General features: G+C 46.5%; 2 pseudogenes; both read left to right on the top strand.

The window, feature by feature from the left end:
* The first annotated feature begins 9,409 nt into the window (after positions 1-9,409).
* On the top strand, positions 9,410-10,798 carry LOC136473266 (protein MAIN-LIKE 1-like; annotated as a pseudogene).
* Positions 10,799-10,894: 96 nt separating this feature from the next.
* On the top strand, positions 10,895-17,272 carry LOC136469729 (uncharacterized; annotated as a pseudogene).
* The last annotated feature ends 50,701 nt before the right edge of the window (positions 17,273-67,973 follow it).

Here is a 67,973-nt window from a genome sequence, read left to right as displayed (position 1 = left end):
ATCCCAAAACCCCGTTTGAAGAAGTCTTCGAAAACCACAATCACACCTGGTTGTGGATCGGGGAAGCTTTCTCCTTCTAGCGCACGCCATCCCGCGAGTGCCTTGTTGTGGAGCACTCTCATGGCGACGAGGTCTTCAATGGTCTGCTCATTGCTCCACGACTTCCACCACTCCTTCGCCATGACTCTGCCTTTCTTCTAGGCGTCTCTCTTTGCCATTAGTCTATCCTTACTAAGGGGGTGGATGCGATGGCGAGGGGATTGGCGATGATTTTTGGAGGAATAGGGTTCAGCGAGAGGAAGAAGAAGGTTGCGGCGGCGAATGACAATAGGGAACGGTGTGAGTAACTTACCAGATCTACATTATAAATAACAAAGAGCTCCGTCATTTTGTCCGCCCGAGATTATTGGGAGACGTGCGCACGCGCCGCAGACGGTTGTTCACACAACCTCGAGATCTACGCCAATAAACACGCCACTTCGTTACCAGTGTACGCGCCTCTTCGTTGATAGTGTAAGAGGGCCCACACTGACACACTTCCATACAGGTGCCAAGCGACTATTTGCCAGAAAAGAGTAAGAAGACAGAATGACGCACTATACCCATCTGCTTTTTTTGACCAGGCATGTCAGACTGGACTTGGCAGAGAAGGGAGATAAATAAGTACACCAAATAAAAACATCAATGGCGTTCGTATTTTCGATACTTGTTTTGTGCTCAAGGATGGATCAGACTCCTACAATGCTCGGAGACCGCCCAGACCACTGCCGTGCTCGGGGACTGCCCAGACCACTGTCGTGCTCATGGATTGCCAAGACCACTACCATGCTCGGGGGTCGCTCCGACCACTAACGTGCTCGGGGACTTCTCTGACCACTACCATGCTCGGGGGTTGCTCCGACCACTGACGTGCTCGGGGATTGCTCTGACCACTGCCGTGCTCGGGGACTGCTCCGATAACTGATGTGCTCAGGGACTGTCCCGACCACTGCTCGAAGAATGGTTCTCCTCAGCTACATGTGATTTGTACTCACATATAGTTGAGAGACATTTATTTGGACCTTGCTACAAGGCTGATATTACGCCTTTCAGCAAGCTCAGGGACTACGTCGGTACGATGCACCTGCCGGTGCATCTTGTATCGCCTGTACAACGATTGGATTTTTAACTTCGGTGGTAATTCTTTTTTAGACCCTGGCACCACGTGCCTGTGTCACCTACTACCAGGCTCAGGGACTAAGTGGGCACACTTCACCTTGCGGTGAATGTGTTTTAATTAACCCCTGTGCTTTGAATGATTGTAAGGATTATCAATGTGCTCGGGGACTGTCCCGACCAGTGCTCGGGGACTATCCCGACCGCTGCTCGGAGAATGGTTCTCCTCGGCTACATGTGAGTTGTACTCACATACAGTTGAGAGACATTTATTTAGACCTTGCTACAAGGTTCATACATCGCCTTCCAGCAAGCTCGGGGACTACGTCGGTACGATGCACCTGCCGGTGCATCTCGTTTTTGTTTGTACGACAATTGGGTTCTCAACTTAACAGGGAATTCTTTTTGGACCCTGGCACCACGTGCCTACGTCACCTACTACCAGGCTCGGGGACTAAGTGGGCACACTTCACCTTGCGGTGAATGTGTTGTTTTTTTTTCGACCCCTACACCTATGACAATTCAAGGACGCCATGCTTCAAGACCACTTACATTTCTTTCTAGAAATACAAGTGGGCACACTTCTTAGGACATAAATCCTTTTATTTTTTCTTAAGAGCACCATACATTCTTCGGACAACTTACTTCTCCGGCGATGACGGTGGTCAGAAATGTCAAGAACTCAAGCCTTACTTGTCAGAGAAGGTTAAAATGGCGTGTCTCAGCATAATACATGGTGCTCGGGGACTAGCTGTGGGGGTATTAACCCCTATACCCTTACGGCTAAGCTTGGGCCGGCCCGGATCGACGGGTCCGGTCCACCCGAAAGACGACGTGCGGCCCAGCCAACCTGATCGGAGTCCCACACAAGGAGTCAAGGCGGATTTGGCGATCAAGCAGGATCCTGGTCGGTTAGAATAAGAATCCTTATCTGACCACATATGGCAATTGTAACTAACTAGGATTGGTTTCCAGATCTGTAACCCTGCCCCCCGGACTATATAAGGCGGGCAGGGGATCCCTCTAAAAAACATCTCTCATTGACATACAACAATACAAATCAGACACAGGACAAAGGTATTACGCCTTCTTGGCGGCCAAACCTGGATAAAACCTCGTGTCTGTCTTGCGTCACCATCTTGTTTGTGACTTGCGCATTTGTCTACCGACAATCTACTACCTTGGGCATACCCCTAGGTAGACTGCCGACCATATTTCATGGACACTAGGCTGCTCAAAGGAAAGACTAAGGTCTTGACATCAACCAAATCAAGGAAGCTAGAACAGTCGATCCTGAGATACAAATATCGGCTAACGAATATAGAGAAATTAGAAGACGTCGCAACAAGCAAAAGAGCCGATATGAGCAGGGAGAAACGTCAAAAGAAGGGGCGACAAAGCCACGAATTACATCTTGAATTCTGTTGAATAAATGGCAGCATCAGAAGGAAAAGGATTATCAGCGTTGGTTAGAAAAGCAAGAATACCAGCGTCAATAGGAAAAAGAGAGGTATGAAAGAAAGCAAGCTGAATTGCATTGGAATTGTCCTTTCTTTAGACATTGCTAGAACAAAGGTTTGAAGTTGCCTACTAGGAATAGCACCGGTCTGTTCATTCTCAAGATACATATCATCATAATAACATAGACCGATGCTTAAAAAATGGAAGTGTTCATAATCGGCTTGGAAAAAGAGTTGTTGATTAAGACTGGGCTAATTATGAAGAAGAAGGCAACAAGAGAGAATACGTTTGGTAGGAAGGCCGATGGTGTCCAGGAGGTTTGACAAGAAGCCAGAAGAGAAGGGTGCAACGCCTAAGGAATAGAGAGTTGGAACAGGCTCAGGCATCTAGTAAACCTCAAGTATGGCGTGCTAAGCAAACAACCGATAGAAGGCAACTATCGGCTAATATTCAAATGTCTTTCCTATTGCCATCAGAGTTCAAAGCTCTGGCAGATCAAGAAGTTTATTTAGATTTCGATGAATCGGAGTATGAAGAGATGGTTGCCAAACTAATGGTTATACAACAGGCTATATTTGATAAACCAGTCAAGCATCGACACTTAAAGGCTTTATATGTAAAAGGTTTGGTTGATGGGAAGCCAATGAATAAGATGTTGGGGGATGGAGGTGCTTCTGTCAATCTCATGTCTTACACCACTTTTCGTAAGCTTGGCAAGGGACCAGGAGATCTGATTGAGATTGACATGATGCTTAAGGACTTTGGGGGTAATGCGTCTAAGACCTAGGGGCAATGAATGCCGAACTCACAATCGGGAGTAAGACTTTGCTCACCACATTCTTTATCATCGATGGAAAGGGGTCATACAATTTGCTCCTTGGTCATGATTGGATTCATGCAAACTATTGTGTACTATTGACCATGCATCAGTGTTTGATTCAATGGCATGGAGATGATGTCGAGCTAGTTCGCGTTGATGAGTCTATGAGTATCGCAATAGCCGATCTAGTCTTTTGGGAACTAGGAGACTTCGAATGCTTTTCTGGCAAGTTATAGGAAGGAGGCTTCATTACAATCAGCAATAAAAGCCAACAACCAATCCAAGCAATCGGCTCTGAGAGTTTGTTTTAGTAAAAAGTCATGGCTCCACGTCGGCCATTGGATTAAGGAAGAATAAGCATTAGTCCTGGAAATAGGCTTAGGCCAACGTATGTGAATGCTAAATCGAATCATAAGTGCAATTCAGAGTTGATAGATCTATTAAGGGAAGTTTTGTTTAATGAGATGCTTGGCCTAGATTGATCAATCCTTTAACCTTTGGTCTGAAAAGTTATGGTGCAACCTATCAATAGCGATCGATGAAAAATATTTAAAGGGATGTTATCCTGGCATTTGATCAACACTTGATAGCCGATTCATTTAGTCGTTGGCTCTAATAGCCGGTACCAAAAAGTTATCGCCTCTAGTTCAAAAAATAAAGATCTTCGAATATATGAAATCTGATACGATATGTATCGCCTTTGGAGCAAAAAATAAAAACAAAGACATTCTTGACACATACAACGGCATTGCACTGAGATACATTCATGGAAGAGCAAGTGACTTTGTTCATTGATTCAACCTAAGTACAAACTAATCAAAGACCTTGTTCACCACATCCAGAGTAGATGTGATGTCCACGATGGCCTCCGCCGCTATGATGAATTCTTCCATCAGGTCCTCATTCTCCTCGAGGCCGTCGCCCATTGGGAAGCTAGTCTCCATGGCATGGAGCTCATACCCTGTCTGGACTTGCGCCGTGGTCGGTGCCACCGACGTGCCATGACGAACGCCGTGGAGGACGATTTCCTATACGTGGGCCTAGATGTCTTGGAGGCGAGCATTGATGAGGGGACCCCGAGTATTGATGGCGTCTGTGGCCACATTCGCTGCTAGTTAGAGGGACTCCAACTACACTATCAGGGCTGGCGATCGAAGAAAACAAAAGAACCATCAAGATAAAGATAGTGGAAATCAGAATAGAAGCGTTCACAGAACTCATCTTACCCACCACCGTGGCATCAGACTCAGCCAACCATGCTTGAACGACACTGGCCTCCTCCTCAGCCGCATGAAGGGCTGCTTGGAAGACCCTGAGATGGATCTCAAGCTAGCCATTATTCCAAGTCGCCTCGAAATAGCAATCCTAGGCCACCCTCCACTCTCGAAAGAAGCACCGGGCATCGTCGTCGTTGTACGAGTCGGAAGAATTCGACGACAAGGCCAGCACGGAAGATGCAGCGTCAGAGGGCTCATCGGCCCTGGGAAAAGGACAAAAGATCGAAGGGTTCTCTTAATAATGGCTGTGTTTTTAGACCTACATGGGATTAAGATCGAGAGTCTAGAATCGACTATTTTCAAATCGGCTCTTTAGCCGAAACAAAGGAAACACAGTGAGACAACGAAAAGTATGGTTGTCATTGGTTCTACACAAGGCATATGTTCATACACGAATTATAAGTCTAGAACATCCTAGATCACTTTCAACACTTCTAGCCGAATAGCATCAACTTCTATGATCTGTTGTTTGTCTTCTTTGGCTGATCCAGGAATGCTCTCGAGGCTACTTTGGATGGCTCTACCTTCTTTGACTTTGGCTAGCAGTTTTTGTTTCTTTTGCTGAATAGCATCAGGTATTTGAGACAGGGTGGACTTATGATGATCAATGGCAGCCTTCATGTTTTCTAGCTCCTTCTCAAGCTCTACATGCCTGACTTCCAGTTGAGACAACTCTGGGTCGATGTCGGGGGAGGAATTCTTCAAATGATCAATCAATTGTGTCAGCTCTTAGCCTCTTCCCTGTTAGAGTTCCCCTTGGCCAATAAAGTTTTATGATCAAACAGATTCCTCTGAGCCTATTTCACCTTTAGGACCTGATCTTCAAAGATAGATAAAGGGGACAAGACTCTAGAGAGAGCTGGAGATGGATTACCCTTAATGGCCAAGGAAACTCTATGTATTGGATCAGTGTCTTGGACCAAATCAGCTATATTCTTTTCAAACATTGGCAGAACATCTCTTAGCTGTTTTTGGTCTCTTCTAGCAAGGTTTCCTTAGAAGAGGTGGATGACGATCTGATTTCATCCTCATCAAGATACTCCTCAAAATTGAAAGAGTAACTCAGGGCTAGAAGATTGAGTGCCTATGTATAAGGAAATCTTGATTAGGAGGTTTAAATCAGTTTATAACAAATGGATGGCAAAGAAGATACAATACCTTCTCTGCAGTAGCCTCTATCTAAAGAGAAAGAACAACTGATGATGCACTAGTGATGTCTAAACTCTCAACACTGACATCTGCAAACCTCAGGGAGGATTTTTAGTTCATGTTTGTTGTAAAGAAATGAGCTAAGCATGTGGCTTTCTTACCATCAGTTGTGTGCTGAACTAGGGAATCGGCAGTTTGGATATCAGCAATGGCAGGATTATTTTCAATAAGGAGACTGTCAGACTCCTTCTCTTGCATAGGTGTTTCCTCGAGAAGTATCTGACATGGCAAGAAATCAGATAAAGGATGGAAATTGAATAAAATTAGGAACTTTTGAGAAAATACTCCAACAAGCATCACGGATAAAATGAAAAAACTCACATTTTCTGTCGTTGTGGGGGCATCGGTTATTTTCACTGAAATTGGCTCTTTTTTAGAATCAGCCGATGAAGGTTCAGTTGGCGCTGAATCAAACACCTAGGATAGTAGCTCCACACCTAAGGTGGATTGGGACGCAATGGTTGATAACTATGAAAAGGGGGATCAGAAGTTGAACATCAGTTTGAGAAGAATATGGATTGTTTACCTAAGCAGTTGATGGTCTCGTTCTATGAAGTCTTTTCCCAGTAACAGCTTTCTGGGTTGTACCTTGGACCGCTTTGCACTTTGAAGATTGGTATGTCACAATCATGGGGGCAGCATGAGTCTTCATCAATTTCTTCAGTGTTGGTGCGACCAACCCTATTCTTGAGGCTGGGCATGGTGGATGATAATCTATAGGATGCCCTTTCCTATCCAAGCTTAGAGGATTGAATTCAATATCCTGAAAGGGTCGGTTAGAACAGTTGGTAGGAAAATTCACCAAGTAATTTCTCTGAAAAGGGAATGAAAAGTTACCTCACTATTAGAAGTAAATTCCCCATCTAGAGCTATGCACAAAGGGTGAACTAGCCCACAAAAGAGGTGGGAGCGCCATTCTTGCCACCAGGAATTAAAAAGAGTGGAAGATAAGATAACCCTGATCCAGTCATGCAAGCAAAGGGAAGAAAGATCTGATCCCAATTGAAAGACTCTAGAGGCCTCCATCACCTCACTGATATCTTCCCGTGGCTTCAGTATGTTCTTAAAGAACAGTTGAGGAGGCAATTGACCAAGTCCAAACTAACGAGCCACAAATGAAGGGTTGTAAAACTCATAAGTTGGAAGGTGGCCTAGGATGAAGGAACCTGTAGCCATTTTGCCGTGGCCATGACAAAATTTGGCTGGAAGAACACAGGGCTTGATGAAGGAATTGAAGATTGCAGCCGTTGTCTTATCCAAATAGCCTGATTCAAATCAAAATTTGAAATGGAAGATCAGCTTATTGTTCTCATCCACATCATAGGGTAACCAAGTCAGGACGTCTGCATCAAACCCTCTATAAAACTTCTTGAAGAGATGGCCAATATCAAAATCAATTGTTATAGCCGATGTAGCCTCACCATAGCTCATGCACTGCCGAGTTCTTCCTTCTTCACCTCTGTATTCCTCATCAAAGTTGGAGGAAGGAAAACTCAGGCTTCTGAGATCAGGCCTTACAATCTTATGCATATACAAGTTGAGCCACATTTGTATCAACCACCAAGGGCTACTAATGGTATGCACTGGTTCATTCTTTAGTAATTGTGCGGCTACCTAGTACATCAGATGATAAGCAGCTCCTAGCAGATACTTTCCAAGAGGGATATCCTTGCCTACTGCTAGATGCTCTGCCATGAGTTTGTGATTATAAGTCAGACCACAAGATGACCCACAAAAGATGAATCTCTCCAACCACATATTCAGAAAGGCCACATATTCCCTTTCAATAACAGTCGATTCGTCTCTGATATGGTTCAGAATATAACTTGCCCATCTTATGCAGTATAATATTTTGGCTAATTTCTTGGAACCAACACTCAAGTACTCATAAGGATGCACTGACCCAGTTATCCTAAGGCCGATCAACATGTAAAAATCGGCCAGGGTAATAGTCATCGAGCCATGACCAAAGACAGGCATTCAGGGCATTAGACCAGAAATAGGATGCGGAAATCAAGAGTGAGTCATTCCTCTCCATCCCGAACAATGAAAGTGTCAAACATTGATTCAAATCATACACCTCTCAATCTCCGCCCTTTTTCTCGGATACCCTACAAAACCAATTTCTCCACCCCTTGGGCATTTTAGGCCAGTTTTTGAAGGGGGTTTTGATATTCTAGGAGGACGAGTCCACTATAGACTGTTTGAAGGGGATTTGGTTAGTTTCTTGACAGATGAAATCAGATGGGTCAGGATCACCGATAGGTCCAAGAAAATAGACATTGGAAGCAACAGCTGATGGAATCAAGATTTCATTCCTCATTTCCTATAAATCAGATGGAATAAATTTAAGGAGAAAAGAAATACATGGTAGCGACCGGTACTCGAAGAATGGAAAACTCGGAAAGCATACCTTAGGGATGTGGTCGCTGGTCGCCATTAAAGCCAAAGTAGATTTGAGTCTGACGAAGAACGCTTGAATAATGGCTTGATAGAATAGAGGATTTGCTAGGGTTTGAGGCCTTTGCGATGACGGTGTCAGATATTAGGATTTGCTCAAGGAACATGAAACCTCAAGACGAGGCCGGAGCATGAAATTTTGCAGGGTCAAATTGACTGGCATGTCTCAAGAGAAGTGCATAGGATCGATAATCTCTACGTTGAAGCTAGGTGGATCTCCAGCTCCATTGAGCGGACCCTTCCGGCTTGCTCGTGTGCCCCGACACGGAACGAAATTTCATGTCGATAACATGCCATGATCGTCAATACCATTGTATCATTCACCTTTTATAGGCTAGTTGCATGGTTTAACGAGAGACACGCTCAAGCAATGGCACTAGAGAGTAATAATCAGAAATGGGCACCTAAACCTAAGAAGCATCTTGACAAGGCAAAGGAAAGGGCTGCCGCACATGACGTCGATTGCTTTGACCACAACACCGGTAAGTACCAGGTCATCAGGAGTTATATTGTGGTACTTAGTAATTTCTCATGCCGATGTGGGAAAACCAGGCAGTACCACTTTCCTTGTTCTCATTATGTTGCAACATCTCAGCATCGCAACTTTGCCTACGAGACCCAGATACCATGAGAGTTCAGTGTTGACAGCCTTGTACAGACTTGGTCTCCCCATTTCGAGCCTTTCCTAGATGAGGGTCAGTGGCCACCTTACACTGGGCCAAAATACATTGTGGATCCAGATACACGTTGGGACAAACGTGGAACCTAGAAGAGGACGAGGCACAAAAATGATCATGGACCAGGTTTCCGGTAGAACGAGACGAGGGAGAGCAACCCCCTTTCTTACAGACCCCGAGCAGAACCAATGTGGCAAATGTGGTAGACTTGGGCATAATTCACGTACATGCCATTGGCCGCTTAGTCAGGTGAAAATAACTAATGTTTCACATGCATGTTTACTAGTACCAAAAAGTTATTTATTTATTCATATAAAACTAATCTGTACTTTCTCATTATATTTTGTAGGATGGAGCTATTCCACCTGCTGGAGCCATACTATGAGGAGAACCACCGAGGGCGACTCACTGCGGAGGGGGAGGTAACGACTTTACTTCTGCTTGTTATTTTTCCTCTGTACATGTACTTGTGTTCACGAATTAATCTAATAATTTCTATTCTTTGCAAGAACTGTACCCTCTTTGTTCTTGAACCCACGATAAGTTCGAGGACATGCGGTACGACGATAGGTACACTCCTCTCCTTGAGAGGGCTGGACTTGATGTTGAATCGTTCTAGGTTCGCCGTGGGTTGCCTGCCTTTAACCCCGCGGCGATCTCAGCTCTAGTCAACAGGTACCATAATTATGAACAGATTCACTTCCAGTTATTTTTGGTTCTCGATGTGTATATAACCGTAGTACTTCTTTCTTGTTTTGTAGATGGAGGCTGGAGACTCATAGCTTCCACCTACCTTGCGGTGAGATGACCGTTACTCTTTAGATTACGCAGAAGTTCCTAGGTGTTTGTATAAGTGGCCGCCCAGTTATCGGGCACTGCACTGCTGCTGGTTGGAGAGGTAGAGTGGAGGTCTTCCTTGGAAGAGAGCTTCCTCCAGAGACACCGGGTACCCGCTCCTCTGCAGTACTCATTAGTTGGCTGAGGCAGAACTTTGGTCAGTGTCCTGATCATGTAGACGAGCAGACAGTTACCTACTACTGCAGGGCATGGATCATGTACCTTTTTGGTTGTGTTCTGTTCCCCGATGGGACGGGAGACACCGCGTCATGGATGTACCTACCCTGTCTTACTGACTGGCACATGGAGGGGGGCTACAGCTGGGGTTCCACAGTGCTGGGGTACTTGTACCAGCAGCTTTGCGAGGCATGCCGCCGGAGTTCGCCGAACTCTTCATTAGGAGGATGTGTTTACCTGCTTCAGCTTTGGATGTGGTCTCGTCTACCGGTCGGTCGGCCCAAAGTTCTTGATCCTCGTCCCTGGTTCGAGGTGCATGGCCTTCGATGTCGGCCGACATATGCCTACCTTTGGGACCAGGTTAAGGGTCCCTTCGCCCGGAGTAAACACGCCTACATCGAGTTCGCGAACGAGCTCAACGCACTCACGCCAGGGCTGATGAGTTAGCTGCATTTCACATACTAATTTATTTTTCCGATGTAAGCACTACTTGACTAAATAATCAAATGCAGGTTAGTTGGGAGTCGTACGATGATAAACAGTATGATCACATTGGGTTCAGCATCATGTGCAAGATGGATGAAGAACTATACCTAATGTGGTGCCCGTTGATCTGTTTCTACGCGGTTGAGTTCCACCTGCCACACCGGGTTGCACGTCAATTTGGGTTGAGGCAGGAGTGGCCCGTGGAGCCGTTCTCGACGTCAATAGACTTGCATAAGTAAGCGTCTTTGAATTGTTGTATACTTTATTGAATATGATGAGATCACTGTCTTTTCTAAAAGAAGACGAAACTACTGCCTTCACCCCTTCTCCACGCCATGAACGGCAAGTAACACATACTGTGTATATGTTCTCAAGCAGTTCATTGAAACGTGGCTCAAAAACCTCTTGTCGATGCAATACAGCATACACAACCTGTAGAAAAATGTTAGAAGCTGTGCTAGTCCTGTCAAGTAAACTGAATTGCAGGCCAATACATACCTCAAGATTTCTGGGCAATGCATATGTAAGGATTGCATTGATTATTTCCAGGACAATTCTTAAGAAATCTGTATATATGTGAAGCTCTGTAGACTGCAAAAATAAATAATTATTTAGAAAAAGAAGAGAAACATGTCTTTTTTCTGTACTTATGGATGCGAGGGTCACTTTCAACTAGTCATAGTGTCTGCTCTCCAATTTTGTTATGATATCCTATTGAAGCCTATAAGTTTGCAATTTCATTTATGTCATCCTACAGGATCGATCGTCGGAAACAAAAAAAGGAGACGGACTTTGAGACCTTGCACCGTGACTACATCGACCACTAGGATCACTTTCATGAGAACTTGTATGAGAATGACCGGCCCCACACGAACGAGAACTGCAGAGCGTACCTATCTTGGTACAGACGGGCAACAAGGACCAAGTTGAAGGTGCAATGGACCCAAATAGACTATGCCGACATTAAGTCCTCCGACGATGAACAATCGTCTTACGACCTTGCGACGAGGGCCGGAACACAGGTGGAGCTTGCGCCGATCCTGGACCGAGTGGTAATGTCAACTATAACCCCATCATTTAAATATCATTCATAGACTTAGGTGCTTAGGTTCTTCAGTGAGGCTGATGCAAATTTGCTGCTCTTAATAAAGATTTCTTGGTTTATCTTTTTCTCTTAATATAGAAATAGAAATTTATACCACGTGTGCATGTGATATTTCATAGCGATAACTATTTTAACAATCATCGGTTCATTTCTGTTGTGGAACAAGTTAACCTAGAGGATGAAAATCTTTTACAGCTACATTAGTTTGTGTACATATACTGGTATACCCACTCCCATTCTTTTCCCTATGCAAGTTATATTAGTCAGGTCCACCATTCAGTGGTTGAGTTCATTTGGGAATTAACGTTTCCGTTGAGATTTTGGGCACCATTGACAAACCTTGTCTGCTGCTTAGTAACATTTATTTAGTATGTCATTTGGAACAGCCTATTGCCATATCTTTCTTCAGTATGCATGAAGTTAATTTCGGGTGCTCAAGTGAAACTCAGTGATCTTTGGTGCATTTATTTGCGCAGCAAGCACGAAAAAAGGGTGTGTTCATAGTTTCGATACCACGTACAATCTTCAGGTCCTATCTTTTTCTAAGAGATGACTAAAGTTTCTTTTCTGCATATTGCACGTTCTCCCTATGTTTTACGTAAACATAGCAGTTTTCATAACTAATTGCTGCTCGTGGCATTGAATGGGTTAGGTTTTAATTTTCTTATCCTTCTGCCGCATAGTTCAGTACATGTCATTCCTTCTGAATGAGATCAAGCTTCTGAAGTATGTGAACAAGCATGATCATGCTGACAAGTACCGCCTTTTGTGTCTGTATGATGACTTTTGCTACTGGGTTAATTTGAGCCTTTACTCTTGATAGATCCTTTTTTAGTGTTATTTAATTTTGATCAAGTGTTGAATTTATATACACCTCCACTGCTTGCTCTGCGCTGTTCGGGTTGTCCATCTACCATTACCCAGCTCTGGTCATTGTCTATCTGGCATTGGCTTGGAGCACAATGGCCCTAGCTGCAGCGCCTAGACCTCCATCGCCTGCTCCACTCCATCAGAAAAAGGGAGGGTGCTTTTCTCCGTGGACGCATCGCCTGAGCTATCCCCGTCCTTGCTTTTTTTCCCTCTTCGGTGCGTGCTCTCAACTCTGCCTATGGTGGGGCGCCTTTGGTGTCCCAGCATAGCAGGTCCCAAGCCCTGGTAAAGGAGGAGGGTTGTGTTAGGCGTGGCGAGCCAATGTAAAAACTTAGCCACTTAAATGGAGATGAAACCCGAAAGAAAATCGTTGGGGCGTAATCCTCTTAGCGACGCGCCATATCGGAACCCGGGTATGGTGTTAAATGGGCAAGGGCCGGGTCGTCACCCCCGTGACGCGCCGTGTCGTGATCTGGGCATGGTGTCAAGTAACCAAGGATCGGGTCGTCGCTTCCTTAGTGGCGCACTACATCGGCGCCCGGGTGTAGTGAAAAATGAGCAAGGGTCTTCGCATCAGAGTCGACGGGTGCGAAGGGTAAGGAAGCTAGTCGAACCAACTAGGATCCGTTTAGTTAGTTGGAATGTAGGGTCACTTACAGGTAAGTTAAGAGAATTAGTTGATACCGCGACTAGGAGGCGTGTAAATATATTATGCGTTCAAGAGACTAAATGGAAGGGTCAAAAGGCGAAGGAGGTGGACAATACAGGTTTCAAGCTTTGGTACACAGGGACAGTCGTGAATAGAAATGGAGTAGGAGTTTTGATTGATAAGAACCTCAAGAATGGGGTGGTGGGAGTGAGAAGGCAAGGAGATAGGATTATCTTAGTCAAGCTTGTCGTTGGTGATATGGTATTGAACGTAATTAGTGCGTATGCCCCCCAAGCAGGCCTCGACGAGAGTGTTAAGAGACAGTTCTGGGAAGACTTAGATGGCCTGGTTAGAGCTATACCTAGTAGTGAGAAGCTTTTTATAGGAGGAGATCTTAATGGACATGTAGGTACTACAAGCGCAGGTTTCGAGGCAGTTCATGGAGGTTTTGGGTATGGTAGTAGGAATCAAGAGGGGGAGGAAGTTCTGGACTTCGCGGTAGCTTTTGACCTGATGATAGCCAACACTTTCTTTAGAAAGAGAGAATCTCATCTAGTGACCTTCAGTAGCAGACAACACTGTAGCCAGATTGACTTTGTCCTCACAAGAAGAAAGGACAAATGAGCATGCTTGGATTGCAAGGTGATACCAGGGGAGTGTGTTGTTTCTCAACATAAGCTTTTGGTGGCAGATTTTCGTTTTCAGGTGCGTGCCCGTAGGGATAAACAAGCTAAGATTGAAAGAATAAAGTGGTGGAAACTGAAAGGGGAGACGTCAGAGGTATTTAGGGAAAGGGTTATCAAAGAGGGCTCTTGGAAGGAAGAAGACGACATAAATAGTATGTGGGACAAGATGGCAACCAACATTCGGAAGGTAGCCTCAGAGGTGTGTGGAGTAACCAAAGGAAGGGGACGCGAGGCTAAAGATACTTGGTGGTGGAACGAGGAAGTTCAAAGGGCTATTAAGGAGAAGAAAGAATGCTATAGACTCTTGTACCATGACAGGAGTGCGGACAACATAGAGAAGTACAAGGTGGCAAAGAAGACTGCAAAGCGAGCTGTAAGTGTGGCAAAGGGTAGAGCGTACGAGGATCTTTACCAACATTTGAGTACGAAGGAAGGAGAGAAGGACATTTATAGGATGGCTTGGGTTCGTGAGAGAAAGACACAGGACTTCAACCAAGTTAAGTGCATTAAGGATGAAAGGGAGCATCTCTTGGTAAAGGAGGATGAGATCCGACATCGATGGCAAGAGTATTTTGACAAATTGTTCAATGGTGAGAATATGGACACAACCTTTCAGTTGGATGACTCTTTTGATGACACCAATAGGCGCTTTGTGCGGAGAATCCAAGAATCTGAGGTCAGAGAGGCGTTGAAAAGGATGAAAGGAGGTAAGGCGATGGGACCGGATGGTATCCCAATCGAGGTGTGGAGATGCCTCGGGGACATAGCTGTAGTATGGTTAACCAAGCTGTTCAACCATATTTTTCGATCGAACAAGATGCCTGATGAGTGGAGGAGAAGTATATTGGTACCGATCTACAAGAATAAAGGGGATATTCAAAGTTGTACAAATTACCGGGGAATTAAGTTGATGAGCCATACTATGAAGCTATGGGAGAGAGTTATCGAGCATCGCTTGAGAGCAATAACGCGGGTCTCTATGAACCAATTTGGTTTCATGCCCGGAAGGTCAACCATGGAAGCCATTTTCTTAATAAGACAAGTTATGGAGCGGTATAGGGAGAAGAAGAAGGACCTACACATGGTTTTTATTGACTTGGAGAAGGCTTATGATAAAATACCAAGGAATGTTATGTGGTGGGCTTTGGACAAACATAAAGTCCCAACGAAGTATGTCGGGCTCATTAAGGACATGTACAACAATGTTGTGACTAGAGTTCGAACAAGTGATGGAGACACGAATGACTTCCCGATTAGGATAGGACTACATCAAGGGTCAGCTTTGAGCCCTTATTTGTTTGCTTTAGTGATGGATGAGGTCACAAGGGACATACAAGGGGACATCCCTTGGTGTATGCTTTTCGCGGACGATGTAGTGCTAGTTGATGAAAGCCGGACAGGAGTGAATCAGAAACTGGAGTTATGGCGGGAGACTTTGGAGTCCAAAGGTTTTAGACTTAGTAGAACTAAAACTGAGTATATGAGATGTGACTTCGGCACTACTACTTGGGAGGAGGAAGATGTTAGTTTGAAAGGTCAAGTAGTGCCTATGAAGGATACTTTTCGATATTTAGGATCAATGCTACAGAGGGACGGGGATATTGATGAAGATGTTAGCCATAGAATCAAAGCAGGGTGGATGAAGTGGCGGCAAGCGTCTGGTGTCCTATGTGACAAAAGGGTACCACAGAAGCTAAAAGGCAAGTTTTATAGGACGGCGATTAGACCTGCTATGTTGTATGGTGCAGAATGTTGGCCTACGAAAAGACGACATATTCAACAGCTAAGTGTCGCGGAAATGCGTATGTTGCGTTGGATTTGCGGTCATACAAGAAGGGATCGAGTTCGGAACGATGATATACGTGAGAGATTAGGGGTAGCGCCAATTGAAGAAAAGCTTGTCCAACACCGGTTGAGATGGTTTGGACATGTGCAACGGAGACCTCCAGATGCACCGGTGCGTAGTGGAATCCTAAGTCAGGATAGTAACGTGAAGAGAGGCAGAGGAAGACCGAAGTTGACTTGGGTAGAGGCAATAAAAGGAGACTTGAAAGGATGGAATATACCTAAAGACTTAGCCTTAGATAGGAGTGCTTGGAAGACAGCTATTCACGTGCCTGAACCTTGATTGTTTCTGTTGGGTTTCAACTCTAGCCTACCCCAACTTGTTTGGGACTTAAAGGCTTTGTTGTTGTTGTTGTTGTTGTTGTTGTTCGGTGCGTGCTCTCCTTGCAAGCATCGAGGTTCGGCACTCAGCTGGTAGGCAAGCTTACAACTGCAAGCTTAAGAAGAGCCATCCTGCTTTATGCCACACCGGCTGCCTCAGTGGGTTGTTCCAGGCAGCACAAATATTAGTACGGTAGTATTGTAGGAGGTAATACTAGGCTATTGTAGTAAGTACCAGGAGTCCCAAGTTGCCATTGAGCAGAATATTCAAACAAAATACATACCGTTCCTATTTGCCAGTCACTTCCCGGTGTGGCCAAGTTACTTCTCCTTGCCTGTATATGACATTAACTATTACTTACTATTGCACATATTTTTGTTTTCACCCAAGAGATACTCTGTACATGCCTGTTTGCCAAATTTGAATTATGTATTATTCTAACCACAGTAACAATTTTAGGTATCCAACATTTTCCATTTTGGTTCTAACATGAAAATTGCTCATTTTGCATTTTGAACTAGTAATTTCAATATCAAAATTTCGGTAAGATTCTAATTTCATATTTTAAGCGCATTAATAGTTGTTTTTTTTGCGGGGCAACGCGCTAAAGCAATCTGTGATTGAGATCGAACGGTTTCCAAGGACAGGCGTGGACGAGCACACACTAAACAGCTTTCTTGGAGTAAGTCAACACTAGCCCTCTTGTTTTTTTATGCTTAAGTAAGTTGTTTGAGCTAGTAGTTTTTCTACTTAATATCTCACTACTCAAGCATGACATCTAGCATAACAGAAGTAGTATGATGATGATATGGCAATCATTTGAATAATAACTTATCCGTATGCACTCAACAGCTTACTAATTGCATCTTTGCATGATAGAGGCTAGCACGTAGGCTACGGCGTGCTACAACTCGTTGTGGTTGTGGTACGACCACTGCGATGGACATACATGGGCCACACGCACGACAATGGGACACACCTGTAGGCCTCGGTACTTCTTCTCACGGAGGTACTAGTGCTGCGACTATGGACACTTTCCAAGGCCACGGAGACGAGGATGATGAGGAGGCCAAGGAGTGTGGTTATGATGAGCTTGCCGAGTCTCGGCTTCAGGACGCTCCTTCGACTGAGCCTACGCAGGTTGTAGGAATGAGACGACGCCATCCGGCTTGCATGTACACTTCAGGCACCGGCGCTCTTGGCCACAAGGGTAAGGGTAAGACTAGAATGCAGTGACGATGACTTGTAGGTTAAGACTATGGTACCAACTTAGATTCGATGCCACAACTATTTGGGCTGCATGGACTTCGCTTATTTTGCATGTGTGGAGATTTGGAAAGTATGTAGTTACTTTCCTATAACTATTTGGGACTGTATGGACATTGTAGATTATTTGGACTATGCACGACATGTTATGTTGATTGTGATGTTCGATGTTGTTATATTGTGCTCTTTGGACGATTAAAGATTTGGATTATATAATGATGTCTCTGTTTGTAACCGTAGATGCTCCAGAAACAAGGGAAACTTTTGCGAATTTTTTCCGTCAATCATTAATTATACTACACTGCTAAAAAGGCACAAATGTAGTATACAGATTAAATGTAAATTCATTAGAACGTGTATAGTCCAATCGTATCGTACAGACGCTTTGCAGATGAATCTAGGCTTTTCAGTAACAGTGAACGAATCTAGAATTTTCAAACAAGGAAAATAGACTTTTCAGTTACAAGGACGAGTAGTACGATGACAACAACGATTTATCACATCACTTACATAGTACACCTATAGCATCTAGGCTTTTCAGTAACAGTGAACGAATCTAGGCTTTTCAGACAATGAAAATAGATTTTTCAGTTACAAGGACGAGGAGTACGATGACAACAGCGATTTATCACTTTACTTACATAGTACACCTATAGGATGGTGTCTCTAGGGGTCGACCGACTCTTGGGGTTGCCAGCCCCCCTATAGGCTCGCCTTGGGCCCAACCTTGACCAGGTGCTTCTTACCGCCTCTCCAACATCCGTGGCATGTGTATTTTGGAAGAATAGTACACCTATAGGAATGGTGGTTTGCTCAAGATAGGAAGACATGTAAGGAAGCACAACTCCACTCCATCTCCACCATCCATCTTATTACTGTTTGATCCAAGGGCTGAGGTGAAGAGGCACACGGATCGCTGACATGGCACATTGAGAGGCCTCCATTCCTCCTCTCAACCTATAAATAACCCCTCACTCCCTCTCATTCACACACACAATAAGGAAGAAGAGCACTCCTCAGTATTTTCTTTCGTTGCGGTACCAATGTCTGGAGGGTCATCCAGAGGAAGAGGAAAGGGGAAGGGAACTACCATTTTGTGGGAGGGTTCTCTTGGTCTCGATTTCTTTGAGGAAGCTCTTTATAAGAGGTTCCTAGTTGAGAGCAAACGTGATTTCACCAAAGTGGCACCACTGAGAGGATATGATGAACGGGAATAAGAGTGGCCAAAATACATGCACGGTGAGGACTGGCTAGTGCAGATGTTCACCGAGGGAATAGATGGAGGTCGTCGTTTCTTCAAATGCCCGCGAGCATGGGTAATTGCTATTACCATTTGTTTCTTCAATATGTTCCTTTTCTATACAACTTACATGACATACTTATTGTAGTTTTCCTTGCCCAAAGAAAACTATGGGTTCACTAGGTGGGTCGATCCGCGACCTATTTATCCGCATGCGGAGTATATCTACTACCTGCAGGACCGTATCTTCGATCTAGAAAGAGAAGTTAGCAGCGATTACAAGGACGACGAACAGGAAGACGGCAACAATGGTGTCAGTTCATAGGAGGCACTCTACAATGATCCATATTGCACCTACCCTAATCACAGGAACAAGGGTCCTCCGCCGCCACCACCACCAACAATGGAAGGATACTGTGCAGAAGGTGCAACACAATTTGCTATGTGGCCACACTACTAGGACAAACCAATCTTTTTAACGGGCCATATCCATGTGTTTGTTTTTTGGTTTAATCACCTAAGGCATGTTAGGGTTAGTCGAAGGAAATATGTATCCTTGTTTGGCACATATTCTCACATGCCATTTTATGTGCTTGTTGTTTACTTCAATTACCTAAGGCATGTTAGGTTTAGTCCAGGACCTCTGTACCCTAGTTTGGTACATGTCATCACATACCATTTCATATGTTGTGTGTGTTGAATTAGGTAATTCACTACTTTGTTATGTTTTATTTGCACTACATGAGCTTGTTTCACTACCTATGCAATATTGAGCTCAATATTATGACAACAAATAATGAAACCGACAACACTATGAAAGATTCAATAATAGAGCACATTAATCAATATAACAACATTTGAAGTACATGACGATAAACTAAAAGTGCATTACATGACAATATAATGCAAAGTCCAAGATTAGACAACATTATTCATGAATATATCATAGAACTAGCAAGTTATGAAGACTACTGAGTGCAACGAGGCCACTTTTCCTTCCTCTGGGCATCGGGATTCTCCTCCATCGCTGCCTTCGCTCGGAGCGCACACTCAAGCTTCCTCTCCCTCTCCTCCCTGTGCGAAGCAACACGCCTCATTTCCTCCTCTTCCTTGTGCTCCTTTTCTAGAGCCTCCTCTCTACGTCTCTTCTCTGTCATCTCCTTGTCCTCTGCCTTCCACCGTAACAGTTCTGCATCCACTCCTTGTCTTCCGACTTGATCTCAGTGTCGATCCACTGTTCAAAATCACAGAGCGGTGGAGGGGTCTGCAACAAATGCAATTGTTACAAAACAAATAAATCATGCAAGACTTCATTTGACACAAAATAAATATTAAACAACATCAATTTCTCACCATCTTGTTAATACGGCGCTGACAAAGTGTAGGCTCAAACACAAAATTGCTACGCATCCAATACCTCTGTCTATACGTGTCCTCTTTTTCGAACTTGACTACCTTGTAAGGATCACCGTAAAAGCACATGGGCACTGAAACACCACTAGGCAGAGGCAACGGGTCAAAGGCATTTCCGGTCATCCGGCCTTAACTACAGTTGAACCAAATTTGTTCTAAGAACCGAAAGCAATGAACATTAAATCCTAAACCTTGGTTTTTTATATTTGTTGCACATAAATGAAAATATAATATAACACGATGATAAGAGATTACATTGGCTTACTAGCTTTACCACGCCTTGGCATCCTACCGTTACATAATACAAAAAATAAAAAATCACTTCAAATATTAGGTAATAACGTATCTAGGGTTGTAAAATAGACGTAATATATACCAAATCAATGTGTAAAAAATGATAAGAGGAGAGATGATACCTTGCTCGTGAAGATATATGGATCAAAATCCAAGTATCTAAGGTCAAATTCGTCGATTCAAGAGATTGGACCGGTTAGGGAGAGAAAGAAACTGAGAGGAAGGAGGAAGAAATGAGAGCAGCCTCGACAAGGGAAACTTGGCCGTGGTTTTTGAATGCATGCTCGGCGCCAGAATGCATGGCGTCGAGCTCGGCGCCATGTATTCTGGCGTCGAGGTACCGGCCATGTCAACGCCACCTAGGCTGTCACCTTGGAGCCAAAATCTATGACGCCGAGACATGTTACCTCAGCGTCATGAGTTCTGACGCCGATCACAGGGTCTAAAGATAAGTTTACATCTCCTAGGAAGCCAATAATTTTTTTTTAAAAAAAGATTAAATTGTAAAAAATTGGGGGTCCGCGTCGCTTAACCGCGCCGGGTTGGCATTGGCACCACCACTTGTGAGTCGTCGCTGCCCGCGCCTCGTTTTTCAGCGAACCGCTGCTTGGCTCGAGGACGCACACGGCACACCGATTCTTGTCGCCGCAGCCCGCAGATGCCTCGTCACCGACCGCCCACGCCCTGGCAGGCGTCAGCCGAGAAGGAGAAGGCCGTCGCGGCTTGAGGCGAGCGAGCAGGGTGTGCCAGGCCTCCTGTAGCTGTAGGGACTAGGGGGACGGACAGTGCGGTCTATCCATCCAGCCGCGTACGACCGAGCGTGCGGGTGAACCGAAGACTCCGTCGATGGAACCAGCAGGTGAGGTCCCTTTCTCCTTTTAGCCGTCATTCAAGGCTGTCAAAAAGGGGCGGAGGGCGGAGGCACGGTCGCGTCGCCGGCCGGTCGATCAACCTCGATCCCGGTCTCGGCACCAATCATCTTTCGGTCTGTTCGCTGGTCGGTCTCTACGCTGATTTAGATTGATGGGTGTTGATTTGTTGTGAGAGAAAAATACTGTTGGCTGGTTGGTTTGGATTGGCTGAAACCAACAAATGAACATGCTGTTTGACCGCAGGTCATCGTTTTTTAATCGTGCTCGTACCGTATCTGCATGCAGTATTAAATGTAGACTAATTACAAAACTAATTGCACAGCTTACGACTAATTTACGAGACGAATCTTTTAAGCCTAATTAGCTCATGATTTAACAATGTAGTGCTACAGTAAATATGTGCTAATAACGGATTAATTAGGTTTAATAAATTCGTCTCATGGAGTACCGACGGATTCTGTAGTTTGTGTTTTTATTAGTATCCGAACACCCTATGCGATATCCTCACATAACACCTCCTAAATTTTAGTTACTGAATCAAACACTCTCTTAGCTGCACAGCAGGTTAGGGGGTCCACTGGATCAGCATTCAGCACCCTGTGCTAGCGCTATTTCTAGTGCATAAACGAACCTGTTCGGCTGGTTCGTAGTTTGGCTTGTTTGGCTTTTTTAGCTGGAACAATATTTTTCTCTCATAATATTTCAGTTAGAATAGTGTTTTTCAGTCAATTTTAGCAAAGTTTCAGACCAGCAAACAAGGCCATACTTTTTGCAAGGTAGAAGGCACAAAGACTCTGTTCGCTTCACTGAAAAAACAAACCAAAACACTGTTCCGACTTATTTATTAAGAGAGAAAAAACTATTCTAGCTAAAAAAAACAAGTCGGACGGATTATAAGAGAAACGAACAGAAAAAAAAAAAAGCAAAACAGTTAGCCACGCTCGTATCCTCGTAAGTACTAGTATAAACCAATTTTGGACAACTCGTGTACTAGGAAGTTGCTGGAGCACGGGGCGCGCTAGCTGTAAGCCTGGTTGTAGTTTAGCATACAACTTTTTATATATATATTAGGAGTTGTAGCATACAACTAGTAGTACGCACTTGAGTTTCCTTCCTATTTTTGGCGGACACTTATAACGATCTACTACTACTGCTACTACTAGGACTAGAAAGTGGTAATAACATATATTGAAACACTAATTTCTATATCCAAAATTCTTTTTATTCTCTTCTTCGTTTGCCTCCACTCCTCTAAGCATAAGAGTCAGCTGGTTTTATTATGAGTAATACTGCATGATGAATTAGATATAAGAGTCCTCCATGGTTTCCCTTTTGTAATCGAAACTCGCGAACTATACTCATATGAGTTAGAATAGTATACGTTCAATAACGGTACAAAGTATTGATTTCAATGCGTATTGAAAAAGACCAAGTTGTATATTCCATTGCAAAGCAAAGGCATGTTTTGCTACTCATATATAGAAAAAGATCTTTGTAAAACATGGGCACACCACACCACACCACACACTAAACAACTTTGGTAAATACCATGAATATAACTTATAAGTTATTTAAGCTAAAATAAGCTAAAACTAGCAGCCAAAATGATGTGCTTTCCTATAGCTTCTTCTCCCTGCGCTTTAATTTGTACTAAAACGTAGAAACTGAATCAGAATTGCTTCTCTTAACCTTGCTTTTCCTCCGTTTGTGCAGCTTGTCCAAACAGTGCCTATGAACTCTGGGTAGATTGTTAGCACACTATGATGCAGTATAAACATTATTAATGTTCCATTTTGTTGTGTTTCTTATCTTTGAGCTTAAGTTTTGTTATATCTTGCTGTCTTTTTCTAAGAAAAATACAACTCTGGTTTTTTTAAACTATGCTAAGTTTGACCAAATTTATGAAATAATATCTATATTTATGAACGCAATAAAGTATATTATGGAAATATATTATATAATAAAATAAATTGCACCTACTTAATATCATAAATATTTATAGTTTTATATAAACTTGATCAAAATTAAGATAGTCGACTTAAAACTTTGTTAGACTTGTATCAGTATAAAATCACCACTCACCAGCCTGGTCGGGGTTCGTGGATGTTTTAAAACTTATATGTTGCTCATGAATACGTGATACTCCCTTTGTCCATCAAATAATGCAATTCTCGCATTTCGAGGAGTCAAATAGTTTGAAGTTTAACGAAAATTATATGAAAAACTAATAATACTCAAAGGACAAAATAAATACCATTAGATTAGTTATAGAATATATTTTTCATAATAATTTTATTTGGAGTCATAAATGCTAATATCATTTACTATAAATTTAGTCATACTTAAGCCAGTTTGACTGGCACGGTTGGCACGGTTCCCATAATTGTATTCTTTCCTGGACGAAAGGAGTAGTTTTCAAAGATGAAGTGAAGTTTTTGGCCGTACATGTTGAGGCGAAGGGGAACCACTCCAACAACTATCTCAATTATCACTGAATTTTTTATGTCATGTTATTTGTCGGGTTCATAAACCCGAGGTCCCTAATGGGCCCGCTTTCCAGTAAAAGCTCGGCCCGACAGACGGCCTTATGAACGACGCATAACTCCTGAGCTGGCCCAGATACCTAACGACAGGCTGAAAGAGCGATCCAGTCTCTGACCGGAAGGCCTGGCCAAGGGGGGACGACGCTCGCTTCCGACTCCGACCCGCTTTTCCGATCGGAAGGCCTAGCTAAGGAGGGGACGACGCTCACTTCTGACTCCGATCGGGAATGCACCGAACCTCTACTTACGGCTCTTCTCCGACCGACGCGGTCGGAGCCTGCTGGTGACGACCGGTCGGGGATGCCCGCTCGGTGAGGACCCAAGAAATCAGGAGGAGCATATAAGGTAAGGCGCTCAAGTCAACCATAATACCGAGGACCGTAACTTGCGCACTGCAAGACAGTACTGTCAGGCCATGCCAGAAGGGTACTTTGTAGCCTTTTAGACATGTCAAAACACAAACAGTGTTGTAGGCGCTGACATTTATCCTACAGTATGGTAGGCGCCGACATTTATCATACCAGAAGAACACGATGGAGCCTGTCACTTGCATCTGGGCATCAATAGTATTGTGGGCACCGACAAACTGTCTTGTACCCGACGACGTGGGCAACAAGACTAGGGAACATTCTCTTTCTCTCTCTCTCTAAACTTGTAAGACCATCCCCTTCACCTATAAAAGGGGATGCGCTCTCTCCCAACAAAGGATGGTCATTTCGACTCTCTCTCTGCTACCTTTAGACATTCTGAGCACTCGAACAGCTCCACAGCTCTAGAACTCTAAAGCTACACAGAGCATACGTTTCAATACTTAGCGCACGTAGGAGCTCCCGTTACTCTTGGCCCTTCAGTCCAGAGTATGACCGGACCTCTAACACCCCCATCTTATTCCCACTCATTTGTAACCCCACAACAAACTTCGAGCACCTAGGCTCAGGAATAAATAAACCGACCGACTAAAACTATACGTAGGGCGCATTGCCTGAACCAGTATAACCCTGTGTCATTGTGTGCTAGGCCATATCTGATCACCACGTATGGCAAAACTACAAATATTCACTTATTGGTCACTTTTTGCACCGGCAGTTGGTGCCATCCGTGGGGAAGACGTCGTACATTCACGCTTTTGGTCATCGGATGGCCCCCCCTTTCCACCATCTTTGGCATGGTAGGCTCAAGCGATACGACTCGCTTCGGCTCACTGAAGTTTCCCATGCCCCCACCTGTCAGGATGTGGGTTCCTCCCATCTTCGTGCCGTCCTAGACCTTCCTCTTCGGTAGCCTAGACTTTGTCACTGACCAGCTCGACGTGCTTCGCCTTCGCGAGGAGGCACTTGTCCCAGCGCCGGTCGGAGGAGGTGTGCCCTCCATCGGCTCTGGGACACCCGACGACCTCAACGATGAGACACCTACACTTCACTTCGAGCCCACGCTGGTCTCAAACCCCACTGTGAGTAACATACATATTGTTCTTTACTCGCTATTTAATATCTTCCGCCGACTCTCTAAAGGGACCCCGTTGTCCCCACCACAACCGCCATGCGACCGATTCCCCTACGGCCTTGCGTCCCCCATGGACGCATACGCATGGGGGCTCCAAAAGATGTAGATGTCGCCCCCTCTCACATCTAAATTCGTGGGGATGGCGGGCTGCCCTCCCACCTCTTTCCACGACCTTATGGATGACAAGGTTGAAAGCAACAGCTCTAGCATCGACGACGTCGTGGCACCTAGCCACCCTCTGTCCTGGGAGTGCGCTATGGTGGATGCTTTGGGATAGCCGCCAGTGGTAGCGGAGTCTCTGCAGACTCAAACCACTCCAGACCCTCATGTGGAGGCCCTCGCACACACGCAGGAGCACGACAAGGAGTTACGACAAAGGCAGCAGAGCCGGCTACCACCTGCGCTGGCGTGCTTAGCGCAGCACGCTGCGCCACGTGCGTGTAACCCGGCAAGCGGTGCCTAGGGTCATGCCCGCTAGGTCCAACGCAATGTCATGGATGGCGGGAATGATCCCCCACAGTTTGCTTGGGATGGCCAGAACATCGTTGCTATGACAATGCTTCTACGTGGCCTTCTAGAGCTTGTCGGCCCCCAGGAGCAGGCAATCCACCGGAACCTTCGGACACTAGTGGAAACCATCGCCGTTCAATAGGCGGAGAGCTCCATGTCATGACATCGACTCACGGCCTCTCTCCCCACTAGGGGAATGGGGGCACACCAGTCTAATCGCTCCATCCGCTCAGAACTACAATCGCTAGGTGCAGAACAGGAGGCCACAGCTGCACCATGGCCTGCCCCGGCGCCCGCTCCACACCGACCACCTATGCACAAATGCCTCATGCTGAACCAAGACGCTTGTAGTGTCATCAACAATTGGCATTAAGCCTAGCGTGATGATGACGTCCATCAAGGGGTGGTGAGAGCAGGCAGCATGGGCCCCAACCGGACCATTGAGGGGAGCAGGGAAACGCACCCTAGGCATGGTCACTGATCGGATGATCGAAGTCCGAGCCTAGATGGCCCGGGACCATGGGCCTTTGGCTGTCGTATCCAGAAAGCATCGTTCCCACAGCGCTTCCGACCACCTACCAACATCGCCAAAATACACCAGGGAAACGAATCCCGATATATGGCTCGAAGACTACCGGCTCGCCTGCCGAGCCGGAGGAGTGGATGATGACCACTTCATCATTCAATACCTCCCCATCTGCGTGGGGGAGCATGTTCGAGCATGGCTCGAATTCCTCCCACCTGGCAGCATCCGCGACTGTGTGGATCTCAAGAGGATCTTCATCGAGAATTTCCATGGGACGTATGTGTCGGTGCAGAAAGTGACCAACACGTAAATATTTGTAGTTTTGCTGTACGTTGTGATAGGAGGTGGCCTAGCACTCAATGATACATGGTTTATACTAGTTCAGGCAACGTGCCCTATGTTCAGTTTAAGTCGGTCGGTGACTTTATTCCTGAGCCCAGGTGCTCAAAGTTTGTAGTGGGGTTACAAATGAGAAGGAGAAAGATGGAGGGTACAAGAGGTTCGACTCTGGTCTGAAGGACCGAGAGTGATAGGAGCCCCGCTATGTGCTAAGTGTTCGAGCGTGTGCTCGGTATAACCTTAGAGTGTCTAAAGTTACAGTGGGTGAATCAATGTAAGTGAACTGATCAATCTATCTATTGGGAGAGAGTGCATCCCCTTTTATAGAAGAAGGGGATGGCCTTACAAGTGAGAGGGAGAGAGCACGTATGCTACTAAGTCTTGTTGCCCACGCCGGTAGGTACAAAATGATGGTAGGCGCCCATAATACTATTTAATGTCAGATGCACGTGGGAGGTTGCATCATCTTCTTAAGGCCTGGCAGACGTCGGTGCCTGTCACACCGTTGATACCCAGAGGCATGCAAGGGGTTTTACCATGTTCACCTAGTATGGTAACTGCCGATGCCCACAACACTATTTGATGCCTCAGAGGCACGTGGGGGGAGCCTTACCGTATTTGTCTGGTATGGGAGTTGATGGTGCCCACAACACTATGGGGGAAAATGTCGGCGCCTACAACACTGCTTCAGTTCTGTCATGCTAGGGAGGTCATAGGGTACTGTCCTATAGGTGTATAGGGTATGGTCCTCGGTATTGTGGTTGACCATACGTTTCAATACTTAGCGCACGTAGGAGCTCCCGTTACTCTTGGCCCTTCAGTCCAGAGTATGACCGGACCTCTAACACCCCCATCTTATTCCCACTCATTTGTAACCCCACAACAAACTTCGAGCACCTAGGCTCAGGAATAAATAAACCGACCGACTAAAACTATACGTAGGGCGCATTGCCTGAACCAGTATAACCCTGTGTCATTGTGTGCTAGGCCATATCTGATCACCACGTATGGCAAAACTACAAATATTCACTTATTGGTCACTTTTTGCACCGGCAGTTGGTGCCATCCGTGGGGAAGACGTCGTACATTCACGCTTTTGGTCATCGGATGGCCCCCCCTTTCCACCATCTTTGGCATGGTAGGCTCAAGCGATACGACTCGCTTCGGCTCACTGAAGTTTCCCATGCCCCCACCTGTCAGGATGTGGGTTCCTCCCATCTTCGTGCCGTCCTAGACCTTCCTCTTCGGTAGCCTAGACTTTGTCACTGACCAGCTCGACGTGCTTCGCCTTCGCGAGGAGGCACTTGTCCCAGCGCCGGTCGGAGGAGGTGTGCCCTCCATCGGCTCTGGGACACCCGACGACCTCAACGATGAGACACCTACACTTCACTTCGAGCCCACGCTGGTCTCAAACCCCACTGTGAGTAACATACATATTGTTCTTTACTCGCTATTTAATATCTTCCGCCGACTCTCTAAAGGGACCCCGTTGTCCCCACCACAACCGCCATGCGACCGATTCCCCTACGGCCTTGCGTCCCCCATGGACGCATACGCATGGGGGCTCCAAAAGATGTAGATGTCGCCCCCTCTCACATCTAAATTCGTGGGGATGGCGGGCTGCCCTCCCACCTCTTTCCACGACCTTATGGATGACAAGGTTGAAAGCAACAGCTCTAGCATCGACGACGTCGTGGCACCTAGCCACCCTCTGTCCTGGGAGTGCGCTATGGTGGATGCTTTGGGATAGCCGCCAGTGGTAGCGGAGTCTCTGCAGACTCAAACCACTCCAGACCCTCATGTGGAGGCCCTCGCACACACGCAGGAGCACGACAAGGAGTTACGACAAAGGCAGCAGAGCCGGCTACCACCTGCGCTGGCGTGCTTAGCGCAGCACGCTGCGCCACGTGCGTGTAACCCGGCAAGCGGTGCCTAGGGTCATGCCCGCTAGGTCCAACGCAATGTCATGGATGGCGGGAATGATCCCCCACAGTTTGCTTGGGATGGCCAGAACATCGTTGCTATGACAATGCTTCTACGTGGCCTTCTAGAGCTTGTCGGCCCCCAGGAGCAGGCAATCCACCGGAACCTTCGGACACTAGTGGAAACCATCGCCGTTCAATAGGCGGAGAGCTCCATGTCATGACATCGACTCACGGCCTCTCTCCCCACTAGGGGAATGGGGGCACACCAGTCTAATCGCTCCATCCGCTCAGAACTACAATCGCTAGGTGCAGAACAGGAGGCCACAGCTGCACCATGGCCTGCCCCGGCGCCCGCTCCACACCGACCACCTATGCACAAATGCCTCATGCTGAACCAAGACGCTTGTAGTGTCATCAACAATTGGCATTAAGCCTAGCGTGATGATGACGTCCATCAAGGGGTGGTGAGAGCAGGCAGCATGGGCCCCAACCGGACCATTGAGGGGAGCAGGGAAACGCACCCTAGGCATGGTCACTGATCGGATGATCGAAGTCCGAGCCTAGATGGCCCGGGACCATGGGCCTTTGGCTGTCGTATCCAGAAAGCATCGTTCCCACAGCGCTTCCGACCACCTACCAACATCGCCAAAATACACCAGGGAAACGAATCCCGATATATGGCTCGAAGACTACCGGCTCGCCTGCCGAGCCGGAGGAGTGGATGATGACCACTTCATCATTCAATACCTCCCCATCTGCGTGGGGGAGCATGTTCGAGCATGGCTCGAATTCCTCCCACCTGGCAGCATCCGCGACTGTGTGGATCTCAAGAGGATCTTCATCGAGAATTTCCATGGGACGTATGTGTCGGTGCAGAAAGTGACCAACACGTAAATATTTGTAGTTTTGCTGTACGTTGTGATAGGAGGTGGCCTAGCACTCAATGATACATGGTTTATACTAGTTCAGGCAACGTGCCCTATGTTCAGTTTAAGTCGGTCGGTGACTTTATTCCTGAGCCCAGGTGCTCAAAGTTTGTAGTGGGGTTACAAATGAGAAGGAGAAAGATGGAGGGTACAAGAGGTTCGACTCTGGTCTGAAGGACCGAGAGTGATAGGAGCCCCGCTATGTGCTAAGTGTTCGAGCGTGTGCTCGGTATAACCTTAGAGTGTCTAAAGTTACAGTGGGTGAATCAATGTAAGTGAACTGATCAATCTATCTATTGGGAGAGAGTGCATCCCCTTTTATAGAAGAAGGGGATGGCCTTACAAGTGAGAGGGAGAGAGCACGTATGCTACTAAGTCTTGTTGCCCACGCCGGTAGGTACAAAATGATGGTAGGCGCCCATAATACTATTTAATGTCAGATGCACGTGGGAGGTTGCATCATCTTCTTAAGGCCTGGCAGACGTCGGTGCCTGTCACACCGTTGATACCCAGAGGCATGCAAGGGGTTTTACCATGTTCACCTAGTATGGTAACTGCCGATGCCCACAACACTATTTGATGCCTCAGAGGCACGTGGGGGGAGCCTTACCGTATTTGTCTGGTATGGGAGTTGATGGTGCCCACAACACTATGGGGGAAAATGTCGGCGCCTACAACACTGCTTCAGTTCTGTCATGCTAGGGAGGTCATAGGGTACTGTCCTATAGGTGTATAGGGTATGGTCCTCGGTATTGTGGTTGACTTGAGTGCCCTGCCTTACTTTCTCCGTCCGTTTCCTGGTCCTTACTGAGCGGGCGCCCCAGTCAGTCGGCCCCAATCGGCTCTAATTGTGCTAGTCAGAGAGGAGCTATAAGCAGGGGTTTGGCGCATCTTGAGTCGAAGACGCGGGTCGGAGTCAGAAGTAGCATTTGGCCAGGCCTTCCGGTCGGAGGTAAGCGAGTAGCGGCGCTCGCTAGTCGGTTTGATCGACTGCCAATACAGCGACATCAGCAGGTGATGTCGTCATAGAGGCACTAGGGTCGGAGCCCTCGAGCGCCAGCCTAGCATCAGGGTCGGGGCCCTCGGGCACTGGCTTGGCATTGGGGTGTGTCTAGATCAGACCTTCTAGGATGCAGGTGGATGGCTCATGGAGATCATTGATGAAGATCCCGCTCAGAGATGGATCCTGCCTAGCGGTCAATTTTGCGAGAAAATCAGCGACATCATTGTCCTTTCAGGGGACGTGATGCAGCTCGATCCCCTAGAATTTGTCCTCGAGCTTGCACACCTCCTGGCAATATGCTATCAGGGGGGCTTTTGCAGGAGCACTCCTTCATGACCTGGTCAACGACCAACTCCGAGTCATCGTGGATGTAGAGTCGCGTTGTGCTAAGCTCGATGGCGATGCACATCCCGTTGATGAGGGCCTCATATTTTATGGTGTTGTTTGAGGCCAAGAAATGGAGGCGGATGGCGTAGTAGAGCCTACTCCCATCTAGGGAGATCTGAACCACTCTAGCCCCTGAGCCAGGCACCATTATGGACCCATCAAAGTACATTGTCCAGTACTCGTGGGTGATGTTCGGGGTCGGTAGCTGCACCTCCATCCATTCGGTGACAAAATCTATGAGAGCCTGAGATTTAATAGCGGTACGGGGGATATACCTGATGTCATGGCCCATGAGTTCATGTGCCCACTTGGAGATCCATCCCACGGCATCGTGGTTGCGGATGATGTCCCCGAGCGGGTATGAAGTGATGACCACAACTTTGTGGTTGGTGAAGTAGTGTAGGAGCTTCCGGCTCACCATCAACACGACGCATAGGAGTTTCTACACCTAGGGGTACTGGACCTTGGGGTCAGTGAGTACCTCCCCGACGAAGTATACGGACCGCTGGACCTTAAGGTGGTGTCTCAGCTCCTCCCTTTCGATGACCAAGGCGGCGCTTACCACATGGTTGCTGGCCGGGTCGTAGAGGAGGAGGGGTTCTCTCCATTCAGGAATGACAAGGATTGGGGCTGATGCTTGTGACACTTTGAGGCTCTCTAGAGGCTGCTGAGCTTCCTCAGTCCAAACGAAGGCGTCTGTATTTTTTAGGAGCTTGTAGAGTGGCATCCCCTGTTCATCGAGCCGAGATATGAACCAGCTCTAGGCGGCCAGATAGCCGGTGAGTCTTTGCATGCCCTTGACGTTGCGTATGGGGCCCATGTTGGAAATGGCCATGATCTTTTCGGGGTTGGCCTCGATGCCACGCTCGGACATAATGTATCCTAGCAGCTTCCCCTTTGGAACCCCAAAAACACGTTTCTCGGGATTCAATCTGATGTTGAACCTTCAGAGGTTCATGAACGTTGCGGCCAAGTTTGTGATCAGGTTGCAAGATTGAGAGGTTTTGACCACTATATCATCAACATAGACGGCGATTGTTGGTTTTGGCCACTCAGCTTGATCAGGCTGATCGAGTGGGTCAATTTGGTCGGCGAAGCATTGCTGCATGCACCTTTGGTAGGTAGCGCCAGCGTTCTTTAGGCTGAATGGCATGGTTACGTAGTAGTATGAACCATATGGGGTGATGAACAAGGTTGTGAGCTGATCGAACTCTCTCATTGTAATCTGGTGATAGCCCGAGTAGGCATCCAGAAAGGAGAGGATCTCGCAACCCAAGGTGGAGTCGACTATCTAGTCTATGCGCGTTAAAGGAAAGTTATCCTTTGGACATGCTTTGTTGAGGCCAGTATAATCAATGCACATTCTCCATTTCCTAGTCTTCTTTTTAACAAGAACGGGATTAGCAAGCCAATCAGACTGGATTACCTCTCTGATGAATCTGGCAGCTAGGAGTTTGGCGATCTCTTCACCTATGGCCCTTCGCCTCTCATCATCGAAGCGACACAGGCATTGCTTAGCGGGCTTTGAGCCTGAGATGAGGCACAGTGCATGCTCAATGATGTCCTACGGTATGCTCGGCATGTCAGATGGCTTCCATGCGAAGACATCATGATTGGCATCTAGGAAGTCGATGAGCTCGCATTCCTATTTGGCCGAGAGCTAGGTCCCAATCCACACCATCTCGTTGGGTCAGTGGGGTCGATCCCTACCGCCTTGGTTTCCTTGAGTGGATGGAAGGCTGTCGATGAGGTTAGTTTGTTACAGTCTAGGACTGCTGGGGTCAATGACTCCTTGAGCCGCGGGAGCTCGAACGAGTTGATGAATGCGGTGGCAAGCATGAAATGCTCATGATCGCACGTGAAAGCATGTGAGGAGGCACTGCCCATGGTGATGACGTCGTTCGGTCCTGGCACCTTTAGTTTGGGGTAGGTGTAGTAGGGGATTGCCATGAATTTGGCATAGCATGGCCATCCCAAGATGGCTTGGTAGGACCCTAGGAAGTCCACCACTTCGAAGGTGAGGACCTCCAAGCGGAAGTTGGCTCGGTTGCCAAACATGACAGGCAGATTGATCTGCTCAAGTGAGTATGCTTGCGCTCCCAAGATCACCACGTGGAAGGGAGAGCCCACTGTGTGGAGTTCTGATTGGGGGATTGCATGGCATCGAGGGTGTCAACGTAGAGTATGTTGAGGCCGTTGGCTCCGTCCATTAGCACCTTGGTGAGGCACTTCTTGCGGACGATGGGGTCAATGACTAGCGGGTAGTGTCCCGGTCTCACAATGTGGGAGGGATGATCCCTCTAGTCGAAGGTGATTAGAGATTCCAACTAGCTAAGGAAGGAGGGGATGGCCGTCTCAGCGACGCATGCCTCCCTATAGTGCACCTTGTGCTAGCGCTTGGACTAGACGGCGTTAGATCCATCAAAGATCATGATGCATTCCTTAGGGTCGGGGAAGCTGTCCTTGTCCTTGCCCACCATGCCTCCTTTCTTGGCTACCGTCTCTTTGCCATCTCCTTCTTTTGGCTCATTGGCCTATCGCAGGAAACGTTTGAGGAGCTCGTAGTCCTTGTAGAGGTGTTTGATGGGGTAGGCGTGATTGGTGCATGGGCTATCCATGATCTTGTTGAAGTGGTCAGGCAGGCTCTATTGGGGTTGCTTGCCTACGTGATCAGCTGCAGCGACCAACGTGGTGTTGTTCGGTCGGCGCCGGTCCTTTTTGTTCTTCTTGCCCCTCTATGTGGAGGGGCCCTCGTCTTGGTCCATGCGCTTGGCCATGCCTTTGTCTTGACCTTCATTGAAGACCGCTCTAACCACCTCCTTGCCAGAGGCATGGTTAGTGGCGACGTTAAGCAGGTCATGGGAGGAATAGGGCTTCAGGCAGCCAAGCTTGTGGATCAAGGACTCATAGGTTGTCCCGGAGAGGAATGCACTGATGATGTCCGCGTTGACAACATTAGGGAGGGAGTTGTATCATTGGGAGAACCTACAGATGTAATCCCGCAGAGACTCGTTGGGCTCTTACTGGCAGCTCTTGAGGTCCCAGGAGTTCCCAGGGCAGACATATGTCCCCTAGAAATTTCCGACAAAGACCCTCCTGAGGTCCACCTAGTCACGGATGCTGTCGTGTAGGAGGAATTCAAGCCATACCCGAATGTGTTCCCCCATGTATATGGGGAGATCTTGAATGATGAAAAGGTCATCATCCACCCCTTTGGCTCGGCATGTGAGCCAGAAATGTTCGAGCCAAATACCAGGGTTCATCTCCCCAGTGTACTTGGTGATGTTGGTGGGCGGTCGGAAGCGCTATGGGAATGACGCTCTCCAGATACACCGGCCAAAGGCCCTTGGGGCTAGGACTCTGGTCGTCTAGCTGACAACCATGCTTGGGGCGCATTTCACCACTCCCCTCGATGGTTTAGCTGGGACCCATGTCTTCTGCCCTCATCACCGCCTAGTGGACGTCATCATCATGCTGGGCCTGATGCCGGTTGCTGATGATGCTACAAGCATCTTGGTGTAGACTGGGCCGTTCGCATACCGATGGTTAGTGTGGAGCAGGCGCCAAGTCGGACCATGGCACAGCCGCTGCCTCCCGAGGTGCACTTGGTGACTATAGCGATGAGCGGATGGAGCGATTTGTCTAGTGCCTCCCTACTCCCTCAGTGGGGAGAGAGGGCATGGGTCGGAGTCACAACATAGAGCTTTCCGCCTATTGAATGGTGGCAGCTTCTACCAGCACCTAGAGGTTCCGGTAGACCGCCCGCACCTAGGGGTCGATGGGCTCAGGAATACCACGCAGAAGCATTGCCGTAGCGGCGATGTTCTGGCTAGCCCTAGCAAACTATGGGGTTGTTCCCTTTGTTCATTATGTCACACTAGACCTAGCGGGCATGACCCTGAGCGCCACCCACCAGGTCATGCACATGGGGTGCAACATGCTGCACCGAGCACGTTGGCGTAGGCGGCGGCTAGTTCTACCGTCGTCGTCGTAGCTCCTCGATGTGCTCTTGTGCAAGTGTGAGGGCCCCCGCACATGGGTCTGGAGGGGTGTGAGTCTGCACAGACTCTGCAACCACTATTGGTTGCCCTAGGGCGTTCACCATAGCACACTCCTAGGATGGATGGTGGCTAGGTGCCACATCGCCGATGCTGGAGCCATCGCTCTCAACCTCGTCATCCGAGAGTTTGTGGAAAGTGGTAGGAGGATAGCTCGCCATTCCCACAAATTCAGATGTGAGAGGGGGTGGCACCAGCGTCCTTCAGAGCCCCTGAGCACACACATCCGCGGGAGATGCTAGGCCGTAGGGGAACTGGTTGTACAGTGTTTGCGGTGCGGACAATACAATCCCTCTGGATAATCAGTGGTAGATAGTAAATAAAGAGTAAATAACAGTATGCACATTACTCACAGCGGGGTTTGAGTAGAGAGTTTGCTCGGAATGAAGTGCAAGCGCCTCGTCGTTGAAGTCATAGTGCATTCCGGAGCCGATGGAGGGTGCCCCTCCGACGGGTGCCGGAATGTGTGCCTTCTCACAAAGGTGTAGTACGCCGAGCCGGTCAGCGACGAAGTCTAGGCTTCCGAAGAGGAAGGCCTTGGATGGCTCAAAGACGGGTGGAACCCACATCCCAATAGGTGGGAGTGCAAGAAACTCTAGTGAGCCAAAGCGAGTCATATCGCTTGAGCCCACCATGGCGAAGGTGGTGGAAAAGTGGGCCATCCGATGACCAAAAGTGTGAACGTACAACGTCTTCCCCACGGACGGCGCCAACTATCGGTGCACAAAGTGACCAACACGTAAATATTTGTAGTTTTGTTGTATGTTGTGATCGGAGGTGGCCTAGCACTCAATGACACAGGGTTTATACTGGTTCAGGCAATGTGCCCTACATCTAGTTTGAGTCAGTCAATGATTTTATTCCTGAGCCCAGGTGCTCGAAGTTTGCAGTGAGGTTACAAACGAGAAGGAGAAAGATAGGGGGTACAAGAAGTCCGGTCGGACTCTGGTCTGAAGGACCGAGAGTGGCGGGAGCCCCGCTATGTGCTAAGTGTTCGAGCATGTGCTCGGTATAACCTTAGAGTGTCTAAAGTTACAGAGGGTGAATCAATGTAAGTGAACTGATCGATCTATCTATTGGGAGAGAGCGCATCCCCTTTTATAGATGAAGGGGATGGCCTTACAAAGTGACCAACTCTGCTTTGGTCGCCATGGCCGATTGCGCGGGCAAGCAGCTCCAACAGGGCCAGCCTGACCACTTCGACAAGCTCATGGAGAGTCCATGCACCAACCACGCCTACCCCATCAAGCACCTCTACAAGGACTGTGAACTCCTCAAGCGCTTTTTATGATAGGCCGATAGACCGAAAGAAGGAAAGGGCAAGGAGGCAACGGCTAAGAAAGGAAACGTGGCGGGCAAGGATGGGGATGGCTTTCCTGACCCTAAGGAATGCCTCATGATCTTCGAGGGATCCAATGTCATCTACTCCAAGCGCCAGCACAAAGTGCCCTATAGAGAGGCATGCGTCGCTGAAATAGCCATCCCCTCTTTCCCAAGCTGGTTAGAATCTCCGATCACTTTTGATCAGAGGGACCATCCTTCCCACGTAACTAGACCAGGTCGCTACCCGCTCATCGTCGACCCCATTGTCCGCAAGCAGCGCCTCCCCAAGGTGCTGATGGATGGAGGTAATGGCCTTAACATCCTCTATGTCGACACCCTCAATGCCATGCGCATCCCCCGATTAGAGCTCCTCCCAATGAGCTCTCCCTTCCACGATGTGATCCCAAGGATGCAGGCATACCCGCTCGGGTAGATTGACCTGCCCATCATGTTTGGCAACTAAGCCAACTTTGGCTCAAAGGTCCTCACCTTTGAGGTGGTGGACTTCCCAGAGTCCTACCAGGCCATCTTGGAGCGGCCATGCTACGCCAAGTTCATGGTGATCCCCAACTACACCTACCTCAAGTTGAAGATGCTAGGACCGAACAGCGTCATCACTATGGGAAGCACCTTTTTGCACGCCTACATGTGCGACCACGAGTATTAAGAGCTCGCCACTGCCATTATCAACTCAGCCAAGCTCCCTTGGCTCAAAGAATCATCGACCCCAACAGTTCTAGACTGCAACAAGCCAACCTCCTTGACTGCCTTCCACCCACTCGAGGAAACTAAGGCGGTGGGGATCAACCCCACCGACCCAACCAAGACGGTGCGGATCAGGTCCTAGCTCCTGGCCAAAAAGGAATGTCAACTTTCTATGCACCAATCATGATGTCTTCGCATGGAAACGTTCTAACATGCTAGGCATACCATGGGAGGTCACCAAGCACGCATTACACCTCGTCCTGAGCTCAAAGTCCGCTGAGCAATGCCTATGTCGCTTTGACGACAAGAGGCACAGGGCCATAGGCGAGGAGGTCACCAAACTCATGGTAGCTGGATTCATCAAGGAGGTATACCACTCCAACTGCCTAGCCAATCATGTTCTTGTCAAAAAGAAGACAGGGAAATGGAGAATGTGCATTGATTATACTGGCCTCAACAAAGCATGTCCAAGGGACCATTTTCCATTGCCATGAATAGACCAGATAATCGACTCCACCTCAGGATGCGAAATCCTCTCCTTTTAGGATGCCTACTCAAGCTATCACCAGATCACGATGAAAGAGTCCGACCAGCTCGCAACTTCATTCATCACCCCATATGGTGCGTACTGCTACATAACCATACCTTTTGGTCTGAAGAACGCTGGCACCACCTATAAACAGTGCATGCAGCAATGCTTCACCGACCAAATCGACCCGCTCGACCAACCTAATCAAGTCAAGTGGCCAAAACCAACAATCGCTGTCTATGTTCATGACCTAGTGGTCAAAATGGCTCAAGCTTGCTACCTGATCGCGAACTTGGCAGCAATGTTCGTGAACCTTCAAAGGTTCAACATCAAATTGAATCCTGAAAAATGTGTTTTTAGGGTTCTGAAGGGGAAACTGCTTGGATACATCATGTCTGAACGTGGTGTCGAGGCCAACCCCAAAAAACTCACGGCCATCTCCAACATGGGCCCTATACGCAACATCATGGACGTACAAAGGCTCACCGACTGTTTGGCCACCCTGAGCTAGTTCATCTCCTGGCTAGGCGAGCAGGGGATGCCTTTCTACAAGCTTCTCAAAAAGACGGAAGCATTCATCTGGACTAAGGAAGCACAGCAGGCTTTGGCAAGCCTCAAAGCATCACTGATGTCGACCCCAATCCTCGTCACTCCCAAACAGGGAGAACCCCTCCTCCTCTATGTCATGGCAAGCAACCACGTGGTGAGCGCCACTCTAGTCATCGAAAGGGAGGAGCCGGACACCACCTAAAGGTCCAACGACCCATATACTTCGTCAGTGAGGTACTCACCAATGCCAAGGTTTGGTACCCCTAGGTGCAGAAACTTCTATATGTTGTGCTGATGGCAACCCAGAAGCTCCTATACTACTTCACTGAGCATGAAGTCATGGTCATCACTTCATTCCCGTTGGGAGACATCATCCACAACCGTGACACCGTGGGATGGATCTCTAAGTGGGAACTCAAACTAATGGGCCACAACATCAGGTATATCTCCTACACCGCTATTAAGTCTTAGGCTCTCGTGGACTTTGTCACCGAATGGACGGAGGTCCAGCTCCTGATTCTAGACGTCACCCACGAGTATTGGATGATGTACTTCGATGGGTCGGTGATGGTGCCTGGCTAGGGGGCTGGAGAGGTTCTGATCTCCCCAATGGGAGCAGGATCCACTATGTGATCGGTCTCCACTTTTTGGCCTCAAACAACGCCGTAGAATATGAGGCCCTCATCAATGGACTGCACATCGCCATCGAGCTCGGCGCTATGCGGCTATGCATCCATGGCTTCTCGAAGTTGGTCGTCGACCAAGTCATGAAGGAGTCCTCTTGCAAAAGCCCTCTCATGGCAGCGTACTGCTAGGAGGTGCACAAGCTCGAGGACAAATTCTAGGGGATCAAACTACATCATGTCCCCCGAAAAGGACAACGATGCCACCGATTTTCTCGCAAAATTGGCTGCTAGGTGGGTTTCATCTCTAGATGGGGTCTTCATCAGTGACCTTCATGAGCCATCTACCCACATCCAAAAAGGTCTGATCTAGACACACCCCAACACCAACCTGGTGCTTAGGGGCTCTCTGACCTTGGTGCCTCCTTGACGACATCGCCCGCTGATGTCGTTGTGGTAGCACTCGATCAAGCTAACTAGAGAGCACCACTACTCGCCTACCTCCTTGAGGAGATTCTCCCACCCAAAAGGACTAAAGCACGATAGATCGCTCGATGCACCAAGACATTCATCACATTCGGTGACAAACTTTACAAGCGAAGTCCATCAGGAATACTCATGAAGTGCATCCCTACAGACTAAGGGAAACAACTCCTCCTTGAGGTCCATGCTAGAATCTGTGGACATCATGTGGCCCCAAGGTCACTGGTCGGAAAAGCCTTTTCGACAAGGTTTTTAGTGGCCCACTGTGCTACGAGAGGCAAAAGAGGTCGTCCGCAGGTGTGAGGGATGCCAGTTCTATGCTTGGCAAAGTCATTTGCTAGCACAGGAGCTTCAAACCATCCTCATCACCTGGATGTTCGCGGTCTGGGGCCTCAACATGGTAGCACCCCTCAAAAAGGCCCCGGGTGGCTTCACTCACCTACTCGTAGCAGTGGACAAATTCACTAAGTGGATAGAGGTGAAGCCCATCACCAACATTCATTCAGAAGAGGCAGTCAAGTTCTTCCTTGACATCATCTACTGTTTCAATGTTCCTAACTATATCATCATTGACCATGGAACTAACTTCACCGAGAAGAAGTTCCTAGAGTTCTGTGATGGATATGGCATTAGGATCGACTGGTCCTCAGTTAGACATGCATGTACTAACGGTCAGGTTGAGCAGGCCAATGGCATGGTCCTCCAAGGACTCAAGCCATGCATATTCAATCAACTTAATAAATACACTGAGCGATGGGTTGCAGAGGTTCTAGCAATCCTCTAGAGCCTGAGAATGACCTAGAACCGATCCACAAGGTTCACACCCTTCTTCCTAGCCTATGGAGCTGAAGCAGTGCTGCCCTCCGACCTTGATCATGGCACCCCAAGAGTGAAGGCCTTAGACCAAGACCGAGCCATGGAGGCTCAGTAGGACACAGTCGACCTGCTCGAGGAGGCTCGCGAGACGACCGTGATCTGCTCCGCTCGCTACCAGCAAACTCTCCGTAGGAACCATGAAAGAAAAATCAAAGGGAGGATCCTCGAGGTCGGAGACCTCGTGCTCCGAAGAACCCAATCAACCAAGGAGAAACATAAACTCTCTCCACTATGGAAAGGACCCTATACGATGACCGAGGTGATCTGACTGGGCACCTACCAACTGAAGGATGACAATGGCAACGTTCTCACCAACACATGGAACATCGAACAGTTATGTCGTTTCTTCCCCTAAAACTCGGTCATACCACTTTCTTTCATTCAATGTTTGCTCCTACAAGCACCACAACCCGAGCACTCTCATCCTAGGTCACTCGAGGGCTCCATGAGGGTGCGATACCACCTCTCTTTTTTACTATCATATAGTAAATACTTTTTACCCGAACAAAAGGGTAGTCTGTTCCTTTAATTACCCTACATAACTTTGTTTTAAACTGCCGACCAATCACACCTCGCCATGACCTAAGGTTACGAACAGCTGAGCCTCATGGCCATGCCTAGGTTCTTAAGGTTCTAGCCTATGGGTCAAATAGGTAGGTGCTAAAAAGAAAGGATAAAAACAAAGCTATGCTAGGGTAAAAACAAAGAATGGATGGGACATGCTTCCCCTTATAAGTGATTCCATCACAAAACGAAACTGAAGTATTCATGAATACATAAAATTGTTCACACGGGGGCTCTCCCATGAACTTATCCTTTACATTTACTAATTGTTTCTACTCTCAAAACTATTGTGGCCGCCCGGTGACATTGGCTAATGGCTCGGTCGATGAGGACAAGGGTTGCTCGCTTGCTGATGGGACAACGTTCGGCTCGGTCGGAGGTGGGACGATGCTTGTTTTCGACCCGGTCTCCACCCCATCCACAGGATGGATGATGTCATCTTGGCATACGCCTTTAGCCATGCTCGCACGGTGAGCCTCCATCACCCACTACACGAAGACTTGCTCGGCAACCATCTGTGTGTATGGCACCAAGCTCTCTCGAAGCGCATGGATGGCATCCGTGCTCTAGCCATCAGCGTACCCTCTGTAGATGGTGGCGAAGTCTAGGTTTGGGTGGTGCATCACCACTGAGGTCAGCATCCCCAATGTTTCATAGAACATCCCATTGGAGATGAGCGCCCAAACATCGTTCAGGACCTCCGCTAGCTGGACGACGGGCATGCTGGTGCTCGGCGCTGATCCGACAACCTCAAAAATGACCACCTGGGCGATGTTGCGGATCTAGTCGAGCTCCCCCTTGAGATCACATTGCTCTTCGAGGGACTTGGCTAGCGCCTCCACGCTCTGACCGATCGCCGCCTTGGCTGTCTCCAGCTCCCACTCCAGAAAACCAACTTTGCCACCCAGTTCTAAAAAAGGACAACAATCTCAAAAGCAAGGGAAAGGAAAAACTAAGACATCAACCAAAGGCAAAATAGATAGATACCAAGGCGGGTGCCTTCAAGGTTGGAGAGCCCTTCCTCTTGCCGGGTGACCTTCTTGAGCAGTCAGGCGTTCAACTCCTCCACCCCAAGCACCTACCCCGAGACCACGAGCACTTCGTGATCAACATCTAACTAGGCCTTTCGCTCTATCTCTAGAGCCTCCAAGGACTTCTAGAGCACTATCTCAGTCTTCGCCTGGTGGACCCTCACTGTGTCGAGTCCCCACTCAGCAGCAGTCACCCGTTCCACTGTGAGCAGTTTCGCCGCCCACATTCTCATCACCTCGGCCGCCTGGTATTGGGACTCGTGGTGGGTGGATTCTAGCTAGCACTCAAGCGCATTGACCTGCCACGACATCATGGCTTCCTGCTCCATCCGACCATGTTCCTCTCGAAGGAAAAGGGACTTGCAGATCGACATCGCCTCTAACTCCTATAAAGCGAGAAGCAAGCACGCTGACACAACTAATAGAAGGCCAAGGAGTTGAGAACAAACACTAAAAACATAGAAGGCTTACCTCGGCGATGTGTGGCAGGTCGACTGAGACTACCTAATGGATGAGTTCAACCCACTCCAAGGCCTCCATGAGCTTTGCCATGGTTTGGGCGAGATCGAACTCCATCGACAATCCTCTCTCCTCCAGGAAGTACTAGAGCACCACCTCCTCATCACGAACGACAAACCAAGCCTTCCTTGGGTCACCGGGGTAGGGCCACACCAGCTCATGGGTCACCCCCAACCTGCTGGAAGATCTAGCCACCGCAACATTGTGTGACGACCAGACCACTGCCAGCTCCTACGATGGCGGGATGGCCGGTAGCTCCACCCTAGCGCCTGCCTCACTAGAGCAGGGGATCTCCACTATCTTGACTCCATAGCTCGATGGCGGATGTTCTACCTTCGACCTAGCCGCATCTCCTCCTGACCCCTCCAGCTCAAAGCAGGAGGGCGAGCCATGTGTTCCTCCATTGGGTGAGGCTTGGTGCCCGGTCTCCCTTCTCTCTTATGCCATGGCCATTGGGGGAGGGATCGCAAGGGTCACATCCAACCCAACCTCCGCTGTCACCATAGGGATTGCCACCATCACCGCCACCGTCGTACTTAGGACTAGATGGGAGGGCGCAACCCCTAGAAGGGAAGGTCGCACCTCCGTCAGTCTAGTCCCCCCTGCTTGTCGCGACTAGCTATAGGCTATGCCTCCACTCCTCTCGCAAGGCAGGCAGGGTGATGCCCAGTCCCGTCAGCCCCTGGCCACTGTCAAATAAGTATAGGTCAGTCATGCTCAAAAAACTCAATTGTGAGATCAAAAGAAACATAGGCACATACCTAGATGAAAGGGGCAGGGCCCTAAAGCCCTGACCCGCTGGAGACGAGCCCACTAGATGAGAACCGCTTATGGGTCACAACCCATGCCCCCTTCCATTGACCAAGGGAGGAGCCGACCCGGCCGCTTCCCGATAGGCCTGCAAGTCACCATGACCGCCAGCTCGTGGCGCACCCGCTAGGGCAACTAACAGGGCATCTCCCCATTGTGGGTCACGCGCACGCACTAACCCCAAAAATGTAGGGGTACAAGCACGCTCCTCCGACCAGCCGGCATGCCCTACCATGCTTAGAGCAGGGGGCAAAACCAATGATGCCTCTAAAGGGCGTGATGCTCGTGCCTGCTTCGCCTCTCGCTCGATGGCGGTGGCCGATCTTGCGGTGCGCTTCCTTGACATGGGAACATTGCCGCATCTCTCCGTATCCCGCCCACCATCGATGAACGCGACCGTAGGTGCATGACGCTCCATCGAGGTTGTGATGACACCCCTATCTCCATCATCCTTGGAGGTGCTCGCGTCACCACCCATCTCTATGTGCTCCTCTGACTCGAGCTCTGCCTCCACGTCGCTTCGGTTTTCATCGGCCCGCACCCACTGAGCGATCTCCTTTTGCTTCTCGTGCCTCCTTCAGGCCTTCTCAACTCTCTTCTTCTTTTTGGCAACCACTGCCTCTTTTAGAGTGGCTTGTCGAGCTGCACCCTCTGCCCCCCTCAAAAGATGTGGTCAGGACTTGTAACCCGTGAGTCCCTATGAAACGGATGACTCAAAGTCAAAATATAGGAGAGCAAAAGGGAAAAAGACATAGAATGAGAAGAGGGGATCATACCAAATTGGACAGCTTCACGGCGTGAAGAGGTCTAGGCTTTCCTTCAAGGGACTCTTTGTCCCTTAGTTGTAGCACCCCATCGAGCCGACTCTAGACTTCATCCTTCACCAACTCCTCCGGTAACGCATGGTCGGGATCCATTGGGCTAGAGTAGGCCCACATCGGTCGCCTACACTCCACCAGTAGGGTGACTCGATGGTGGAAGAAAGTGTGGAACACCCGCAACCTGTCGAGGCCATGCTACACCAGCTTCTAGAGCTCCACCTCGATGACCTCTAGCCTGTTCTGCCGACTGGAGGGCCCCCACGACTAGCTCTCCCACCTCTCTGCTAGGTTCCTAATGTAGAACCACTCCCCATGCCACCCTCGATTGGGGTCATGGGAGGAGTACGCGGGGTAGGAGCCAGACGACCTTGGCTTCTTCTATAAGGTGAAGCCCCCAACTAGCGCGGTCCTGGGTGGCTTCCCCTCTAACAGGGCTCGCCCGGTGAAGATCCGCCAGAATAGATCCATGTGCGGCTCCATCTCAAGGAAGGCCTCATAGACGATGATGAAACCAGCAACATGCAGCACCCTAGTCGGATTGAGGTGTTGCAGCTCTAGGCCCCACTTGTTGAGGAGCCCGCGCAAGAACTAGTGCTCGGGATATCCTAGCCCATGCTCATGGAAAGCGAGGAAGGAGACAACCTCATTGGCCTGAGGTCACAGAATGGCTTCCCTTGGCACAAGAGCCCTCCAGTGCACCACCTCCTTTGGTGGAAGTAGCCCCTTCTCGGCCAAGGTGGCCATCACTGCCTCATCTACGTTGGATGGCCTCTAGTTTGACATCATGCTCTAGACTCACAAACGAATCTATGAGTTCTCCTCTCCCTCGCTTTACCCTCTTTCTCCAAGGAACCACCATGGCTCACAAACACGCTTGGTAAGAAGGAATAAGGAGGAGAGGCGGCAAATGGAGAAAGTTGATGGAATGTGACGAAAACCCTCTCCCTTCCCCTATTTAATGCGGATAGGCATGCGGTGGGACGCGTCATGACTGATGGGACACACCCTGCCTAGCGAAACATCACCCGGTTAAAGCGGTGTAACACCCTAGGTGTTTAGTTCCTACAAAATTGCATTTCATTTCATAAACATGTGCATCATCTATCTCATCATGCCATTGTACTAAAACATGTATATGCAACATTCTCAATTATGTTTGTTTTATGCTTGATTGCTTGTGAATGGTAGTAGTGCAACATGTGAATGCAACATGAGTTTCTCATACCTTGAAACATGGAAACATGGTAGTAATATGACAAGTTTAAAATTACAACAAAGTCATGAAACATGTGAAACATGGAATTGCAACATTAGAGTAAAATTGAGTGTTTTGTTGCTTCATCACATGTGATACTTAGAAGTTGGAGTAGCACTTGTGTAGAGTGGTTAATTATGGTCTAATACACCTTAACTACACTTAGGGTAATTGATGGGACATTATTCATGTGGACCAAAATGACTAAATTGCCCTCTAGGTGGAGGTTTGACTTAGGATGACCTATAGAGTGCCACTGTTTGACTGATTCAAAAGTCCAACCTAGAGACCTTGCATGGATGTGCACCCTTTACCAAAGTTGTAGCCAATTTATCAAGAAACAAAAGTTGTTTCATGACCAACTCATGAAAATGTGTGGAATAGCCTCAAACATGGCCCACAAGTCAGATTTGGGGTTGAATTCTACACTTAGAAATTTTCTAAGTCCAAGAGTTGATTTCCAGTTTCGTGTATCATTGTTTGGAGCCTTGTATCTCCCTAACCAGGCCGAACCAACTCGAGCTCCAATTGACAAAGTTGTAGTCCTCACTTAGATCTTCAATTTTGTCAACTATACCATGAACCAGATCGCCATAGTTTGGGAGATATAGATTGCCAAAGTCACGCTGTCAGTCGTCACCATCGAGTACTGAATCGAAATTTCAGATCGCTACAGTGAACCGACCGTCAGAAGATCACCGTCGCGTGTATGCCACCCGTTGCCAGTCTCCTGATCGTGCTGCCACATGCCGCGGACGCCCTGGCACGGCTGGCCACGACATGAACACCCTGCGCGCCTACCCGACCAGTTCGTCAGCTCCATTTACATCTCCTTCGCCTCCACCGCGCGCAGCGACAGAGCCGTAGCAGCTCCACCATTGCCGACCGAGCTTCGCTGTCGCCTAGCTTGCTCGCCACTACAAAAACACGTCGGCTAGTTCATCCATAGCTTCGCCATGTTCTCCTCTACCTCCTCCACCTCTCAGCCGTGTCGATTGGGGCTTGGTAAGGGCGCATTCGCCGTTTCCACCACCACCGCCATGACGGGACCTCACCGAAGTTGGTGCTCCACGTGGCCAACTACCACCGAGGCCTTCCCATCCCCTTCTCTTTGCTGGGATAGCATCGTGGTGACCTCCTTTAGCTCATACCGTGCTCGGTTAAGCCAGCCATGGCTTGCCATCGCCGGCAGCTCACACCGGAGCTCTGTCGTGCCGCCATCCCCGGCGACGAGCTACCTCCAGTTAAACCTAGGTCACAATAGTAGCATTGATCGATGCGTCTGGTCACGTAGATCACGTAGGTGTCCTCCATTTCGCCGGAGGAGTCACCGTCGGCGAGCTTCGCCGTGTTCAGCGCTGTCGAAGCCGCCTCCCCTGTCTGTCTCGCTGACTCGCAGGACCCATTTGTCAGCCGCCGAGCTCAGGCAGGAGCCAACCTAGGCCGCGCCGTGTTCTGGGTTGCGCTGGCGCGCACGTCGCAGGCTGCAATGGCCTTCCGGGCCGGCCCAGTAGCTCATTAGGGTTTCCATTTTTGTTTTGTTTTATTCTTTTTCACAGAATTGAGTATATATTCAAAAATGTGTATCTCTTAGTTGGTAGATCCAAATGATGTGGTTCCAATTTTGTTGAGTTCCTGGTAATGTCTAGTTTATATTAAAAATATAATTTATGCCATGTTCTGTTATGAAAAATGGAGTTGCTAATTATCTCTTTTAATCATGTGGGAAATAGGGGTAATTATATCTTTTTCTTGTGTAGCTCCAAATGGCATGAAATTTTTATGGTGTACTGCGCATATCATGAATAACTTGTAGTTAAATTTTCATACAGTTTGGACACTGTATGTAGGAGTTAGGTAATTCTCTTGTTTGCATGGATGGATCTTGTGTGAATTTTCATAATTTTTCTATAGATCTAGTAAAGGTAAAATTTGGTGAGTGCTATTCTTATGCTAGAATGATACTAGGAAAATGAGAAATCTATTGCTTGACACTTTTCAATAGGGTTTCCTAATTATGCTAGAAATAGACCTGCCATCTGTTATTTTTGATATAGCAAGTTCTGCTTGCCCAATTGCTTTGAAATTTTTATGATAGTCTATGTGAAGCATGAGGTAGCTACTGTAATTTTTGTAGATTTTTCTGTATAGTTTTACTATATGTTGCTTTAATCACCTAATTAACTAAATAAATTAGAAAAGGACATTAAATAATTTATTTAGAGGTTGGCACTATACTTTCTGATGTTTCTCTGGTATGCACAACAAGTTGGTAAACTTGGTTTGGTACAATTATGCTTTTGCATCATCACTAAATATTTAATTTAGTAAACCTGCCATTTCTGGACAGATTCTAGGTTTACTTGAATTCGATTCGATTAACGTAAGAATCATGCTTTGATGTTTATAAATGATTTGTAGAGAATTTCATAAGCTTTCCAGAATGTCCTCTTGCAAGTCATTTGAAATTGTAGAACTCTTGTTGTGATTGAATTAAGGGACTGCTCGTTTGCATATGAAACCTTAACTGTTGATTTAAGTATGCCTTTACTATTCCTAAGCTTGTGGTAATGTTCATAGGTGTTAGGCCTTTAACTAAAGATGAGCATCTTTCTCTTAGGTTATGCAAGTTAGGTAAGTTGATCTTGTTCTTCAAGTTAAGTTAGATACATGTTTTAAAGTGATTTGAATAGAGTTGTTCTTAATCGGTAAACGAGTGTCCAGTGATGTTTTCGTTAAATACTTACTGTTATCCATTCATCATGAGCATCATGTCATTCCTTATGCATCCATGATATTTATCTTGTGCATCGGCATGCAATAGGTGTATCGGAAGGAGTGACACTGCTAGAATTCGAGGAACCAAGCGGGGAGCAGCAGCAGCCAACACCGGAGGTTCAGGAGGTGCAGCCCTCAGGAGAAGTGCCAGACGAGGTCACCGTTGAGTGCCCAGATCACCGTCCGTGCAACTTTGTGAAAGGCAAGCCCCAGAACATATTAAGCCTCCTAATTTCTGAAATGTAGTTAAAGTATTATTGTTACATATATACATTGTTGCATTAAGTTTAGGTGTTGGATGCAAACACTTGCTGCATTAGTTATCCAATCCTTGTCCAGATATTGATACCATGAATCCTATGTAGCTCAAGCTCGTGTAGTGCTTAGCCCTGCTTAAACGCGGTAGAAGTCAGGTGATTTCATGTCACCTACGAGATATAGGGATATACATGTGGCACGGTTGACTATATTTGCTATCGTGGAAAAGAACCTGTCTTAATTTGAAATGAAGACCGGGCGGAGGCTTGCCGGTGTGTAGTGACTCCGTCTGTGTCGCTTAAGGACCGAATCTTGGAGCCTTTCCTGTTCATGTTGAACGCATGCCTCTCTCTTAGTTGGCCGGGTTCGGAGACCGACCACGAAGCCAAGTAGCTCACCTTAGGCCGGGAGTTGATAAGTATAAAGTATGCCTCGGAAGGGAGCCGTAGGCGTGAGTCCAAGGGCAGGTGATTTAAAAGTCCTGATTGTCCTGGCAGAAGGGTAATCCCTGAGAGTGCTGGCGCTAATCGAACCCATGAATTTGGTTCCTGAGTTGTCCCAAAGGTGACCCATGGCTACCCTTGCAAAGTATGCCAGGGTGAGAGTTAGGAATACCCCCTCAGCTGAGTTGTAATTCGATTCGAGTCGCCGTCTCTCCCGGTTAGTGAGAACTTGATGGGCTTATCTCCAAAGTAGATACACTAAATAACATAATGGTTCGAAAATGATGATATGATGATGACAGCCTTATTATACCTGCTATGGTTAATATTGTTTGCTCCTAATAAGTGAGTGCTCTAGTATAGGTGCAAATCTAGTGGACAGGTAAATGATGATAAACTTGATGCAAAGTTTAAATTGGTTACTATATTCATAAGCTCTTTTATGCAACTGTGTCCAGCTAGCCCACCTCATAAGCCTTGCATGACCCTTGGTGTCTTTTATTTTTGGTTTTGACGGGTAAGTCTAGCTGAGTACCTTCTCGTACTCAGGGTTTATCTCCCACCTGTTGTAGATGACCAGTTCTACTTTGGTTGCTGCAAGTATTGCCTTCTCCCGGCTAGGGATGAAGACTAGACCATTGGGCACGGTCTTTCCTAGTTCTCATACCTGAAGATGCTTTTGTGGGACATGACTAAGATCTAGCAATGTATTTGAAACTATGAAGTTATGTACTAAACTATGTTGCTTCCGCAAATTCGAACTTGGTTTGTAATATTTTATTTGAACTCTGATGGATGTAATCCGAATGCCACTTGTGAAATGTTGTAATGAATGATGTGTTGTGTTGAATCACTATGATCTTGGTTTGTATGTCGAGAGTTGTTTGAAATGCTTCGTGATTTTTGGACTACCGGGATTATGGGAGCTTAAGTACAGGAATTTGATCACTATGATGATTGTTTTTGTACTTATGTTTTTTATAATTTGGTCGGTTCTGTTATAGCTGGCATTAGAGCAAGATTCGACACTAAACATGTCATTTGTGTATTTAAAACAAAAGTATTTGTGAAAATTCTAAATTAAATACTAAGTATTGCCAGTGGTCATATCCCTTATGCCCAAAATAAGGACTCTTAGGTGGCTTATTAAAGTACTAACTTGGGGGTTCCTACTTGTTTCTGTTTCGTTGTCCATACGGCGTGCTATTGTATGGATGCCATCCGCTTGGGTGGTAATGTATGGATCAAAATACCTCTACGCTCTGGTAAGTGGGAGTTGTGAGAGCATGACCGTCCAACCGTCGGTCTAGGGGAGAGTAGTTGTGGTTGCTCGCATACTTACATGTTCGATCATGTATCTATGAGAGTACTTAAGTGTGGGTATCTCTGTCGGGTAGCTATGATACTAGAGTATATACATCGGGGGATGTATGTATGAAAGTATTTAGTTTACTGCTTACTTTACATGCCTTTTTGGGAAATTATTGGGCTGAAATGGAATTTGCTGCAGGTACACTAACAACGTATCGTTGTAGATCGACTAGCTACTGTATACGAGAGAATGTATGTATGCCACCGTATATTTCGCTACCCTTTAAATTTTTCTAGGTTTGTGAGGACGTACGGATCGTGCATGCATCATGTTCAAGCATACATGGCATTCTTGCATTACTCCCTCCTTTAAAAATTTGATGGTCTCGACTAATTAAATTTCGTATCCCTTAAATGATTCTCCCCTTACGTTGCAACTTTTTGCTATAGATGGCGCGCATGAAACGCACCGCTCGTAAGTCCACCAGAGGCAGGGCGCCTCATCACCAGTTAGCTCCTCGTGAGCCCCGTCCGGAGCCTACTGAGGAGGAAAGGCTAAGGGTAGAGCTGGCCCGGGTGACTGCTGAGAGGAGTGTAGCTCAGCAGCGTTTGGAGCAAGTGACATAGGAACGGGATCAAGAAACCCTAGAGGTTCAGAGGTTGATAGTTGCTCACCGCAACTGTGAACGTATGTTGATTCACGTGCTGAACCAGTGGAATGAAGCCTGGAACGAAGAGAATGCGTTGAGAGTGCGATAGGTTGAGCTGGAGCAGCAGTTGGTAGCTGCCGAAGAGTACAATGACCATCTCCATGAGGAGGTTCACTTGTTACACAATCAGCTTCACCCTCTCCTACCCCCTGATGATGAGAATGACAATGAGGATGAGATGGGATCTGGTGTCATCATGGCTGAGGATGATGATGACATTGAGATTAATGGACCTGAGGATGTTCCACCTAGAGAGGGGGAAGATGAGGAGTTAGAACCTGCTAGTGATGAAGATGGAGGAGAGATCTTTGACACTGACTCCGAGGATGATGCGTAGTTTAGCTTACTACTTAGCTAATGCGCTAGAGCTAGTCTTTTGTTGATCCTCATGCATGAACGAGTAGCTTTGTACTAAGTTAATCGTTGGGATGTAATATCGAACCCTATGATATCTTTGATGTCAGTTTGGAACCTCTATGGCTTGGATGTAACCTATCAAATGTGTTATGCTTCACGTATGGGAGCCTTTGATAAATTCCGTCTATGCGGTCTATAGATCTTGTTGTTGGTTAAGTTCATCGCATTAATGTGTCAATCGATGCGCTTGATGAGTTGTGTGATTGTGATGGATGATTGTGCCTCTGTTGATAGTATAAATTCATTTTCTCCATTGGAGTCAGTTTGGCATAATTATACAATTCATCTACAAAATTTCCACATCGTCAGTGCTTATTGGCTATACATTTTGCAGATGGCTTATAATCTTCATCGTGGTCGTAGCCTTGGAGATGAGGAACAACCACCTCCTCCACCGCCCACACTAGCTGAGCTAATGTAGACCATCGTTGAAAGTCAGCGCATGCTAGCTGAGGCTATGCGCCAACTAGCTAACCGCGATGATCGACATGTCCGCCAGGGACCCGAGCCAAACCAGTATAGCAGCTTTAAGGACTTCATGGACACAAAGCCTCCTATCTTTAGAGAGGTAGAAGAACCATTACAAGCTGATGAATGGTTGAGTACGATAGAGCAAAGGTTTGGATTGCTCCAATTGACAGAAGGTATGAAGGCATCGTATGTAGGACACCAGCTCCAAGGCCCTACAGGCATCTAGTGGACCCATCACAAGACCACCTTCCCTACAAATGTTGAGGTGGTTTGGGGCTAGTTCTAGGAAGCTTTCCGGGGACATTTTATCCCTCCTGGTCTCATGGCAATTAAGCATACCGAGTTCATGAAGCTAACTCAAGGCAACAAGAGTCTTAATGAATACCTCCAGGCCTTTAACAACCTAGCGAGGTATGCTCCTGAGTTCGTTGATACTGATGCCAAAAAGATAGCTAGTTTCAAGAGGGGACTTTCCCCTAAACTGATGAAGTCTATGGGCAACTGTAAGTGTGTCACCTTCAATAAGTTTATCAGTGACACCCTGACTCAGGAGAATAATGATAAGGTATATGCTACTTCCAAGACCCATAAAAGAAACTTTGAGGCAGGTGCTGCTCAGTCTAAAGCACCAGTGGTATCCAAAACCCAATATCATCCACCCAATGCTAATGTTCGGTACCGCCCACCTCAGAAGAAGAATCAAGCTAAAACTAGTTTCCGCAAGGGGTACACAGTTTCCTTGCCAAAGAATACCTCTAGGCAGGGTAGCTCCAATGTCCCACCAGCTAACAGGCCATGCTAGAACTGTAACAAGCCTGGTCACTGGGCTAGTACTTGTCCCTATCCTCCCAAGCAGAATGCTCAGGGAAACGTCTATTAGGGGTGTGTTCACTACACTACTGTGGAGTAAATTCTTGCTGGTGAAGTGGTCACCGCTGGTAAGTTTCTTGTTAATGATCACCCTGTAGTTGTGCTCTTTGATTTGGGTGCTTCACATTCCTTTGTGAGTTCTACTTTTGCATCTAAGCATACGATGAATGTGATTACAATTGTCAAGGGTGGTTATTGTATTAGTACTGCTGGAAATAATATCATGACTAACCAAGTAGTTAAAGATGTAAAGATTGAGATTGGGGATCGAGAGTTCCTTACGGATCTTGTAGTTCTACCGGGGGTAGGAATCAATGTAATCCTAGGGATGAAGTGGATGAGCGGGAATGGAGTGTTGATCGATACATCAACCCGTGTGGTAATGTTGAGAGATCCTATGGATAAGAAGGGTTTTCTAGTGCAGTTGCCTCGTGATATCACTATCCACAATATAGACAATGCTACCCTAGCCAAAGCCATTGAAGATATATCAGTTGTCTTTGAGTTTCCAGATATCTTCCCTGATGACTTGCCTAGATTACCTCTGGACCGTGAAGTAGAATTCAAGATAGAACTCATTCCGGGTATGACTCCTATTTCTTGAAGGCCCTATAGAATGTCGCCCAATGAGTTGGCTGAGCTGAAGATTCAGTTGAATGAGCTATTAAAGAAAGGTTTGATTCGGCCTAGTTCTTCTCCTTGGGGTTGTCCAGCTATCTTTGTGAAGAAGAAGGACGAGTCTCTACGTATGTGCGTGGATTATCACCCCCTTAATGCTGTCACTATCAAGAACAAATACCCTCTTCCTCGCATTGATATTCTGTTTGATCAACTCTCCAAAGCTAAGGTATTCTCCAAGATCGATTTGAGGTCTAGCTACCATCAGATCAAAATTCATCCTGAAGATATACCTAAGACAGCTTTCTCTACTCGTTATGGCTTGTTCGAATATCTTGTCATGTCCTTTGGGTTAACAAATGCTCCGGCACACTTTATGTACCTGATGAATTCGGTATTCAAGCCAGAATTGGACAAGTTCATCGTCGTGTTCATTGATGATATCCTTGTATATTCTTAGAATGAAAAAGAGCATGCTGAACATCTAAGAATTGTTTTAACTCGATTATGTGACAACCAGCTTTATGCTAAGTTCAGCAAGTGTGAATTCTGGTTGAACAAGGTACCTTTTCTAGGTCATGTGTTATCTAGAGATGGAATTTCAGTTGACCCTACTAAGGTGCAAGAAGTCCTAGAGTGGAAGGCACCTACTATGGTCACAGAAGTCCAAAGTTTCCTAGGTTTGGCTGGTTATTATCGTCGATTCATCCTGGATTTCTCAAAAATCGCCAAGCCCATGACTCGACTACTTCAAAAGGATGAGAAGTTTGTGTGGACTCCGAAGTGTGAAGAGGCTTTCCACACTTTGCGGACCTTACTAACTTCTGCTCCTGTATTGGCACAACCTAACATCAAGAAGCCTTTTGATGTCTATTGTGATGCATGTGGCACCGGTTTGGGGTGTGTTCTTATGCAGGAGGGCCGAGTCATTGCTTATGCTTTGCGCCAGCTTTGAAAGCATGAAATCAATTATCCTACCCATGACTTAGAGCTAGCCGTGGTTGTTCATGCCCTGAAGATTTGGAGACATTACTTGCTAGGTAATGTGTGCAACATCTATACTGACCATAAAAGTCTCAAGTACATCTTTACTCAACCCGAGTTGAACATGCGTCAATGATGATGGTTAGAATTAATCAAAGACTACAACCTTCAAGTGCACTACCATCCTGGCAAGGCAAATGTGGTTGCTGATGCCTTAAGCAGAAAGGCCCATTGTAATTCCTTAGTTAGTGAAGACTTTCATCTGGCACACCTCCTTCATCCTGTAGTACTCCACAATATCACTGTGGATTGCTCTCTTAGAAGTCGAATTATCGAACTCCAGAAGACTGATGTGGGTGTGTTTCACATCAAGCGGAAGATGAAAGAGAAGGAGACCAAGCACTTTAGGGTCGATGACAAAGGAATTCTCTAGTTTAATAACAGGCTTGTAGTACCCAAAGACAAAGAACTTAGAAATCAAATTATGGCTGAAGCCCATTCTTCTAGATTGTCCATCCATCCTGGTAGCAGTAAAATGTATCAAGATCTCAAGCTGTATTATTAGTGGACCAAGATGAAGAAAGAAATCGCAGCCTACGTGGCAAGGTGTGATAACTGTTGCAGAGTCAAGGCTATTCACATGAGGCCCGGGTTATTGCAGCCACTCTCTATTCCTGGCTGGAAGTGGGAAGAAATTGTTATGGATTTTATTGTTGGGTTACCCACTACCAAAAAGGGTTGTGATTCCATCTGGGTTATCGTAGATCATCTAACCAAATCCGCTCACTTTATTCCGGTCAAGTCTACCTATCACCCTCACAACTATGCTGATATTTATTTTCAACAAGTGGTACGTCTCCATGGTGTACCCAAATCCATTGTTTCAGATAGAGGACCGCAATTCACGGCTCGCTTTTGGGAATGCTTACATCAAAATCTTGGCACTCATCTAATCCGCAGTTCTGCCTATCATCCGCAAACATCAAGACAGACTGAGCGTGTTAATCAAATTCTTGAAGACATGCTTAGAGCTTGTCTTATCTCTTGCAAAGGCTCTTGGGAGGAATGGTTGCCTCTCGCTGAATTCTCTTATAACAATAGTTATCAAGAGAGTATCAAAATGGCTCCTTTTGAAGCTCTTTATGGCCACAAGTGTAGGACTCCTTTAAACTGGGTGGAACCCGGAGAAAGAAGATTCTATGGTATTAATTTTGTAAAAGAAGCCAAAGAGCAAGTCTGAACTATATAGAAGAATATGACTGTCGCTCAGGCTAGACAAAAGAGCTACGCTGATAAAAGAAGAAAACCTATTGAGTTTGAAGTAGGTGACCATGTTTATCTGAAGGTATCCCCTATGAAAGGAGTAAAACGTTTTGGAATTAAAAGGAAGCTTGAGCCTCGATATGTTGGACCTTACCGCATTATCGAGAAAAGTGGAAGAGTAGCCATGTGACATGGGAGCTATATTCTCGGTATTCCATGTGTCTTAGCTGAAGAAGTGTCTTCGTATTCCCAAGGAAAGAGTAGCAACGAGGAGAATCAACTTGAAATCTGATCTTTCTTATGAGGAGAAGCCCATGCGGGTTCTGGATACTCAAGAAAGGGTGACTCATAGGCGAGTAAAGTTATACAAGGTAGTTTGGAGTAATCATAGTGATCGGGATGCAACATGGGAGCAGGAAGATTATCTAAAGGAAAATTTTCTAACTTTCTATACTGAATGGTACGCTTTCCAAATCTTGGGACAAGATTTTTCTAAGGGGGAGGGCTATAACACCCTAGGTGTTTGGCTCCTACAAAATTGCATTTCATTTCATAAACATGTACATCATCTATCTCATCATGCCATTGTACTGAAACATGTATATGCAACATTCTCAATTATGTTTGTTTTATGCTTGATTGCTTGTGAATGGTAGTAGTGCAACATGTGAATGCAACATGAGTTTCTCATACCTTGAAACATGGAAACATGGTAGTAATATGACAAGTTCAAAATTACAACAAAGTCATGAAACATGTGAAACATGGAATTGCAACATTAGAGTAAAATTGAGTGTTTTGTTGCTTCATCACATGTGATACTTAGAAGTTGGAGTAGCACTTGTGTAGAGTGGTTAATTATGGTCTAATACACCTTAACTACACTTAGGGTAATTGATGGGACATTGTTCATGTGGACCAAAATGACTAAATTGCCCTCTAGGTGGAGGTTTGACTTAGGATGACCTATAGAGTGCCACTATTTGACTGATTCAAAAGTCCAACCTAGAGACCTTGCATGGATGTGCACCCTTTACCAAAGTTGTAGCCAATTTATCAAGGAACAAAAGTTGTTTTATGACCAACTCATGAAAATGTGTGGAACAACCTCAAACATGGCCCACAAGTCAGATTTGGGGTTGAATTCTACACTTAAATTTTCTAAGTCCAAGAGTTGATTTCCAGTTTCATGTATCATTGTTTGGAGCCTTGTATCTCCCTAACCAGGCTGAACCAACTCGAGCTCCAATTGACAAAGTTGTAGTCCTCACTTAGATCTTCAATTTTGTCAACTATACCATGAACCAGATCGCCATAGTTTGGGAGATATAGATCGCCAAAGTCACGCTGTCAGTCGTCACCATCGAGTACTGAATCAAAATTTTAGATCGCTACAGTGAACCGACCGTCAGAATATCACTACCACGTGTATGCCACCCATTGCCGGTCTCCTGATCGCGCTGCCACACGCCGCGGATGCCCTGGCATGGCTGGCCATGACGTGAACACCCCGCGCGCCTGCCCGACCAGTTCGTCAGCTCCATTTACATCTCCTTCGCCTCCACCGCGCGCAGCGACAGAGCCACAGCAGCTCCGCCATTGCTGACCGAGCTTCACCGTCACCTAGCTCGCTTGCCACTGCAAAAATGCATCGGCCAGTTCGTCCATAGCTTCGCCGTGTTCTCCTCTACCTCCTCCACCTCTCAGCCGTGTCGATCGGGGCTTGGTAAGGGCGCATTCACCGTTTCCACCACCGCCGCCATGATGGGACCTCACCGGAGTTGGTGCTCCATGTGGCCAACTACCACCGAGGCCTTCCCATCCCCTTCTCTTTGCTGGGATAGCACCATGGCTTGCCGTCACCGGCAGCTCACACCGGAGCTCTGCCGTGCCGCCATCCCCGGCAACGAGCTACCTCTGGTTAAACCTAGGTCACAATAGTAGCATTGATCGACGCATCTGGTCACGTAGATCATGTAGGTGTCCTCCATTTCGCTAGAGGAGTCACCGTCGGTGAGCTTCGCCGTGTTCAGCGCTGTTGAAGCCGCCTCCCCTGTCTGTCTCGCTGACTCGCGTGACCCATTTGTCAGCCGCCGAGCTCAGGTGGGAGCCGACCTGGGCCACGCCCTGTTCTAGGTTGTGCTGGCGCGCGCGTCGTGGGCTGCAATGGCCTTCCGGGCCGGCCCAGTAGCTCATTAGGGTTTCCATTTTTGTTTTGTTTTATTCTTTTTCACAGAATTGAGTACATATTCAAAAATGTGTATCTCTTAGTTGGTAGATCCAAATGATGTGGTTCCAATTTTGTTGAGTTCCTGGTATTATCTAGTTTATATTAAAAATATAATTTATGCCATGTTCTGTTATGAAAAATGGAGTTGCTAATTATCTCTTTTAATCATGTGGGAAATAGGGGTAATTATATCTTTTTCTGTGTAGCTCCAAATGGCATGAAATTTTTATGGTGTACTACGCATATCATGAATAGCTTGTAGTTAAATTTTGATACAGTTTGGACACTGTATGTAGGAGTTAGGTAATTCTCTTGTTTGCATGGATGGATCTTGTGTGAATTTTCATAATTTTTCTATAGATCCAGTAAAGGTAAAATTTGGTGAGTGCTATTCTTATGCTAGAATGATACTAGGAAAAATGAGAAATCTATTGCTTGACACTTTTCAATAGGGTTTCCTAATTATTCTAGAAATAGACCTACCGTCTGTTATTTTTGATACAACAAGTTCTGCTTGCCCAATTACTTTGAAATTTTTATGATAGTCTATGTGAAGCATGAGGTAGCTACTGTAATTTTTGTAGATTTTTCTGTGTAGTTTTACTATATGTTGCTTTAATCACCTAATTAACTAAATAAATTAGAAAATGACATTAAATAATTTATTTAGAGGTTGGCACTATACTTTCTGATGTTCCTCTGGTATGCACAACAAGTTGGTAAACTTGGTTTGGTCCAATTATGCTTTGCATCATCACTAAATATTTAATTTAGTAAACCTGCCATTTCTGGACAGATTCTGGGTTTACTTGAATTCGATTCGATTAACATAAGAATCATGCTTTGATGTTTATAAATGATTTGTAGAGAATTTCATAAGCTTTCCAGAATGTTTATAAATGATATAGAGATATACTTGTGGCACGGTTGGCTATATTTGCTATCGTGGAAAAGAACCTGTCTTAATTTGAAATGAAGACTGGGCGGAGGCTTGCCGGTGTGTAGTGACTCCGTCTGTGTCGCTTAAGGACCGAATCTTGGAGCCTTTCCTGTTCATGTTGAACGCATGCCTCTCTCTTAGTTGGCCGGGTCCGGAGATCGACCACGAAGCCGAGTAGCTCACCTCAGGCTGGGAGTCGATAAGTATAAAGTACGCCTCGGAAGGGAGCCGTAGGCGTGAGTCCAAGGGCAGGTGATTTAAAAGTCCTGATTGTCCTAGTAGAAGGGTAATCCCTGAGAGTGCTGGCGCTGATCAAACTCGCGAATTTGGTTCCTGAGTTATCCCAAAGGTGACCCACGGCTACCCTTGCAAAGTATGCCAGGGTGAGAGTTAGGAATACCCCCTCAGCTAAGTTGTAATTCGATTCGAGTCGCCGTCTCTCCTGGTTAGTGAGAACTTGACGGGCTTATCTCCAAAGTAGATACACTAAATAACATAATGGTTCAGAAATGATGATATAATAATGACAGCTTTATTATACCTGCTATGGTTAATATTGTTTGCTCCTAATAAGTGAGTGCTCTAGTACAGGTGCAAATCTAGTGGACAGGTAAATGATGATAAACTTGATGCGAAGTTTAAATTGGTTACTATATTCATAAGCTCTTTTATGCAACTGTGTCAAGCTAGCCCACCTCATAAGCCTTGCATGACCCTTGGTGTCTTTTATTTCTGGTTTTGATGGGTAGGTCTAGCTGAGTACCTTCTCGTACTTAGGGTTTATCTCCCACCTGTTGTAGATGACCAGTTCTACTTTGGTTGCTGCAAGTATTGCCTTCTCCCGGCTGGGGATGAAGACTAGACCGTTGGGCGTGGTCTCTCCTAGTTCTTGTACCTAAAGATGCTTTTGTGGGACATGACTAAGATCTGGCAATGTATTTGAAACTATGAAGTTATATACTAAACTATGTTGCTTCCGCAAATTCGAACTTGGTTTGTAATATTTTATTTGAACTCTAATGGATGTAATCCGAATGCCACTTGTGAAATGCTGTAACGAATGATGTGTTGTGTTGAATCACTATGATCTTGGTTTGTATGTCGAGAGTTGTTTGAAATCCTTCGTGATTTCCGGACTACCGAGATTATGGGAGCTTAAGTACAGGAATTTGATCACTATGGTGATTGTTTTTGTACTTATGTTTTTATAATTTGGTCAGTTCTGTTACAAGCGGGACATGGCCTGGGTTGGGCTCACCACTACCACAACCCAGGCGCAAGAAACAAGGCGCAACCACATGCAAACGACCCTCTGCCATCCCTGTCAGGGTTTGGAAGGGCCCATCAATAGGATCTCCATCGAGGGAAGACCAATGGGCTACCTGAGTTGATCAGACGACTTAGGTGACTGTCGAGAGATAGGTAAGGAGTAGTGGGATGCCCCATGCGGGCTATGCTAACTTTGTCATGAATGACGGATACGGATCCCATTCGGACATATCTGATAAAAGCTCCTCAAACCCATCACTCGAGTCATCAAGGTAGCTTTACCAAACGTTCTTACTTTATTTTCTGATGCATGATCATTCATTCATCCTTTCTCATACACGCAATCACACTTTCATTCTATTGGGTTCTTAAACCCGGGGTCCCTCATAGATCGGCTTCCCCCCATAGGCTTGGCCCAAGTAGATAGCGCACAACTCATGGTCCGGCCCAAGAGTCTAAAATAATAGGCCAGAAGAGCAGTCCAGTCACCGACCAAAAGGTCTGGCCAAGGAGGAACAGTGCCCGCTTGTCGACTCTAGCCCACCTCTCTGACTAGAGCACTCACTTTGGTCTCCAGCCGCCTCCGACCCCATGTCTCCGACTGGGGTATGCAAAGACCCTGCTCACAACTCTTCTCTGACTGGCACAACCAGAGCCAACTGGGACCAACCGACTAGGGACGCCCACTCAGAAAGGACCGGGGAATGAAAGAAGAAAGCAAGGCAAGGCGCACAAGTCAAACCTTGATACCACGGACCGTACCCTGTCAACTATAGGAATAGTACTCTGCAACCACCCTGACACAAACAGTATTGTAGGCACCGACATTTTCCTCTATAGTATTGTGGGCGTCGCTAACTCCCATATGGTAAGGACCCCCACATGCCTCTAGGCATCAATAGTATTATGGGTGCCGAAATTTACCGTACCGAGTGAACATGGTGAAACTCCTCACATGCCTATAGGCATCAATAGTATATGCAGGTGCCGACATCTACCATACCCAAAACAAGACGACATAACCTCCCACATACAACCGACATCCAACAGTGTTGCGGGCGCCTACCATCCTCCTGTACCCACCGGTGTGGGCAACAAGACTTAGAAGCATACGAACTCTCTCCCTCTCACTTGTAAGGCCATCCCCTTCATGTATAAAAGGGGATGCGCTCTCTCCCAAGAGACTCAGTTGATTCAAGTTCATACAAGCCAATCCAGATTGATCAAGTTCACTAGCTCACAACCATAGAACTACCAGGTTCAGACCTCAAGCACACGCTTGAACACTTAGCTCATAGAGGAGCTCCTGTCGCTCTCAGCCCTTCCGACCGGAGTCGACCGGACCACTCACGCACCCCATCTTTCTCCTTCTTGTTCATAACCCCACTGCAAACTTCGAGCACCTAGGCTCAGGAATAAAGTCACTAACTGACTCAAACTGGACATAGGGCACGTTGCTTGAACCTGTATAAACCCTATGTCATTGAGTGCTAGGCCACCTTCGATCACAACGTGCGGCAAAACTACAAATATTTACTTGTTGGTCACTTTTTGCACTGATAGTTGGCGCCTTCCATGGGGAAGACGTTGTACGTTCAACACTTTTTGGTCATCGAATGACCCACTTTTCTACCACCCTTGCTGCGGTGGGCTCAGGCGATACATTTTGCTTTGGCTCACTGGAGTTTCCCACACTCTCACCCATAGGGATGTGGGTTCCACCCGTCTTTGAGCTATCCTAGGCCTTCCTCTTCGGAAGCCTGGACTTTGTCACCGACCGACTCGACATACTACACCTCCATGAGGAGGCACTCGTTCCGACACCCATCGAGGGGGTGCCCTCCATTGACTTTGGGACGCACGACTTTAATGATGCAGCATCTGTGCTTCATTCCGAGCAAACTCTCTGCTTAAACCCCACTATAAGTAATATGCGTACTGTTATTTACTCTGTATCTACTATCTCCCACCGATCATCTGGAGGGACCGTACTGCCTGTGCCACGAACACCGTACGTTTGGTTCCCCTATGGCCTTGCATCCCCCACTAATGCGTACACTCGAGGACTTGGAAGGATGCTGGCACCATCCCCCCTCACATCTGAACTCGTGGGAATGGCGAGCTACACTCCCAGCACTCTCCACGATCTTCCAAATGACGAGGGGGGGAGCGACGGCTCCAGCATTGGTGACATGGCACCTCGCCACCATCCATCCTGGGAGTGTGCCATGGCGGACGCTCCGGGACAGCCTCCGGTGGTTGTGGAATCTACGCAGACTCACACCCCTCCGGACCCGCGTGTGGGGGCCCTCGCGTCTATGCAAGCACACGTCGAGGAATTATGACAATGGCAGTAGAACCAGCCACCGCCTATGCCGACGCGGTCGGTACAGCACATTGCACCCCATGCGCATGGCCCGACGAGTGGCGCCTGGGGTTGTGGCAGAACCTCCTAAGGAATCGGGCCCACGTGCATCTATCATTGTCTCAACAAACCTTTGATAGCGTATATGAGTTCCCAACAACTTAACAGGTCTGTCGGGTGTCCTTGGGAAACCCGAATCATCCACGATTCTTTTTCGAACAGGATCCCAATCACAGACATTGTAGATTACAACAGTTTATTCAAATATATACATCAGAGTAAAAGATAGCGGAAGTCTTAAGATAACATAGTTTACAAACCAGTTGTTTTCAAACTTACAATACCATAAGTGTCATACAACCATAGTAGCGGGATAATATTACATTAACATTATTTATCATACAAACTAGTGCCTTGTCCAAAGGCCATTCATCATTCCTCATCGTCATTGACTTCAAACACAGACATGCAGTAGGGACCAAAATAAGCCTACGCATGCGACTCACCTGCAACAAGGGTTAACAAACCCTGAGTACAAAAGTACTCAACAAGACTGACCCGACGTAAAAGGGGGTGAAGGACTTTAGAGATGCAGGTGTTGGGTCAAGGTAAGGATGTAGCAAGATTCAAAAGTTCTTTGCCAAAAGCTTACTATTCTTAATTCTATTTTCAAGTTTTACCCCTAAGTACTTTAGTTCATTATCTCAAACTAAGTGTTCATATCCCATATTCCAATCCTTCTCATTCCATTCCTTTTCTCATGTTTTAGTAATTCACCAGTCCTACATTGCTTCTGTAATGAATCGAGTCTCCATATCCGCGGAGCACCGGCAATTCGAATTGATTCAAGTCCTAGCTGGGGATTCCTTATCACACGACATATGTAGAACTTAATCTTGCATATATCAACCTCGCTACCGGATCCTCCTATACTAAGCCGTCTCCATGCCACCCGAGAGCACAGCACACCTCAAATCCGGCCACATTCCAGCCACTGAGGGTACACGCTACTCCCGCCATCTCTCCACTCCTAGTGCAGTGGGCATTCGTCTTAGTATCGGATTAGCCGAAGTAGGCTTACCGGAGTATGTGACCAGTACTACAAAGTGTCTCATTCAGAAGATCCACAATGAGTGGCCTTTAAGCGACATAGTCGGCAACATTACCCAACATTCAAGATAAGTCACCCGACTAGTCTCTAGTTCATTCTATCTTCTTTCTTTCTTTGGCCAGTATGCCATCTTTGATTGTATCGAAACTTTTACTTTGAAAACCTACCATAAAGCATACTAAGCATTCTACGCCTTTGTAAATGAAATCATCTTCAAGGATGGTAAACAATTAACAAGGTAGGCAATGCATCAAGTAGGTAACATTCGAATAAATCAACTTAATGCAATAGGTAACATAGGTGATAAACTTTTCAAAGTAAACAAGGTAAGGGTTTAATGCATAAACCGGGGCTTGCCTTCGTTGACGATCTCGGGTTCTGGATCAGTACCACTAATTATCGAATCCCTGAGGCAACCGGGGATTCTTCCAACAACTTGCTCAACTAGAATCGTTTCACTCTCGGATTCTACATGAAATGATAACATATGCTTCAACATGATGATAATGTAAACATGATGCTTGTCATGGTACATGAAATATAACAACACTTCGAATACAACTGTTTTTCACGGTACAGTTGTAAGCCAACAAAACCAACTTGCAATTCTACCATCAAGGACCACACATGTGACTTGACCAAACTGATCTTGAAACCCTACTAGTCACAAAACATGATCAAAACAAGATCAAACACTAATCAAACACTTAGGGTTTGCTTTTATTTATTTTGAATTAATTTGGAAATAAGCCCAAAAATGAACTTGTTCCAAATGACCTCAAAATTTTATGTAAGATTCCTCATGACAAATTAGTGTACCAAAACAAATTTCATAATTTTTGGAATTATACAGTGGCCTACAAAAATCATGGAAATTGCATTTATCAATTAATGGACTGAATTTTTGAACATTAAAAATTTATTCAAATTTCAAGTTTCATATTTTTAAACCATACTAGAACATGTACAGAAGCTACACACAAATTTTCAGAATTTTTGGAGCTATGATTATTTTCCTACAAATTTCCAAAGTTGCTGCACTATTCAAAATTCAGAAATAACAAAACTTCACTGTTCTCTCTCTCTCTCACTGACAGCCAGGCCCCGCTCGTCAGTGACACAGAACAGGAATACGGCGGCGCTGCCATCACCGGGTCGGCCAAAACACGCCGGCGGTGATGCTCCGGCGAGGTAGACCGCATTACATGATCTTACACCACCCTGTGAATCCATCCCAGCCCTAGAACGGCAGCAGACCACCGGAGGAGCTCCACCGCCAGCCATGGCGGCGTGGCACGATGGCGCACGGCACAATCCCGACCATGGTGTGGTAGAGGCTAAAGTGGAGCGAGCATCACGCTCAGGAGCTCACCATGATCAGCCGGTGTGCTTGGTGAAGACAGAGACGGGTGGAACGTCCTGGCCACGGCGAGGTCGATGGTGGCGGAGCTCGGCCAGTCTCGGGGAAGAACGCGTTGCGCCGGGCGATTCCGGCCAACACAAGCGACGCGAGCAAGCCAAAGAGGAGCGCAAGGTCGAGGCGATCGTGTTTGGTGTAGCTGGGGCATGACAGACGTGTTTGACGGTGGCTATGGCTGAGCGACGAGCTGTTCGGTGGGGAGCAGAGCAGAGGGGAAAACGGAGAGCGACAGCGGCGGTGTTCCTATTTATAGCCGGGAAGAACGCGCCCGGCGTCGACAGCTCACGCATGAGCTCGCCACGGAGCTTGCTGCGTGTCACCGCGTGAGAAAGCGGCGCAAAATGATCGGCGGTGGCAGCTGCGTGGCGCCGGCGGCAAGCAGGGAGGTGGCGCTCGGCTGGTTTTGATTTTTGAAGTATTTACAGAATTGCCACTGCGTTAATTTTGCAAATTACTCACAAATTTTCTAAAGAAGTTGAAAATCTCCAAAAATGAAAGTTGCTCAACTTTTCAAACTCTACAACTTTGCTTCAAGGAATATTTTCAAATTCTGCCTCCATTTTGAAATTTGAATTTGGGGTGCATTTGAGCATTTGAATCATTTCAAAATTACTCCAAATTTTATATGTAAACTTGAAAAACTTTGAATACCAAAGTTGATCCTTATAAAATAAGCTTCAACTTTGCTTTTTGTCACAACCCCAAATTCCAAATGGATTTTGAATTAGACAAAAGGGGCAAAAAGGACCTTTATGATTTGAATTTGAATTCAAATTTGATTTGTTTACCTTTTTACTTTAACTTTGATTTTTGACCAGTAACATGGCCCATTAGGGTTATTTGAGTCAAATGACACATGGCCTCACATGATCACATGAAATTTGACCCTTGTGGTCATGATCTTTATTTAGAGTTTGAATCACATCACACATAAAATAACAACTTATGAAATAAAGCTTATTTAGTGAATGCATTCAAAATTTTCTACTTTATGAATGCTTTGCAATGCATATGATGACATGTCAAGTTTTAGTGCTAGGTCAAAACACCAGAGGTGTTACAACCCTTCCCCCTTAAAGAAATCTCGTCCCGAGATTTAAAACCTAAGGCTAAGTAATGGAAAAGGAAATGTGTCAAGCTAACACATCATAACTTTATTCAAAAGGCTAGTGAGGGGGTTTTCCATTCTGTTGACAAATGAGACAAGTTACAATATAGACAAGGTATTGCAACTAGATAGAAGCGAAGAAGTCAGGAAAGTTTTCTTCTAAGTAATCCTCGGACTCCCAAGTAGCTTCATCTTCAGTGTGTTGATTCCATTGTACTTTGTAGAACTTGATTGTACGTCTTCGAGTGACTCGATCTTTCTGATCTAAGACTCTAATGGGGTACTCAGGCATAAGTCAAGTCAGGTTCTAGTTCTACATCACCAAAGTCGATCACTTGGTCAGGTACTTGAAGACACTTCTTTAACTGAGATACATGGAAGATATCATGCACAGCTGACATGTGATCTGGTAGCTTGACGCGATAGGCGACCGGTCCACATCGTTGTTGGATTTGAAAAGGACCGACATAACGGGGCGCCAACTTTCCCCGAATCCCAAAACGATGAACTCCTTTCATCGGCGATACCTTGAGGTAGACATGATCTCCCACTTTGAATTCTAGCGGTCGTCTCCTCTTATCAGCATAGCTTTTCTATCGGGATTGAGCTACCTTCATATTAGCTTGTATGAGTTTAACTTTCTCTTCAGCTTCCTTGACCACATCCGGTCCAAAGAACCAACGTTCTCCTAGCTTCTGACCAATTTAAAGGTGTCTAGGCATCTACGGCCATACAATGCTTCGAATGGTGCCATTTTAATGCTCTCTTGATGGCTATTGTTATATGAGAATTCAGCTAAGGGAAGGCATTCATCCCATTTAGCACCATAGGAAAGGACACATGCTCTTAACATATCTTCAAGAATTTGATTTACCCTCTTCAGTCTGTCCATCTGTTTGCGGATGATAAGCAGAACTATGGATAAGTTTAGTTCCCAAAGACTCATGTAGACTTTTCCAAAACTTGGATATGAACAATGACCCTCTGTCAGAGACAATGGTCTTGGGTGCCCCATGCAGACTGAAGATTCTATCAAGATAAAGCTTTGCATACTGTTCCGCTCGATATTTATCTCTGACTGGTAAGAAATGAGCTATCTTGGTTAGGCGATCAACAATAACCCATATTGAATTGTAGCCTGCAGATGTCCTGGGCAATCCCACGATGAAGTCCATACAGATATCTTCCCACTTCCAAGATGGAACTGGCAATGAATGTAATGGACCTGCAGTCTTCATATGAACCGCTTTGACTCTCTGACAAATATCACATTTGGCCACATATTGAGCTATTTCTATTTTCATTTTGGTCCACCAATATCTCTTTCTCAGATCATGATACATTTTGTTGCTACCTGGATGAATGGAGTATCTTGTAGAATGAGCTTCATCAAGAATCTGCTTTCGCAGCTCCGGATTTTTGGGTACTACCAATCTATCCTTGAACCATACAACATCTGATTCATCAATCTTGAAACATGTTGGTTTTCTAGATCTGACTTTATCCTTGATATGGGCTATGCCCTTACTTTTCCGTTGAGCAGCAATGATCTGATCTTTGATAGTGGACTCAACTACAATATTGGACAGGGAACCTTGTTCTATGATTTGTAAATTCAGATGCTCCATCTCTTGACACAATGTTCGTTGCATAGGTTCCACAGTCAGACAATGGCAATGACTCTTGCGACTCAGGGCATCGGCAACCACATTAGCCTTGCCCGGATGATAATGCACTTCTAAGTCATAATCTTTGATAAGTTCCTAACCATCTTCTTTGCCTCATATTCAACTCTGACTGAGTGAAGATGTATTTCAAACTTTTGTGATCCGTATAGATATGACAGATATTGCCCAATAAATAATGTCGCCAAACCTTGAGTGCATGAACAACAGCGGCTAATTCAAGGTCATGGGTGGGATAATGTTCTTCATGCTTCTTGAGTTGTCTAGAAGCGTACGCTATGACTCTGCCTTCTTGCATAAGAACACAGCCAATACCAATTCCAGATGCATCACAATAGATATCAAACGGCCTCTCGATATCAGGTTGTGCTAATACTGGTGCAGTTGTCAGCAACTTCTTCAATGTCTGAAAGGCCTTCTCACATTCTGTTGACCATACAAACTTAGTTTGATTTTTCAGCAGTCCAGTAATTGGCTTCGCAATTCTAGAGAAGTCAGGGATGAACCGACGATAATACCCTACCAACCCCAGAAAACTACGAACTTGATGAACAGTGGTAGGTGCTTTCCAGTTAAGGACTTCTTCTACCTTGCTCGGATCAACAGCTATACCCTCAGCAGATAACACATGACCCAGAAATTGTACTTCCTCCTAACCAAAATGCACATTTACTGAATTTGGCATATAGTTGGTGATCTCTTAATCTTTGTAGAACAATATGGAGATGTTCCGCATGTTCCTCTTTGCTCTTAGAATAGATAAGAATGTCATCAATGAACACCACTACAAACT

This window comes from Miscanthus floridulus, chromosome 8, assembly GCF_019320115.1.
Source record: "Miscanthus floridulus cultivar M001 chromosome 8, ASM1932011v1, whole genome shotgun sequence".
Classification (NCBI taxonomy): Eukaryota; Viridiplantae; Streptophyta; class Magnoliopsida; order Poales; family Poaceae; genus Miscanthus; species Miscanthus floridulus.
The sequence above is the reverse complement of the archived record's forward strand: the minus strand, read 5'-3'. Positions and strand labels throughout refer to the sequence as shown.